This window comes from Lutra lutra, chromosome 11, assembly GCF_902655055.1.
Source record: "Lutra lutra chromosome 11, mLutLut1.2, whole genome shotgun sequence".
NCBI classification, from domain to species: domain Eukaryota; kingdom Metazoa; phylum Chordata; class Mammalia; order Carnivora; family Mustelidae; genus Lutra; species Lutra lutra.
This window is the reverse complement of record NC_062288.1, coordinates 94,851,840-94,922,384: the sequence shown is the minus strand read 5'-3', so window position 1 is coordinate 94,922,384 and position 70,545 is coordinate 94,851,840. Positions and strand designations below refer to the sequence as shown.

The following is a 70,545-nucleotide window of genomic DNA, read 5'->3' as shown; positions in this document are numbered from 1 at the left end:
CTCCCTAGCACCAGCCCTGGTCCCCGGTGGGATGTGGGACACCTCCACGAGCATCCTCCTCCGCGCTTCCCAGAAGTGGTTGTTGGGGAAGAAATATATGGCTCTTTTGGGGTCAGTGCTTACTCCTCAAACTCTGGACTCTGCTTGTAGAAATGTTTATATCAGAAGTCAAATTACAAAAGTTTCTGGTCCCAAAGGGGGCCTTCGGGTGAGAAGCTACAGGAGAGAGAGGGATCTCAATCCTCCCAAAGAGACAAGGTGCCTTCTGCGGGGAGGCCTCACGAGTCGCTCCTGCCTGGTTTCTGCCATGTGGGAGCCCCCCTCCGAGAACGGGAGGGTACAGGAAGGGAGGGGCATCCACTTTGGCAGCAGACTGTGGAATCTGGGGCTTTTGATCTGAGGTAGCAGCAAGGAGCATGCTCTGGGCTCTGGAATGACTCTGTTTCTCAAGTTAGGAGGAAGTGGCATGAGCTTCAAAGCAGCGTTCCCTTCAAGTCTGCATATGACAGGCCAAACTACGAATCAAAACGCCCTTTCTGCAATCATGGCAGTAATAATGAATGGGCCCGATGTGCTCAGAACACGTGCCAGTGACCTCCCACCCGTGCCCAGACTTTGCATCCTGTGACCGCCCTCACCGCCGGCGCCCAGCTCTGAGTCTCAGGTAGGCACCTCGCCCCAGACTCGCCCATCCTCAGGGTGGCCAGCAGCCTGGGTCATCCTTTGCCATGAGAAGAAGGAATGGGACAATGGGATTTCCTCGTGAGTGAGTAGATAGAGAATGAGGGGGCTTGTGGCAGGAGCAGGTGGGGGGTGATGCTTTGAGAGACTCCACGAGTAAGGTGTGAAAAGCAGCTCTGAGGGAGAGGAAACAGGTGCACAGTACAGAACAAGGAGGCTGGTTCCCAGAGTCCACCCCTGAGAGGGGGATGCACAGATCCTGCGTGTCGGGGCGGGGGAGGGGGTGGCAGGGTGGGCTGGAGGTGGTGGGAGAAGGCGGCTGGCTCCACTGTGTCTCCTGCTCTGACCGGGGCTCGATGCCGGCTTCTCGTAGGGCCTAGGAAGTTGTACCCTCACCATAACCCCTGATATTTTGGAACATAGATGAGACAGTTCCTCAAACAAACTTCCTAGAACACATCCTACGGTTTATATTAAACACTTACTTTGGTGCCAGGAATTGCTAAACAATTTATATACAGTATCTCATTAAATTTTTACCACAACCCGTTGAGTATTAGTCACATTTTACAGACCAGGAACTGAGGCTCAGAGACTGGCCAGAGCTAGGACCTGCTTGTCAGAGGATGAATCAGCCATTAAACCATGATGTGTTTAGCTCTTTCTCAATCTCACAGCTAGCTGTCTAGACTTGTGCTGTGCAAACTTCCATTTGCCTACAAATCTCCTTAGGATCCTCTTAAAATGAAGATTCTGATTCAGGAGGTCTGGGATGTGGCCTGAGATCACCGCATTTTTCACAAACTGCCGGTGATCACTGCTGGCCCACGGACCACACTTTGAGTAGGTAGCAGTAGGTAGCCCAAACCATCTTGGTAAAATGAAGCAGCCACTGCGTAGCAGTTGTGTTCATAGGAGGAAGGAAAAGGCAGCTCCGTTCGCAAAACTGAAACTACAGAGAAGGGATGGAAATGTTACCGCCTTCTGAATATACAGTAGGACCGCTCTCGTGAAGCCCACCGTTTCCTTTGCGCAGTTCAAGTTGCTGTCCATTTTGAGGGGGGTTGGTCATCAAAATTTGCTTAGGATCCTAGCAGGTGTGAGGAGTCATTCGTGGGTACGGTCCCATGCCTCCGGACAGTCCCCTTGGGGATTTGGAGCCATCTGTTACCGTGAACCTCAGCCTACAGGGTATTTCCTGTGTGGTCTGCACGCATTTGCATCAAATCAGCTGGGCTATGATGCCTTCATCGAGAAGCCCGGGCCCCATCCCGGGCCTCTGGGACCAGACGTTCTAGGGCAGGGCCTTAGGTGGGAATCCGTATTATTAACAAGTTTACACCCCACCCCCACATTCTCAAGTGAATCTGATGGGAGTTTGGGGGCAACCACTTCTGAGGCGCGTCCACCACTAGCACTTTTTATGATTCCACGTTCCCTTGCCATCAGAAACACCAAGAAAGCTGAGCACCTGCAGGGGGGCCAGGGAAGGAAATCGAAATGCTTGGAAAATGCCATACCAATCAGCATAATGACCAAGTTCGCCGCTCCGTATTTTTCTATCTCGTGGATCCAGTGAGGCACAGACTCGAAGGTAGACCGTCGGGTGAGGTCGTAGGCGATGATGGCGGCATGGGCACTGCGGTAGTAGCTCTGAGTGATGGTCCGGAAACGCTCCTGGCCCGCCGTGTCCACACCTGCATCTGGAAGGGGCAGGAGAGGGGGGTCCACGTCAGGAGTTCTGTGCCTGATGGCAGCTTGCTCACCTGAGTTCTCTACAAAAGGCAGCTTCCTGAGTCTCACTTGGAGATAGATACTCAGTAGGTCAGGAGTGGGGCCCGGGATCTGTGTTTCCCTTTGCTTCTCAGGGTGATCAGGTTTGGGACCCACCACCCAAGGGACACTTTAGTTGGAGAGGTGGAGCCAATGTCTTGGGTCTGGTGTTGACCTTTCGCTTACCTTTTTTTTTTTTTTTTAAGATTTTATTATTTACTTTGACAGAGATCACAAGTAGGCAGAGAGGCAGGCAAAGAGAGGGGGAAGCAGGCTCTCTGCTGAGCAGAGAGCCCGATGCGGGGCTCGATCCCAGGACCCTGAGATCAGGACCTGAGCCGAAGGCAGAGGCTTAACCCACTGAGCCACCCAGGCGCCCCAAGATTTTGTTTACCTTTTGAACCTGCTCGTTGATCCCACCCAGGGTGAGAGCACTGGCTGACCCGTTCTGATTTTAAAGGATCGCTCAGTTGTGTCTGCTTAGGAGTGTCCTGAGAATAGCTTCTCAACAAGCATCCCACGCGGGGACACCCATGGCACAGCACAGGCTCCCACCGTGTCTGAAGGTAACTGTTCACTCTCTCACACTATTTTTTTTTAATAGAATTTTTTTTTAAGATCTTATTTATTTATTTGACAGACAGAGATCACAAGTAGGCAGAGAGAGAGAGAGAGGAGGAAGCAGGCTCCCTGCTAAGCAGCCCAATGCGGGGCTCGATCCCAGGACCCTGGGATCATGACCTGAGCCGAAGGCAGAGGCTTTAACCCACTGAGCCGCCCAAGCGCCCCAACTCTCTCACACTATTGTACTCATTAATTAATGAATTATTTCATTAAGTAAGCTTGGCACCCAGTGTGGGGCTTATACTCATGACCCTGAGATCAAGACTCACACACTCTACCGACTGAGCCAGCCAGGCGCCTCCATAAAGTGAATTTTTAAAGAAAGATGCAAAACATACCCCCTGGGCGCCTGGGTGGCTCAGTGGGTTAAGCCGCTGCCTTCGGCTCAGGTCATGATCTCAGGGTCCTGGGATCGAGTCCCACATCGGGTTCTCTGCTCAGCGGAGATCCTGCTTCCCTCTCTCTCTCTCTGCCTGCCTCTCCATCAACTTGTGATCTCTCTCTATCAAATAATAAATAAAATCTTTAAAAAAATAAATAAATAAAGAAAGAAAGAAAGATGCAAACATACCCCAAACTAGAGAGAATAAAACAAACAACCGTCATATAGACATTATCCAGACAAGATTTCACATTCTTTTTTTTTTTTTAAAGATTTTTTATTTATTTATTTGACAGAGAGAAATCACAAGTAAGCAGAGAGGCAGGCAGAGAGAGAGGAGGAAGCAGGCTCCCTGCCGAGCAGAAAGCCCGATGTGGGGCTCGAACCCAGGACCTGGGATCATGACCTGAGCCGAAGGCAGCGGCTTAACCCACTGAGCCACCCAGGCGCCCCAAGATTTCACATTCTTGCTTCATCCAGCCCTTTCCGTTGATTTCTTGAGGTGTTATTTTAAACGCGAATCCCAGGCTTCATGTCATTTCATTTGTCTCAAAAGTGGGCATTTTCTTATATAAGCACAATGCCATAATCACAGCTAATCAGCTTTCCAAGAATTCCTTGGTATTATTTAATATTCCTTGGTATCATCTAATAAAATTTTCTTGTCTCCAAAATGTCTTTTTACTGTTGTTTTTATTTAATTAAGATTCCAAGCATGACTGTGCTTTACACTTTCACAAACACTTTCTGATCCTTTTCTAATAAATGGGTAAAAGATAGTCTCTTATTCAAATTTGCACTTTCCAAATTATGAGTGAGGCTGGTTCTGAGCTGGTTCTTACCAAATTTATGAAATAACAATTGTGTCCAATCAATGGATTGCCTACTTTTTGTATTTGGTTGTTAGTCTTTTTCCTAGATATTTACTGGGGCTCCTTTCACATTAAAGAAATTAGCCTTTTGTCAGTTCCATATTTGCAAGTACTTCTTTCCAGTTCATCATTCATCCTTTGACTTTGTTTATGGTATTTTTTGTGGATGTAGAATTTGATCTTTATATCATTATATAGAGATGTATAAATTTGGCCGTTAGGTAGTTATGATTGAGCAATCTTTTCCTTTATGGCTTCTGGGTTCTGTTCTTAAAAGCCTGATTTCCTGGGGCACCTGCATGGCTCAGTCAGTTAAGTTTCTGATTTTGGCTTGGGTTCTGATCTCAGGGTTTTGGGGGCTCTGTGCTTAGCAGGGAGTCTGTTTGTCCCTTTCCCACTGCCCCTGCTTGTGTTCCCTTTCTCTTTCAAATAAATACTTAAAAGCCTTTAAAAATAAAAATCTTAAAAAAAAAAAAAAAAAAGGCTTCTAAGCTCCTAGGTGGCTCAGTCGGTTAAGCGTTTGCCTTTGGCTCAGGTCATGATCTCAGGGTTCTGGGATCGAGTCCGTTCTGGGTTCCCTGCTTCATGGGAAGTCTGCTTCTCCCACTGCCCCTCTTCCCACTCGTTCTCTCAATCTGTCTCTCTCCCTCATATAAATAAATAAAATCTTAAGAAAAAAAGGCTGATTCCCCCCTCTACAATGATAAATATTTCAATGATCTTTTTTCTGGTGTTCTTATGATTTCATGTTTTATATTTAAATCTTTTATTCCTCAAGCACATGTTTTGGTGTTAAGAACTCTGGCTAAGGGGTGCCTTGGCGGCTCAGTTGGTTGGGCATTTCCCTTCGGCTCAGGTCAAGATCCCGTGTCCTGGGACTGAGCCCCACATCAACTCCTTGCTCAGCAAGGAGACTGCTTCTCCCTTGCCCCTCCCCCCTACTCATGCTCACTCTCTCTCTCTCTCAAATTAACAAGTAAAATCCTAAAAAAAAAAGAGAGAGAAAGAAAAAAGAGAACTCTAGCTAAGAGAGGAGGAGCCAACCCCATGCCTTTCTCACCTTCACTTTCTTGCCATCGATCTCAAGGGAGCGCACGGTGAAGTCCACCCCAATCGTGTTTTGCTGTGTCTCTGTGTAGACTCCAGATTTGAAATGCCGCACCACACACGTCTTCCCCACATTGGAATCCCCAATGAGGATGATCTTGAACAAATAGTCAAAATTCTCATCTGCTCCCCTGGAGGAACTGGAGAACTGCATGGCTCCTGACACCTAGAATGCACCTAGAAGAAAAGAAGGAATCCAGCATCTCTCTAGTGAGCTAGGCACTGTCCTAGACACTCGGGATGTAAGACAGGACAAGAAAAAGGGAAGTTATTCATTCATAGCACTCACATTTAAAAAAAAAGATTTATTTATTTGACAGAGAGAGGGAGCAGGCTTCGGCTGAGCTGAGAGACTGTTGTGGGACTCAATCCCAGGACCCTGAGATCATGACCTGAGCCGAAGGCAGAGGCCCAACCCACCGAACCATCCAGGCACCCCAGCACTCACATTCTTGTGGGAGAAGGATATTAATTCCTGGCCAGGTACAGGGAAGCTCTCCCCACACGCCCACACCTGGCTTAGTGGGTTGGCATTACTTTAAAATGAAGAGGTTTGGGGTGCCTGTGTGGCTCAGTTGATTAAGTGACTGCCTTTAGCTCAGGTCAAGATTGCAGAGTCCTGTGACCGGGCTCCCCTGCTGGTCAGGGAATCGCTTCCCGCTCTGCCCTCACCCCACTCTCTCTCTCTCTCTCTCCCTCAAAGAAATGAAATCTTTAAAAAATAAAAAAATCTGAAGAGGTTAATTGCCATTCTTTTTTGGGCCTAGCACACAAGTGACAACTATCAGAGGACAGCACTGACCTGAAATCTTCATCACTGAGGCAAGGAAGTGCCCCAGGCTCTGTCAAGCGCCCTGAGCTCAGTGGAAGGCAGAGGAGATGCCTACAGGAGGGTTCTAGCAGCCGTTCACCAGCTGGTGGACACATCTCGCTGTCATCCTAGCATCCTTCTGGCGGGGAGGAAAACTCCCAGCTAGGGAAGATAGACCGTCCAAGCAACCAGCAGCAAGGACCACCAGCAAGACGTGACAGAAGTCAGTTTGGGGAGTAGTGACGTGGCCTTTTTCTTCTGGTTTTCTTGACCAGGAAAGGATCTGGCTGGCTCAGTCGGTAGAGCTCATGACTCTTGATCTCAGGGTCATGAGTTCAAGCCCCACATTGGATAGAGAAATAACTTAAAAATAAATAAACTTAAAAAAAAAAACCTCAAAATGAAAACTATGGTTTTCAAGTGTTTGTGGCGTATTTTACTATAGACTGGGAAAGAACTTTAAAGTTTCTGATGACAGTGTTTTCCAAACTGATTATGTCACAAGTGTCCAGAGGAGATAATTAGATCTATTGCTAGAGCCCATCTGAGATCTGTCAAATATATTTAAAGACACCCCCAGTGCCCGACACACACACGCAGGCATACACTCCCCGGGTGATTCCAATGACCATCCCAGTTTGGGGAGCACTGATCAGCACAATCACTCACCCGAAACTTCATTCCCCCCTCCGCATTTCTGCTTCCATATCTACCTACACTTTGGAATGTTTGATGACAGGGAACTCACTACCTCCTGCAAAAATCCATTGGCATGTCCAGCTCTAGCTTACATGGGGTTGAACTCCCATCTCCCTGGGGTTTCCATCTGTATCCCCTCAGGCTGTGCCGGCACTTGGCAGATTCCTGTTTCACATGACAGCCCAGCAGAAATCTGAGGCAGCACACACAGTCCCTCAAGGCAAATATCCCCAGGCTTTTCAACTGCCCTTCATGCTGGCATGTTGGGTCTCCTCAGCCAATGTTTCATAAAAATAACATGAAAACTCCCATTCGCTGATTAAATTTGACATGCTTCCCGTTGCTCCTGCCTTACGACCCCTTTCTCCATTTCTTCCAGTTTTATTTTTCGGTTTTCTCTGAAGAGGACAAGTCTGCATCATCACACAAATTAAAAAGCACACAGACCCACAATCTGTAGTGAACACCCTGCACTTTGGGGCACCTGGGTGGCTCAGTGGTTAAAGCCTCTGCCTTCGGCTCAGGTCATGATCTCAGCGTCCTGGGATCCAGTCGCATCGGGCTCTCTGCTCAGCAGGGAGCCTGCCTCCTCCTCCTCTCTCTCTGCCTGCCTCTCTGCCTACTTGTGATCTGTCAAATAAATAAATAAATAAATAATCTTAAAAAGAAAACCCCGCACTTTAAACGGACCAGGAAGGCTCCCAGCACCTCTCTTGGACGCCTCTGAAACCACCTATGGCAAATGACCCGCAGATAAAGACACAATGAAACCACTTTTATCCTTCTGGCTTTTCAAATAAAGAAGGCCATTCCACTTCGGTGTCATATCACTGTAACTTGAGCGGGGACCTTCCTTCTCCCTTCCCCCAGCAAGTCCTCCAGGGTTTCGGGGGCTTTGCCAAAGCCCTCTTTACCTTAGCCGGTGCCCCACTGCAAGCACAAACGAGCAGCGCGCACCCACCGATGCCCTCCGTCCCGCATTCTGCAGCTTCCACCTTCCTGGCTCACCTGTCGCTTACCTGGCTCGCTCGCCTCACCTCTGCGGGCAGGTAATGTTGACTTTATTCTAGTTTTCCGTCCCGGCCCTGCGCGCCTTGCTTCCTCCTGCCGGGCCGGCGTGGTGGGAGCTCTGGTTCAGTCCCCAGGTGTCGGGTTTGGCGACCCGAGAAAGTGAAAGGAAAGCGCGAGTCCTCCCACCGCCCCTGAGCCGGGCGCCAAGCTGCCCTCGGGTACAAGTGCAAGGTAAGGGGCTGTGGCCAGCGCGCCCCGCGCACGCCGCTTGCCCTCCCAGCCTGCGTCTCCTCGCAAAGCCGGACAAAAAGGACTGGCCCCTTAACTACTCAGCCGCCCCGTTCCTTCCTTCTACTCACCTCCTCTTTTGCAACTCTTGCCCCCGGTTTTTCCTGGGGTCCCTCGTTTGGCTGGGATGGGGGTGGGGCGGCTAGTTGAGGGGGGCAAGGCCAAGGAGAATACAGCTCTAGGTCTTTTTAATTTTTTTATTTTTTAAGATTTTATTTATTTATTTGACAGAGATCACAAGCAGGCAGAGAGGCAGGCAGAGAGCGGGAGGGAAGCAGGCTCCCCGCTGAGCAGAGAGCCCGATGCGGGGCTCGATCCCAGGACCCTGAGACCATGACCTGAGCCGAAGGCAGCGGCTTAACCCACTGAGCCACCCAGGCGCCCTAAATAAAAAAAAATTTTTTTTTTTAAAAGACCTAGAGGGGCGCCTGTGTGGCTCAGTGGGTTAAGCCGCTGCCTTCGGCTCAGGTCATGGTCTCAGGGTCCTGGGATCGAGCCCCGCATCGGGCTCTCTGCTCAGCGGGGAGCCTGCTTCCCTCCCGCTCTCTGCCTGCCTCTCTGCCTGCTTGTGATCTCTCTCTGTGTCCAAAAAAAATAATAATAAAAAAAGAAATAAAAATATTTTATTTATTCATTTAACAGAGAGCACGAGCAGGGGGAGTGGCAGGCAGAGGGAGAGGAAGAAGCAGGTTCCCTACTGAGCACGGAGTTGGATCCCAGGACCCTAGGATCATGATCCCGGCGGGAGGCAGATGCTTAACCCACTGAGCCACCCAGGCACCAGACAGCTCTAGGTCTTGAGTCACTTGACTCCTTTGTGGACTTGACTCTTTCTGGGGAGCCACGGAGAGAAAGGAGGCGACCCAAAGAGAAGATTAAAAAAAGGGAACAAAACAAAACTCTGAACTTACATGGGAAGAAAGAGCTGAAAAACATTTGTTTTCCTTTCTCAAAAAATCTACGGCAGATGGAAAGTTCATTTCTAGGTCTGAGAAAACCTGGAGTTTATCAGTCTCCTACTGGCCTAGAAACCTACAGCTGAGGCGAGTTTTTCTTAAGTTTTTCCTCCACAGAATCTGGAAGAGTGACGGCTTGTCATCTCTTACGGACTGCATTTTCTCTGTGATGTGGAATGTGAGGTGTGGGCAGTTCAGCTATCCGGTGCAAAACGGAAACATCGGATCGATAAAATATTTAAACTGGTATTGTGTTTTCAAACTGTGGGCTGAAACCTGTTAATGAGTCATGAAATCCATTTTTGTGGTGGCAACCAGCATTTTTTTTTTTTTTAAGGCTCCATGCTAGGGCGCCTGGGTGGCTCAGTTGGTTGGGCGACTGCCTTTGGCTCAGGTCATGATCCCAGGACTCTGCATCGAGCTCCCAGCTTCATGGGGAGTCTGCTTCTCCCTCTGACCTTCTCCCCTCTCATGCTCTCTCACTCTCTCTCTCAAATAAATAAATGAAATCTTTTAAAATAAAAAAATATATTTAAAGGTTCCATACCCAGTGTGGGTCCTTAACTCATGACCCTGAGCCTGAAAGTCATTATTCTCTGCCTACTGAGCCAGCCAGGTGGCCCGCAACCAGCATTTTTACAGAGGAAACTAGGACAAAATTTCAGAAGGTATCTCCAGCAGTGGGGCTAAGTGCTGTTTTGTACACTGTTTGGGTCAGGCGTGTCCACGCATGGATGTCCCATGTGATGTAAAATGTATCTCTTACTATGGGTTGAGTCTAAAAACATCAAGAAGCCCTGAGAGTTTTCCAAGAGCATTTCTTCCAATGATTCCTTCAGAAAACCTGTAAGTTATAATTTATCTTACCTCATATTCCGTTTACACATCACTTTTCAGGAACCTCTCTCTGGAGTCATAAACCCAGTGCTGGCAGGTACAGCACGAAAACAAGGGCACTGCCAAGGTCGTCACTGCCTGTCATCACTTGGAGAGCCACAGGCAGAGGTCCACCAGTTGAAAAAGATGGACAGGTCAAGATCCACCGCCCTGTATGGGCGGGAGGCAGGAAATAAAACCCATTGGATGCTCATGTCAGCAAAGCTGGGTGTCAAAATGGTTTCTTCTTCTGGTAATGGTTACTGGAGAAGGAAAAATAAAAGTCAGCTGACTCGGCCCCAGTACTTGGAGAATATCTAGAAGTAGAAATCAAATAGTAAAATGTCTAGGGCACCTGGGTCATTCAGTCCGTAAAGCCTCTGCCTTTGGCTCAGGTTATGATCTCAGGGGCCTAGGATCGAGCTCTGTAGGCTCCCTTCTCTCCCTGTACTCCCTGCCATGTTCTCCCTCTCTCTTTCTCACAAATAAATAAAATCTTAAAAAAATAAAACAGTAAAGGGTGCCTGGGTGGCTCAGTGGGTTAAGCCACTGCCTTCGGCTCAGGTCATGGTCTCAGGGTCCTGGGATCGAGTCCCGCATCGGGCTCTCTGCTCAGCAGGGAGCCTGCTTCCCTTCCTCTCTCTCTGCCTGCCTCTCTGCCTACTTGTGATCTCTCTCTCTCAAATAAATAAATAAAATCTTTAAAAAAAAAATAAAACAGTAAAATGTCTGTCTGGTTATGGAAATTGAGAGAGAGATTCTGCCTCCCCCATTTTGACCTCCTCCACCAGACCCTCTCCACCAACATGACGTTGAGTGCAGAGAGCGTGGTGTGGGCTTCCTGACCTGCGTGGTAGTGACGTAAGTTGTATACTTATTTTATTTTATTTTTAAAAAAGATATTAATTTATTTATTTGAGAGAGAGTGAGAGCATGAGCCGGGGAAGAGACAGAGGGAGAGGGAGGAGCAGATTCCCCACTGAGTAATGTGTCTCCCGGGACCCTGGGATCATGATCTGAGCTGAAGGCAGACACTTAACCAACTGAGCTACCCCGGCACCCTATATTTATTTTATTCACACCCTCTCTGCACACACATACATACACATATGTACATGCAAACAGATGTTTCACAATATGTACATGTTACCATTTTAGCCATTTTTTTTTTTTTTTGAGAGAAAGAGTTTGAGCTGGAGTGGGGAGGGGCAGAGAGAGAGGGAGAGAATTTTTTTTAACAAATTTTTAAATTTTTAAAATTAACATATAATGTATTATTAGCCCCAGGGGTACAGATCTGTGAATCGCCAGGTTTACACATTTCACCGCACTCACCATAGCACATACCTTCTTCAATGTCCATAACCGCCCCCTCCCGACCCCCTTCCCACCCCCCACCCCTGCAAGCCTTTGTTTTGTGAGATTAAGAGTCTCTTATGGTTTGTCTCCCTCCCGATCCCATCTTGTTTCATTTATTCTTTTCCTACCCCCCAAACTCCCCCATGTTGCATCTCTACTTCCTCATATCAGGGAGATAAAATGATAGTTGTCTTTCTCCGACTGACTTATTTCGCTAAGCATAATACCAGAGGGAGAGAATCATAAGCAGACTCTGTGCTGAGTGATGGACACTGGGCTCAATCTCACGACCCTGGGATCACCAGTTAAGCCGGAATCAAGAGTCAGATGCTTAACCGACTGAACCCATCCAGGTGCCCCCATTTTAGCCATTTTCAAGTGTTCTGTTCAACGACATTAAATATATTCACAGCATTGTGCAACCATCATTGCTACCCAGCTCCAGGACTCTTACATCATCATGAAACTCTACTCATTAGACAATGACTCCCATTCCTCTTCCCCCTCAGCCTCTTGTAACCATGATCCGACTTTCTCTCCCTATGAATTTGATTACTCTAGGTACTTCATGTAAATGGAATCATACAATATTTGTCCTTTTGTGACTGGTTTATTTCATTTAGCATAATGTTTTCAAGTTCATCTATGGTGTAGAGTGTGTCAGAATTTCATTCATTTTAAAGGCTGAATAATATTCCAACACATATATGTGGATTTTGTTAAGTAATCTCTACACCCAATATGGGGCTCGAACTCACTGCCCCAAGATCAAGAGTTGTACACTTCACCAACTGAGCCATCCAGGGACTCCTCCACATTGTATTTTTTAAAATAAAAGTGAACTGGCTGGGGCGCCTGGGTGGCTCAGTGGGTTAAAGCCTCTGCCTTTGGTTCAGGTTATGAAACCAGGGTCCTGGGATCGAGCCTTTTATCAGGCTCTCTGCTCAGCACGGAGCCTGCTTCCCTTCCTCTCTCTCTGCCTGCCTCTCTGCCTACTTGTGATCTCTGTCAAATAAGTAAATATTTAAAAAAAAAAAGTGAACTGGCTGGTTTGGTTTTGCTCAACCTGACGTCACATTTTCCCAGTCACACTCTCCAACGACTGGAAACAGAACTACAATTGCATTGTGTAAAGGCAAACAAAGTGAAAATAAGAGGTTTGATTTTCCCTTAGAATGAAGGGAAGAGAAAAACTAAGGAAGAACTGCCACCTCCACCCTGCCTTTTTTTTTTTCTTTAATAATTTCTTTCTTGATCCCTTTCAAATAGACGAATAGCTTCATAATGGCTAAATAATCCTTTGCCAGTCTCCTATCAGGAGCCTTTCCAGGACCCAGGAGCCATATTTTGAAATAAACGTCCCGGGAGTGCTCCAGTCTCCCAGTTCCCAGGGTGGCTAAAAGCCTAACTTCCCTGGGCGCCTTCCTCCAATTTGCAACACTATCTCTTATCCTAAAGATAGGAGAACTTTGTTTTTCCTTTGGATAAGCCAACATAAGCAGTCTCCCCAGTTACCGCGATAAAGTTAGGACAAAATGTGACAAAATGTCCTGTCAAGCCTTCTTGTTTGAGGACTAGTGATTGTTTATCCTGAGAACACACATGTAAGGGAATATCTGCTTGGCTGTAATATGCGGGAGATTCCTTTGTCTTTTTTGCATTGTTCACCGTGAGCGTCACATTCTGGTTTAATGCTTATCCAGCAGTAAATCCATTTTCTTTCTCTGCTCTCTTTACGGAGAGGTTTTCTGGGTTGGGAGATTTTTTTTTTTTTTAAAGTTGTACCTCCCCAACGGTTGAAAGAGAGCCCAGGAGGGCGGTAGACTCCACTTGCAAGTCCTGTGTTCTAAGGCCTTTAAATTTTTCGAGAGGCTATCAGGATCTTCACTTTCATCTATTTGTCTGGGTTGGTGAGGTGGAGTGCAGAATGGTGAACGATAGTGGCAGATTACAGGGGCCACTGCATTTAATTAATTTAAACAAAGATCTAAAGCTTATGCCTTTATGGCTGGTTGGTCAGTAGCAAACTTAGCAGAATGTTCCTTTTTTATTTTTAAGATTTTATTTATTTATTTGACAGAGAGAGATCGCAAGTAGGCAGGGAGGCAGGCAGAGAGAGAGAGAGAGAGAGAGGAGGAGGAGGAGGAGGAGGAACAGGCTCCCTGTGGAGCAGAGAGCCTGATGCCATCCTGGATCCCAGAACCCGGAGACCAGAGCTCAAGCCCAAGGCAGAGGCTCAACCCACCGAGCCACGCAGGCGCCCCAGCAGCATGTTACTTATTATAAAAAGAAAGAGCAGGGTAAAGCTTTCCTGAAAAAAGATGACCTAGATAGCATTTCTCTCCAGATTGTATCTTATCTCTCTCTCACTGCCATTTTCCAGTTTAGGCTCTTGGCCACCGTCCGACCTTCCCCAGCCCAGCATCCAGGTTCACCGAGGCCTCAGTGCTCCCTCTCCCTCCGCCTCCCCCAGCTACCCCGGCGGCCCTCAGGTGAGGCCGCGGTCGGACTACAGCTCCCAGCATGCCTCGGGGACGGGCCGGTCACGTGAGTGTCCGGAAACCCTGGCCGCCAAGCGGCGGGTGAGGTGGCGACGTGGGCGAGGGGCTACGGGCAGCGGAGCGAGCGGGCCCGTGGGCCGCAGCACGACGACTGCAGCGGCTCTCGGGTGCGCTAGCCCGGGCGCGCGGGGGCCGACCGAGGAGGGGCCGGAGCCCGGCTTGGGGTGAGGTGTGGGGGCGCAGCCCGCGAGGGCAGTCCGGGGGGCTTCCATGGACCGGAGGGCGACGACGCGGAGCTGCGGCGGGGAGCGGCCGGTGGGCGTGGCGCCGTGGGCTGGGCGGGCAGGCAGCCGCTCCCCGCCGCCGGTGGTGGTTCCTCGGTGCGGGGTGTGCGGGGCCGGGCGGGGCGGGCTAGGACCGCAGCGGGAGGGGAGCGGGAGGCGAGCGGGAGGCTCGGGAAGAGTCGGGGAACGGGCCGCGCCACGAGGGCTCTCGTGCAGGAGCAGGGCTGTCGTTCAGACCCGGGGAAGGGGCGCTTTTCAGGTAGGTTGGGAAGGGAGGCTTTTGGGATAAAACGCGCGGAGGCCAGAGGGCTTAGAAGGATCTTAATGGAATAACCGAGTTTCGTGTTCTGGCAACTGCTGTGGCCTCAGTCAAGGAATTTGGTCACATTACTTATTCGTCATTCTCCCAGTATTCTTATTTGCAGAATGTGGTCTGTTTATTCTCACTTTTGGCAGGGGATAATGGGAACGTGTCCACAGGGTTTTTGGTGTTTCCTGAAATATAAGATGGTAGGTGATCTCATAGTAACATTACTGAATGTTTATAGGGAGAAGAGTATGTTCCTGGGGAGACGGAAATCTGAATCTTAATTGCTCCCTTTCTTCAGTGTCTTGGTGCCGGATATGTCTTTGCCATTTGGTGGATGTTTGCTGTGTGCCAGGCTCTATACTAGGAACTATCTAAACTTCTCTCGTGTAATTCTTAAATGAGGGAGTTGAGGCCCATTGGAGGGTCCAATGTTCCAACTTGAATTTTAATGCCTTTTTGTGGGCTACACATGGCTTCACCTAGCATCATTCTTCTGTTAATCTTCTTTTTTTTTCTTCAGTATGTTCAGTTAGCCAGTATATTTCTTTTTTTAAGATTTTTGATTTGTTTGAGAGCGAGTTGGAGAGCATGAGCAGGAGGAGGGGCAGAGGGATGGGGAGACACAGACTCAACGTTGAGCAGGGGCCAGATGCAGGCCTCCATCCCAGGATCCTGGGGATCATGACCTGAGCCGAAGGTAGATGTTTGACTGACTGAGCCACCCAGGCGCCCCCTCTCTTGTTAATCTTTGATTTCCATAAGAAAATGACCTGAAACAATACTTTTATAAAGTTAAAGTGAAGGATGCCTGGGTGGCTCAGTCGGTTAAGCGTCTCCCTTTAGCTCAGGTCATGATCTGGAGTGCCAGGATCACGCCCAAGTTCCACTGTCGGGATCTGTGCTCAGCGGAGAGTCTGCTTCCCCTTCTGCCACTCAGCCTGCTGGTGTGCACGCGCTCTCTCTCTCTCTCAAATAAATAAATAAATAAAATTTAAAAAAAAAATTAAAGTCAGTGCAATGTCTTGTTTTCTCTCTAGCTTTCAGGGTCAGGTGTATCATCAAAGGTTGTGTTTTGTTCCTCTTCATCACAGACAAAATGAAATGTCACAGCACTGACCATTAACTGGAGTATAAGTCTTTGGCTAGGAGAGGGCAGGATTTTTTTTTTTTTTTTAAGATTTTATTTCTTTATTTGAGAGAGATAGAGAACAGTCAAGATGGGGGGAGAGGGAGAAGCAAAGTCCATACTGAGTAGGGAGCCTGAGGTGGGACTCGATCCCAGGACCCTGGGATTATGACCTGAGCTAAAGGCAGATGCTTACCCAACTGAGCCACCCAGGTACCCAGATTTTTTTTTTTTTTTTAAAGTACAACCTATCCCCCTCTGTGGGTCTCAGACCCAGACCCCGAGATCAAGAGTTGCATGTTGAACCTATTGAACCAACCAGGTGGTCCAAGAGGGAAAGATTTGTATCTTAGAAACTTCTCGTCTTTGGAATATGTTTAAAATGTAGGAAGAATGTAGTTTTAGGAACCCTAGAATAAGACAAGAAAATTTTACAGGTAAAGGTTAAGTACTTTACATATATGGTAATGCAACAATTTAAGAAGAGAGAAAAATTACAGAAGACTTCAGTTTTGAGTAAAAGGGTTCAGGTAGTACAAGTAAATGGCATCAAATGAGATAATGTGGGATGAAAAGGATATTTGCATAAGTGTCAAGCACTGAGGTGCTAAATTACAACATACATAGTACTGTCAAAATAGTGAAACTCAACTATATGTTTAATACTCTTCCAGCTGCCTTTCTATATTTCAGTACACATAATCTTTTTCCTTTGCAAATATAAAAACTGAAGTCTGAGAAGTAAGTCATTGCCCATCTAATGTGCTACTCCTTGAGTAATAGTGGTTACATTATTACTGATAAAGTGAGGGTTTTGGTTTTTTGTTTCCATTCTGAATTTATACCTCTAAGCTTAAGATGAGCTATTTCTGATTACTATGTTTTACCCAACTTGGGATATTTTAACCTTTTTTTTCTATACAGTATAGCATAGAGACTAGGGTCAGGTCTGGGTTTGAATGCTAGCTTCGTCTATTAAGAGATACTACTTCAGGGCACCTGGGTGGCTCAGTTGGTTAAGCAACTGCCTTCGGCTCAGGTCATGGTCCCAGAGTCCTGGGATCGAGTCCCACATCGGGCTCCCAGCTCCATGGGGAGTCTGCTTCTCCCTCTGACCTCCCCGCTCATGCTCTCTCTCACTCTGTCTCACAAAATAAATAAATAAAAATCTTAAAAAAAAAAAAGATTCTACTTTAAAAATCTGTTTTCTCATCTCTAAGATGTAAGAACTATATGTACTAGTTCAGGGCAAGTACCTAGCACAGTGCCTGGCACTTTGAAACTGTTCATTGTTGGTTGTGGTCAAAGGATTCATTCATTCACAAAATCTTTATTGATGCTTCTGAAAGCATCAGTTGATACCGGGTGCTGGAGATACATTTGTGGACTTAAGACAGATGAGCTCACTGCTTTTGGGGAGCTTACAGACGAACAGTACACATGTAAACAGTTAAATGAGAATAATTCGATTGGGAGCAATGCTGTGAAGGGAAGAAACAGAGACGGAGATGAGAGAGGTCACTGAGTAACTGCCCCAAGCGTTGTAGAGAGAGGACCATCAGGGCACACAATGAGGGAGATGACTTGAGGATGAGCCAAGAAAAGGAAAGAACAAGCCATTTGCAAGGAACCATGGGAAAAGCATTTTAGGCAGTGGAACAGCAAATGCAAAGGCCCAAAGCAAGAAATGGCTCAGGGACAGGAAAAGAATTAGGTGTGGGGAGGTTGCCATGAGTGAGGAAGAGTGGTACTGGCAAGGGTGGGAAGGAAGGTGGGCAAAGGGGAGGTAGGAAATGGGTTAGATCCTCACTGTGTCCAAGTATGGTGGCTCCATCCTAGCAAAGGATTGGGAACCACCCAGGTACCTGGTAGGAGATTGGAATGTGCTAACTCTGTAGGTGTGGATAAGGAGAGATCTCTAAACTCTGGTAAGTGAAGAAAAGAAAAAAGTGCAGAATAGTGCACGTAATATGTTCTTTTGTGGATGTGTGGGTATGAGGGGCTCTGCCTGGAGTGTATGCACAGGGGTAGATTCTGTGAGGATGTAGGAGCACAGGGTGATGAGACCAGAGAGGGAGATATCACTGTATATACCCTTTGATGTTTTTTGATTTTTCTGCCTTATGTACATATAACCTATTGAAAATCAATAAAATAATAAAAAAAACTCTCAAAAAGCATTGCCTCAGGCAGTCTCCTCCTTCATCTCTAGCCTCCTTTTGCCAGCCACCACTGTCAACTCCACTGCTCTCCTCCCACCTTAACCTTCTTATTTTGCTGTGGAGGACTGGGGGCATTCAGGCTTTGAAGGCCATGGCAAAGAGTTTTGTATTTTTATCTGAGTCTTGGGAAGCCATCAGTGTGTTTTGAGCAGAGGAATGAGAGCTGATGTATGTTTTAAGATCTATTTCTGGAGGCGCTTGGGTGGCTCAGTCAGTTAAGCATCTGCCTTGGGCTCAGGTCATGATCCCAGGGTCCTGGGATAGAGCCCCGAATTAGGCTCCCTGCTCAGTGGGGAGTCTGCTTCTCCCTCTCCCTCTGTTCCTGTCTCCCCTCCCCCACCCCACTCCTGCTCTCTCTCAAATAAATAAAATCTTTTTTTTTTTTTTAAGATTTTATTTATTTATTAGACGGAGAGAGAGATCACAAGCAGGCAGAGAGGCAGGCAGAGAGAGAGGGAGAAGCAGGCTCCCCGCTGAGCAGAAAGCCCGATGCGGGGCTCGATCCCAGGACCCTGAGATCATGACCTGAGCCGAAGGCAGCGGCTTAACCCTCTGAGCCACCCAGGCGCCCCTCAAATAAATAAAATCTTTAAAAAAAAATCTATTTTTGGTTGATGTGTGGAGAATGAGTTGGGGGCAGGGTAGATGTGGAAATCGTGAAAGCTGCAGGAGGCTGTTGCAGTAGGCTTGGTGGGCCATAAGGGTGGTTAATCTTGGTGGTGGCAGTGGGGATAGAGAGAGGAGGACAGATCTGGGATGTATTTTAAGAGGTAATTAGAAACCGAGTGGATGTGGAAGCTGAGAGAGAGAAGGAAAAGTGAAGGAAAAGTCCTGATTACCTTGGGCAACTTGGAGGAATGGTGGTATCACTTAAGTTGGGAAATACTGGGGGAGGAATGTAGGTCTGGAGGGAGGAGATGAAGAATCTTGCTTCAGATCCATGGAGGCATATCAGGTGGACGATTGGCTGTACTGTGCGTTAGAGCCCTAGTTCTTGGGGGGTCATTGGCAGAAAGCCATCGTACGAGGTGAAGGAGAGAGAGGGATGCTGGAACTTTAAAGAGCGAAGTGTGAAATTGTCTTAGAGGTTGAGTAAGCAAAATAATTGGGGAAGTGTAGACATGCTGGGCAGTGTTGCATGTTCTTTGAGGTTTGTGGTTTTGAATCTAAAGAGTGAAATCGGCTTGCTTGTGTGATTTTTCTCTGGCAAAACTCAGCTACTTGGATGCAGGGAAGGAGGACAGAGGTAAGCAAGTAGGTGTGTGCACACGCTCTCGCACACACACGCACACACAGCCTGCAAGGGAGTTGGTTAGATTCTAAGTTAGTGAAGACTGAAATGAGGACAAGAGGAGGATAATGGATATCGGGAAAATGGTGAGGTGACCGAATTGGGTGCCTTGGCTGAGGTAAAATGACTCTTGAGTGGGAAGTGGGAGAGGGAAAGAATGAAGGGTGTTTGCGGTCTAGTTTGGGGAGGTGATGTAGGTACTGGCTGGGTTTTGACCATGGAGGGGTTTTTCAGGGTGGGGCAGAGGCAAAGATGGGTGGTGGAGAGGACAGGGGAGGTAGAGTTGAGCCACCTGGCTCTTGGGCTGGGACCGATGCGGTGGTAGAAGGAAAGCGAGGCAAGGGTCTGTGCAGTGAGAGTAGAGTGCCGGAAGGTCAGGAGGTGACAAGACAGCAGCCAGTAGGGCCCCCCCCCCCCGCCGAATCTCCCTTCCCTGCCAGCCTGAGTTCAGAGAAGCTGGAGTCTTGTGAGGAGGAAGAGTGACCGTGAGAAGAAAGACGACTTCTCCTCGAGAGACCTCGGAGGAGGCAGGGTCATCTGGGGGTGGTCAGGAGTCTGAGGCAAATATCACTCAGAGGAGTGTGACCATGTGGAGAAGTTCATTTGCCTCATATCTAGATTTCTAGAGAGCAAGATAAGAAGTTGGGGTGGGGTGAAGATTGGGTCAGGTCACATGGGCATGGGGGAAGAGTTGCTTTGCACATGCCATCTCCTTTCCTGTCAGCCTTCCCCCCATCTTTCTAGCTGTGTCTCCCACAGTGTTCCTAATACATGACAACCTGAAGTCTTACTGATGTGGGGTTGGAATGGTCTCTGAATATCTATAGAAAGTGACAGTTCTGGAGTGCTTCATATCCCAAGGGGAGATTGCCTTCTGTCTGGACGTGTTGCATGTGAAGCCATCTTTTATGTGACATTGATTACGCAGTGTGGAGTGTTCATCCTGGAAAATATCTTGTATGAGTGATCTTCTAGGACTCAAAAAAGCTTCAATATGAATCAGATGAGTTAATGATTATCAGCTTGTTTTGAAAAGTGGAACATGGCTCAATGGTTCCAGATCCTTCTTGATGGTAAGGATCTTATTTTTAATAAGTTTTGTTTTTATTTTTTTTTAAATATTTTATTTATTTATTTAACAGAGAGAGAGATGGATCACAAGTAGGCAGAGAGGTAGGCAGAGAGAGAGAGTGGGGAAAGCAGATTCCACCAAGCAGAGAGCTGGACACGGGGCTCGATCCCAGGACCCCGAGACCATGACCAGAGCTGAAGGCAGAGGCTTAACCCACTGAGCCACCCAGGCGCCCCTAAGTTTTGTTTTTATTATTTTTTTATTTTATTTTATTTTTTTTTCTCTCTTTTTTTTTTTTTTTTTTTACAGCTTTATAAACATATATTTTTATCCCCAGGGGTACAGGTCTGCGAATCGCCAGGTTTACACACTTCACAACACTCACCATAGCACATACCCTCCCCAATATCCATAACCCCACCCCCTCTCCCAACCCCCTCCCCCCATCAACCCTCAGTTTGTTTTGTGAGATTAAGAGTCACTTATGGTTTGTCTCCCTCCCAATCCCATCTTGTTTCATTTACTCTTCTCCTACCCCCTCAACCCCCCATGTTGCATCTCCTCTCCCTTATATCAGGGAGATCATATGATAGTTGTCTTTCTCCGATTGACTTATTTCGCTAAGCATGATACCCTCTAGTTCCATCCACGTCGTCGCAAATGGCAAGATTTCATTTCTTTTGATGGCTGCATAGTATTCCATTGTGTATATATACCACATCTTCTTTATCCATTCGTCTGTAGATGGACATCGAGGTTCTTTCCATAGTTTGGCTATTGTAGACATTGCTGCTATAAACATTCGGGTGCATGTGCCCCTTCGGATCACTCTAAGTTTTGTTTTTAAAAGCTAGTTCTTATTCCCATATGATAGTTGTATATTCAGTATCCATTAACTGAGAAAATACAAAATGGTAAGCTACTATGAATTTAGAAAAACTTAAATGGATTTTTTTTTAAATTATAACAGCATTTAGTTACACTTGAAAAATGTTAGACATTTGTTCTGTCTGTATTTAGAGCAGGAATGAAAATGGTCTTCAGAAAGTAGGATGTGCTTGGTGGATTCAGACTTGGCAGAAACTCTCGACACTTCCCTAGGGTCGCAGAGCTCACAGATGAGTAGAAATTACTTCTGTGATGCAGGGAATATAAGTGCAAAGTATTATTATTGTTATTAATTACTGTAATTACTTAGGACCAGATGCTATAATAGTATTAATTTTAAGTGGCATTCTGCCAATAGCAGGTGAATATTTAAAACTATTTTCCCGGTGTACTTATTAAGTCCTTTCTCTCCTGTCACTTTAGCTAAGGAAAAAGTGGTTTATTTAGAAATGAAATCCAGATGGTCTCAAACAGCTTGGTAGTCATGTAAAGTTATTAATGTAACTACAGAACCTTGAAATACACAACCATTATTGCCAGAGCAGTGCAATCCCAATCCAGTAGAGGGTACATTTTTGGAATTATTATTTTACCTGATAAATTACTAAACTTCATAAATCATATCCTTTCCTGAAGCACTCAGTACAGTGTTTTGAGGTGTGAATGTGTTCAATTCATAGAGCTACAATTTCCATAAAGCTTTGAGTTGTTCCACTGGGGTTTCATGTTTAATTTAGGGGCTGGAGGTAAATTTAGCAGTGACACTAATAGCTCTCGGGTTTGTAACTTTCTGGAATTACAGACAGAGAGTTTATTTGTTATGTCTTGGTAGTGGAATTTTAATATCCTACTTGGCTCATTATATTGTGAACATTTTCAGGCAGAAAGAGTAAGTGAAATTAGCTACATTCTACTGGTGTGGGACTGATTAATCCTGGGCAGGTCAGTGGCTAAAATAATTATCTTACGTATATAATTACCTTACATACATTGTTTATTTTAATCTCATAACTCTCAGAAGAGATACACCATTTTATAGATGACCATCTGTGATTCATAAAGATTGGCTTGTCCAAGGGCTTATGGCCAGTAAGTAAAACAGCTGTAATGTTGATATAATTTTAACCACCTCAACTTTGTGCCTTTTATCCAAAAGTTTCAGGAATGGCCTTTTGGCTGGATCTGTGGGCATGTAAGTTTTGCCTATATCTACCAAGCTATGGCTAGTGAAAATATGAGTATAATGGCAGTTACAAGGAGCACGGCCTTGAAAGCAAAGCCTTGTGATTTGCCAGTTTTAGTACTGGAAATTCTTTTTTTTTTTTTTTTAAGATTTTATTTCTTTATTTGACAGAGAGAGATCATAAGTAGGCAGAGAGGCAGGCAGAGAGAGAGGGGGAAGTAGTCTCCCGCCGAGCAGAAAGCCCGATGCGGGGCTCGTTCCCAGGACCCTGAGATCATGACCTGAGCTGAAGGCAGCGGCTTAACCCACTGAGTCACCCAGATGCCCCTCAGTACTGGGAGTTCTTGAGTTTGTCTCCTGCCTTGACTATCGTAGTACAAATAATGTACAGGTCATTTCATTAATTAATTTTTTTCTTAATATGCAGGTAAATTATAGGACTTTTCCAATGATGTTGATGTTTTCCCTTCTAATAGTAAAAGTAATACCCGCCTTTATTGTAGACTTTTTAGGGAAGGGTATAGAAAATTAAAATTACCCATAATGCTGCTACCCAAAGAGAACTAGTGTATTCTCTATTTATTTGTAAATATTATGTAAACATAGAGTTGAGTTGATTATATTTATAAGTTGTATCTTACTTTTTTTTGTAAATAATCTACACCCAATGTGGGTCTTGAACTCATGACCCTGAGATCAAGAGTCCCATGCTCTACTGACTGAGCCGGCCAGGTGCCCCATTTTTTTTATGTGACATTTTCTCATGTCATTAAAAATCCTTAATTCGTCATGTCAAATGATTACAAACTATTCAGCCATGTGGCTATACCATAATTTTTTTTACGCATTCCCCTTTTCATTGCATCTTTAGGTTGTGCAGACTAATAACTGGAGGCATGAAGTTTAGATGCTTAGTTTGTCAGGGCAGTGCTCCTTTCAGAGAGGACCAAGGAGCACTGACAGGAAGTCGTGGAGACAGACAGGCTGGGAGTGGTCCTGCCTCTTTCCCCATTTCCTTACGACTGACACAAAGTTTATTTCTTTAATATAAGAAAGCTCCTTTGACAAGCTCTGAAAACTACCTTTGTTTATAGACCTGAATGCACCTTGTATTTCTTTAGGAGTAGATCCCTGGGAATTGGATTTTTGTGTCAAAGGCTCTTGATGAACATGCTCGATTATCTTCCTGTAATACGTTTCACCTCCCTTAGCCGCATATGAGAGTTCAGGAGTCATTAGACCTTGAACTACATTGGGCACAATCTTTTTTAACTTTGCAAACGTTTTCTTGCCTTAACCAAGCAAGTATGCCTTTCTTGTGTTACTGGTAAGATTGGAGCTTTCAGCCATTTCATTGCTTCTGAATTGCCTATTCATTTCCTTTCCTCATTTTTCTGTCAGAATTAGTGATTCTCTCTCTCTCTCCCTTTTTTTAAGATTTTATTTATTTATTTGACACAGAGAGAGAGAAAGCGGGGGGAGCGGCAGGCTGAGGGAGAAGGGAGCCCAAGACGGAACTCTATCCCAGGACTCTGGGATTGTGACCTGAGGTGAAGGGAGATCCTTAACTGACTGAGCCATCCATTCTCACTCACCCTCCTATTCTTATTCTTTTAAGATTTTATTTTTATTTTTATTTATTTATTTTTAAAGATTTTATTTATTTATTTGACAGACAGAGATCACAAGTAGGCAGAGAGGCAGGCAGAGAGAGAGGAGGAAGCAGGCTCCCCGCTGAGCAGAGAGCCCGATGCAGGGCTCAATCTCAGGACCCTGGGATCAGGACCTGAGCCGAAGGCAGAGGCTTTAACCCACTGAGCCACCCAGGTGCCCCTAAGATTTTATTTTTATGGTGCACCTGGGGTGGCTCATTTGGTTAAGTGTCTGCCTTCAGCTCAGGTTGTGATTCCAGGGTCCTGGGGTCAAGCCCTGTGTGGTCTCCCTGCCCAGGGGGGAATCTGCTTATCTTTCTCTCTCTGTCCCCCACCCCGCTCATGCTCTCTTTCTTGCTACTGCTACTTCAGATAAGTAAATAAAATCTTAAAAAAATGTTTATTTAACAGTGAGAGAGGGAACACGAGTAGGTTGAGTGGGACAGGGAGAAGCAGACTTTCTGCTGAGCAGAGAGCCCAATGCAGGGCTCAATCCTAGGACCCTGAGATCATGACCTGAGCCGAAGGCAGATGCTTAACGACTGAGCCACCCAGGCACCCTGAAAGATTTTATTTTTAAGTAGTCTCTACACCCAGCTTGGGGCTTGAGCTCACAACCCCAAGATCAAGAGTCACATGTTCTTCTGAGCCAGCCAGGCACCCCTGAATTAGTGACTTTCTTACCAGTTTGTATGAGAGTTCTTTCATTAGGATCTAATCTTTTGTCAAGGATTTTTCTTTTCAAGGGCTTGTTATAAACATAATTATCAATCTAGTTTTCTGGAGTCAGCTAGCCCAGGTGATTTTTTTCAAGGCCTGATAATATACTGACTGGCTGGCTATAAGTCTAAATAATTCAGTTTTTGGAGAGACTGCCTATTTTAAGTAATGATGATAATGCATTTTGTCTTTTCAGAAAGAAGAAATTATGTAGATAATTCACTATCTGAACTTCAAGGTCAGAGGTGGGAAGGAAGGTTAGGGGGACTATGGCCTGGCCGAATATTTTTCGAAGAGGGACTGCGTTCTCCCGGTTCAGCCATCATCATGTTGTTGTGTTCCTGCTCACCTTCTTCAGGTAGGTTCGTTGCTCACTGTGCACTCGTGTTTTTTGGGCTTATTTGTTTGAGGGAGCTAGTTGTTGGCATGGCAAGTGCAGTGATTGGTATGGGCTCATGAAATAGCCTAATTATTCCTCCTGTTGTGCTTTCTGGTACCTCTAAGTAGTTTCCGAGGACCATTTTGCCCATGTTTCCTCCATGTCTGGAGGCATTTTTGGTTGTCACCCTGGGGGCAGGGGTGCCACTTGCAGTGGGCAGAGACCAGGGATGCTGCTGTAGGTCCTGCAGTGCACAGGCTATCTTTGCACGATAAAGAATTTGGGGGGCCCAAAATATCACCAGTGCCATGGTTGAGAATCCCTGTTTTAATATACAGTTTTTTATTTGTTGAAACCAGGAGCTTCAGAACAAAGGGTGCACGTATTCAGGGAGTGCCCTGTGCATCTTTGAGCAGTAAACATGGACCAAGACAATTGGGAGGAGCTCTAGGAACTCCTGTGAGTTTCCGAGCGTTAGCACGACTAAAGGATCATCTGTGTTTATGATTCTCTGGCCCTCAGTGGCTCTCTTTAGTGGTTCATAGATGCCACAAACCAGGTTGTGTGGTTTTAGGAGCCGTGTTACTTATAACCCTGTGACTCAGTTATTTTGATGATTTCTTCTGGGTCGATTTTATTATTAATCTTTACTGAAGTCACCACAAATGATGTGATTTACTTGTTTTAAGGCAGAAACTAAGAGATGGTTCTCTGTGTAAGAGTTGATAGGTAATCTTGGATGCTTGCTTGAGGGATAGCCATTTGTGAGGGGTGAGAGGGGGCATCAGTAGGAGGAAAAGACGGGACTCAGGAGAAGGCTACTTACTGGCTAATGCATCAAGGGGCCAGTAGTTGTTAAAGACTTAAAATTCTTTAGAGAACTGCCGCCATGATTTAGAGTGGTTTGGGGTCAGTCATGCATCTGTCTTGTAGGTGGAGGGGTAAGTTAGGAGTGAACACGGGTTCATATGGAAGACGACTAGTTAATTTTTTCTTTTGCTTGGGAGAGACTGTTCAGTTGATAGTTCCCATAAAGCAGTACTTCTACTTTTTTTTTTTAAGAGAAGAATTCTAAAATTGAATAAAACAAATGGGATTATATCCAGGATTTTATTGAATGCCATTTTCTTTGCTATTCGTTCAGCTGCGTGTCTTTTCTCTTTTGCAGTTATTCGTTGCTCCACGCATCAAGAAAAACTTTTAGCAACGTCAAAGTCAGTATCTCTAAGCAGTGGACCCCAACTGCTTTTAACAAGTCAGTTAGACTGCCTGTAGAGGTAAGCAGAGCAAATGCAGGGTGGTTTCAGGAAGGGAGCTGTGCTCACCTCCTAAGTTCTTCTCAAGTTCTACTTTGTTTCATTCATCTGCTTAGGACTCTGAAATGAATATTTCCTATGGCATAAAACCCAAACTGTTCTGCCCAGTTTCTTAGCTTGCTGTGATTCAGGCCTGTTCTCCCCTTCTGTGCAGTTTCCCTCTCACTGTTTTGAAGTGATAGATTTCTAGTCAGGTGGTTTTTTAAATCGAGTTTCACAAGTACCTGTAATCACTTCTGCCTCTGAGAATTTGCTTATGTTCTTTTGTATGCTCTTGCATTTTCTTCCCACCCATTTAAGTCTTGCTTTTCCCTTTGTGGCAAGATGAAATGCTGCTTCTTAAAATTTTTTTTTAAGATTTTATTTATTTGTTTGACAGAGACACAGCGAGAGAGGGAACACAAGCAGGGGGAGTGGGAGAGGGAGAAGCAGGCTGCCGCAGAACAGGGAGCCCGGTGCGGGGCTCGATCCCAGGACCCTGGGATCATGACCCGAGCTGAAGGCAGATGCTTAATGGCTGAGCCACCCAGGCGCTCCCACCTTTTTTTTTTTTTTTTTTCTTTTGACAGAGAGAGATCACAAGTAGGCAGAGAGGCAGGCAGAGGAGGTGAGGGGAAGCAGGCTTCCTGCTGAGCAGAGAGCCCAATGTGGGACTCGATCCCAGGACCCTGAGATCATGACCTGAGCTGAAGGCAGAGGCTTAACCCACTGAGCCACCCAGGTACCCCCCCCTTTTTAAAAAAATTTTATTTATTTATTTATTTGACAGAGAGAGAGATATCACAAGTAGGCAGAGAGGCAGGCAGAGAGAGAGAGGAAGAAGCAGGCTCCCTGCCGAGCAGAGAGCCCGACGTGGGGCTCGATCCCAGGACCCTGGGATCATGACCCGAGCCGAAGGCAGAGGCTTTAACCCACTGAGCCACCCAGGCGCCCCGCCCCCCCCCCCTTTTTTTAAAGTAATCCCTACAGCCAGTGAGGGGCTTGAACTCACAATTCTGAGACCAAGATGCTCTGAGACCACATGCTCTACTGACTGAGCCAGCCAGGGTGTCCCTAAAATGTTACTTTTCCTATCAAGTTTTTTCCCACCTTCAACTGATTTTTTTCCCCTTCTGAAAGGTGTACACCATGTGTTACATAGTTTAATGTTTCAGTATTTACATACTTTTTAATTGTTTTATTTGTATCTTGTGTAAGAGTCTAGAAGTCAGGGAATCTGTATCCACTTCCTTGAATTCATTATGGATCAGGTGAATCCTTTGATGACAGTTTGGAATGGAGATGCTGTTGTTTATATCTTTAGTCAATACAAAAGTCCACTCCACTCATTCTTTACCACATTGCTTGAGTTCTGCTTGTGTGGGATTATACATACATATTAATATTCTTGGCATTTTTTTTTTTAAGATTTTATTTATTCGTTTGAGAGAGAGAGAGAGGATAAGCTGGGGTTGGGATGGGGCAGAGGGAGGTGGGGAGCCCAACATGGGGCTGGATCCCAGGACCCCTGAGATCATGACCTGAGACAAAGTCGGATGCTTAACCGACTGAGCCACCCAGGTGCCCCAACATGTCTTATTTCTTTTCTTTTTTTTTGTTTTTAAAGATTTAATTTATTTATTTGACGGAGAGAGAGCAGGAGAGTATAAGCAGTGGGAATGGCAGAGAGAGAGGGAGAAGCAGACCCCCACCAAGCAGGGAGCCTGAGGCAGGGCTCGATCCTAGGACCCTGGCCAGAGCCAGAGCCAAAGGCAGTCACCTAACCAACCGAGCCACCCAGTTGCCACAACATGTCTTATTTCTTAGAATATTTCCCCCTATTTAGATCAATTAAAAGTTGATGGATATCTGAATGTTATAGGACTGTCCCCTCAAAATGTGATTAGGTTACTCAGTCAGTTGCTTCTTGAAGGTCTGTCTTGCATAAACATTGTTCTAGGCAGTGAGCAAAAAAAGCCTAGGGAGAGGATTAAAAGAAAAAAAAAAAGAGCCTGTCCTCACAGAGCTCATGTGTTGAAGATGGCTCTTGTACAGTTTTTCTCCCCCCCACCTTTATTTAAAGTTTGTTTTTGGGCACCTGGGTGGCTCAGTGGGTTAAGTGGCTGCCCTCAGCCCAGGTGATGATCCTGGGGTACTGGGATTGAGCCCTGCAGTGGGCTCTCTGCTCACTGGGGAGTCTGCTTCTCCCTCTGCCCCTCCCCCTGCTCATGCTGTCTCTTGTATGCTCTCTCTCTCTCTCCCTTGCAAAAAAAGTAAATAAGTAATCTTAAAAAAACAAAGTTTTTTTTTTTTTTTTTTTCGTAATCTCTACACCCAACGTGGGGCTTGAACTTACAACCCCGACATTGAGAGTTGCATGCTTTTCTGACTGAGCCAGCCAGGCAGCCCTCTTAAATGATTTTTCTTGAATTTAAGTTATCAGGAACTTTTAAAAAGAAAAATGTTAGGAGGGGCGCCTGGGTGGCTCAGTGGGTTAAGCCGCTGCCTTTGGCTCAGGTCATGATCTCAGGGTCCTGGGATTGAGCCCTGCATCGGGCTCTCTGCTCAGTGGGGAGCCTGCTTCCCCCTCTCTCTGCCTGCCTCTCTGCCTGCTTGTGATCTCTCTCTCTTTCAAATAAATAAATAAAAATCTTAAATAAAAGAAGGATGTTAGGAATAGAGGGTTAGATTTCACACTGACTTGACTAGTGCTGTGTGCACAGTGCGTGTGTCAAAATAATCAAGTGACTTGTTAACAAACCTTTAAGACGGAGTGGCCTTAGAGGGGTCGTGCGCTCTAACCTTTCAGCCACGATGGAATCTTTCTTTGTCATTATTGAAAGATGCTCACTGGCCTTCTGCTTTAATACTTCAAGGAAGTTCTTAAATGGAGGGAAAAGTATTCTGCTGTTTAATTTCGATCTTTGGTTTTCTGAGCTGGGCATAGTAGTCGATTCCTCTGCATGATGGCCTGCTGAGTATTCAAAGAAAACCTGTCTCCCTAGGTTTCTCTCGTTGAGGCCAGAGGAGAAAGAGTCTGACTTGTATAAAGAATGACTGGATTTGGTTCAGGCACTGGGTTTCTGGTTATGCTGTCCAAGGCTGCGTTTGTTTTTTAGGTAACTGAGTTGGGGGTTCCCAGGACCACCCCCAGGTTTGATTCACTAAGAGGACTCGCAGGACTCAGCTTACAGTCCCACTCATAGCTACGGTTTATTCCAGTAAAAGGATAGAGAGCAGAGTCTGCAAAGGGGAAAAAGAGTGCATGGGCTGAGGTCTGGAGGAAGTCAAGTGCAAGTTTCCAAGAGTGCTTTTTTGGTGGAGTCACACAGGATGGGTTTAATTCCTCCAGCAACACGTTGTGACAACATCGGTGGAATCTTGTCTGCCAGGGAAGGTTATTAGAGACTCAGCGCCGAGGGTTTTTATTGGGACTGGTCATGTTGGCACCTTGTGCCTGGCACATACAAAATTGCAGGCTCTCAGAAGGAAAGCAGGTTCGACATAAACCACATTGTTTGTAAAAACAGTTTAGGTGTAGTGAACCACTCTTAGCAGGAAAAGATGGGAACCCTCCCAAAGTCCCAGTTCCCAGATGCCAGCCAGGGCCTCCTCGCCTCACAAGTAGGCCCTTTGGAGGAGAGCAGTCTTAGGCCTGCTGTGTTAACTCTTTCCTGCCAATAACCTATGTCACATTATTCTCTCTTAATGAGACTCAAATTAACTTTTCTGCTTCGATGTTTGCTTGTTACTCTAATTGCTGCTAAAACAGGTTTCACCATTCTGGTTTATTCAGAACTATGAATTAAGTAGTTTGGATGGATTGGTTATATAGAAGTCAAGTTCAGACTGATCCTGGAGATCTTTGTACTTCCATCTCTGTCATCATGGACAGCAGTGCTGACCTTCCGTTCCTTTAGACCTTAAGGTCTGGGTTTTTTCCTTCCTGAAGCCCACTGCTGGGAGTGGGGCTGCTGTCTGTGCCTTTCATTCCTCCTATGCTTCTGGGTCTGTAACTGTCAACCTTGGCCTCACTTTGAAACTTTGCTTTCTTGTCCAAAGTGGGAAGCATTCTTAGAACCTGAAAAAAAAAAAAAAATATATATATATATATTATTAAAGATTTTTATTTATTTATTTGACAGACAGATCACAAGTAGGCAGAGAGGCAGGCGGAGAGAGAGAGGAGGAAGCAGGCTCCCCACTGAGCAGAGAGCCCAATACGGAGCTTGATCCCAGGACCCTGGGACCATGAACCAAGCCGAAGGCAGAGGCTTTAACCCACTGAGCCACCCAGGTGCCCCTATTCTGAAAAATATTTAAGTGTCCTGAACAGCATTGTCAGAAATTACTCATGATAACCTTCATTTTTATGCATAGCTGTCTTAGATGCTTTACAAAAAGAATTGAGCACCTACAGTCTCTTTACCTTGAGAATTTATAATGGATCCTGCTGATTCAGACAAACATTGCAAACAGCCAGTGAACACAACATAAAATCTATGTTTAAAGATAATAAGGAGGTAATGGTTAAATTTGACAAGTTGGACAACTTGACTGAAAATTGTGAACAGAATTTTGTTCACTAAATCAAAAAGCCTTGCCTCTCCAGACAGTACAGTCCTTCCATGAGAGTAGTGTGGGGACCTCCACTGTCCAGGAGAGGGAAGCAGAATTCAGGGTGTCCTCAGCTTTCTGTCTCAAGCTCGTCCACAGCCCCTCTTCCCCTGAAGAACCTCTTGTCAACTGATACCACTCGGGGTAGGCAGAGGACAGACCCCTGAACGCAGGTCAGCCTTAGCTCATCCTCTGCTCACCACTGCTGGAACCTCTACGTCCCCACCTCATGCCTCGCCCTCACTCAGTGACGAACCACCTCGCTTAGGAAACCCACACTGTCACTGTTGGTATAAGCAGGCAATTTCGTGTTTCCAGGAAGTGCCTTAGCACACAGCTGTTCTCGTAGGTTCGTGCAAACCCTCCCGGCCAGACACAGGAAAACCCCACATTTATACAGGCCGGTGGGTTCAAATAATTGTACATACACGCAAGCCAGCTTAAACCACTGAAGTGTGTGGGGTTTCAGCATGGTAAAGTCATTTTGTCAGTGACTTTCACGAAACATTGGATGGTTCACTGTGTTTACATGGACCATTTCTCACTTAGTATACTCTTCTTGATCTGACTTCTATGATTGAAGTAAATTTTCTTTTCTAGATTTTTCTCTTCTATTTTCTGTATCTTTGTGTTAGTCCTAGGTTGTTTTTTTTAGTTTTTTGTTTTGTTTTGTTTTGTTTTTTAAAGATTTTGTTTATTCATTTGACAGAGAGCATGCTCACACAAGCTGGAGGTGGGGGCTGAGGGAGAGGGGGACGCAGACTCCTCGATGAGCAGGGAGCCAGATGCGGGGCTTGATCCCAGGATCCCGGGATCATGACCAGAGCCAAAGGCAGACGCTTAACTGACTCAGCCACCCCTGGTTTTTGTTTTCTACTTGTTAAGTAAGCCATCAAAAGTATATTTCAGCTGAATTTTGTCAGTGAAGCAGAAGAAAGCTGTTTAAAATCTGTGAGTTCTTGTGGAAGCCACATGTGCAGGGAGTTTTGGTGACATCTTGAGAGAATAAAGAAAACTCCAGAAACTTTGAGCAGCTGCTTGAGTCTGCTGTCTCTAGCTCACACTGGTGTGTGCCCAATAGGGCTTGGCCCTGGGTCCTGATGAGTATCAGGGTCAAAGATTGTATCTGAGGGAAAATGTGGCAAAATAACTCTAATTGGAGAACTTTAGGGCCCTACTTAGTGCACTGAAATACTGATGGATCTTAGCTTTGTAGGCTCTTCTCCATGACGACAGCAGTATGTGAGGTGATGTTAAAGGAGCAAGACCGGTGCCATAAGCCACACAGAAATGAGTCCCAGTCCTTTAGAATCACACTTTATATATTCTTTTATCATTTTACTTTCTTTTTTTTTTTTTAAAGATTTTATTTATTTATTTGACAGACAGAGATCACAAGTAGGCAGAGAGGCAGGCAGAGAGAGAGGAAGGGAAGCAGGCTCCCTGCTGAGCAGAGAGCCCGATGCGGGCCTCGATCCCAGGACCCTGAGATCATGACCTGAGCCGAAGGCAGCGGCTTAACCCACTGAGCCACCCAGGCGCCCTCATTTTACTTTCTTTTAAAGATTTTTTCTTATTGCTGATTGTGATTTTTCTTCTTAATACTCTAAAGTCAGAATTTCCTTTCTGTAACAACCTATATCAGAAATCATTTGTGGGGCACCTGGGTGGCTCAGTGGGTTAAACCCTCTGCCTTTGGTTCGGGTCATGATCCCAGGGTCCTGGGATCGAGCCCCGCATTGGGCTCTCTGCTCGGCAGGGAGCCTGCTTCCCTTCCTCTCTCTCTCTGCCTGCCTCTCTGCCTACTTGTGATCTCTATCTGTCAAATAAATAAATAAAATTATAAAAAAAAAAAAAAAAAGAAATCATTTGTTCCAGTAGTTCTCTGAATTTTTGCTGTGAAGATCCCAAAGAGCTTTCGGTTATGTGGGTTCATATTTTTAGATACTTACTGTTTTAGAAATTAAAACTGAGAAATTAAAAAAAAATACATCAGTTTTCTACAATAAAAAGGGGAGGGATGCCTGGGTGGCTCTTTTGAAGCCTTCACCTCTTGATTTAAGCTCAGGTCATGACCTCAGGGGCTTGGGGTTGAACCCTGCATTGGGTTCCACACTCAGCACAGAATCTGCTTGAGATTCTCTCCATCTTCCTCTCCCCCACCTCTAAAATAAATAAAATCTTAAAAAATACCTTGTTTTTTTAGTTATTTATAAGTGAGTGAAATAAACCCATAATGTGTTAACATCAATAACATTTTATGAAAAATGATTTTTTGAAACAAAAGCACTTCGTGAGGAGAGTGACATTGATTTACATTTTTGCAGATCTCATGTCTGGCTTAATAGAAGGTAGATTTTCATGTCTGCCTCAGAATTCCGTGTCTTGCAACATGATCCTTTGAACTATAGGAAGAGAATTTGGCCTTTAACAGATAACATAGTGGGAAGGGGAGAAGTATTTTAATAGCTTTTTCAGTTAATTGTGGGCCTTCATCTTTGATACTACACCAGAATTTGACAAGTGGCAATTTCTTAAAGGTTAGTTGCCACGTGGAATCTGAAATTGTATCAATTAACTTTTTATACCCTTACATTAAGATCCATTTGTCTGTCTTTACTTCCATTGGATTCTGAAGTGATAAGCTTATTTCGTTCTTTCCTGAGGAAGTATCTGCCAGATACCCAAATCTGAATAACTAGAGCTTGTCTGTCAGTCCTTCTTTCAAGTAGGAAACAGCCTCCTTGCTCGCCCCTGCACAGCTGCCCAGGTGCTTTCCCTCAGGACTGGCTGGCCTGGGAGTTCGGTGTGCTGAGTGCTGGGGCCCACTCTCCACTCCAGCGCACAGAGTTCATTATTAAAAAGAAGTACACTCAGGGGCCACATTTAATAAAATTAATACTTCTCACTGCTCAAGAAATTTTTTTTTAAAGATTTCTATATTTTAGCGTGTGTGTGTGAGGCAGGGTGGACTAGAGGGAGAGGGACAAGCAGAGTCTGTGCTGAGCGTGGAGCCCGCGGGGCTCAATCTCATGACCCTAAGATCATGACCTGAGCTGACATCAAGAGTCCAATGCTCAACGGGTCCAGCCACCCAGGCGCCCCCCTACTCAACAAATATTTATTGAGCATCTAGCATGTAGCAAGGACGTTCTCAAGTGAAATTGGCTTTTTTTTTTTTTTTAAGATTTTATTTATTTATTTGATGGACAGAGGCTGAATGAGAGAGGGAACACAAGCAGGGGAAGAGGGAGAGGGAGAAGGCTTCCCACTGAGCAGGAAACCCGTAGGGGCACTCTATTACATGGCTGAAGGGAAACGCCTAACCACTGAGCCACTCAGGCGTCCCTGGCTTTTTTTTTTTTAGACTGTGACCATGGCCGGGCGCCTGGGTGGCTCGGTGGGTTAAACCTCTGCCTTCAGCTCAGGTCATGATCTCAGGGCCCTGGGATCAAGTCCTGCATCAGGCTCTCTGCTCGGCAGGGAGCCTGCTTCCTCCTCTCTCTCTCTGCCTGCCTCTCTGCCTGCTTGTGATCTCTCTCTGTCAAATAAATAAATAAAATCTTTAAAACAAAAAATAAACTGTGACCATGGCAATAAATATAGCGATTACTATTATTATTTTTATAGTAGTGAATGGTACGGTGGAGTGTAACTGCCTTGACTCCTGCTGAGCCACAGGAGTTTTACCCCCTCCCCTGCATTGCACCATCAATGGAGAAGTTAAAGGGCAAAAGCAGATAACATTTTAGTATTGTGCAAATAGCTTTGACCTTGCAGACCTTTTAGCATGTGTGTTTCCTTACCTGCGGAGTGCCTGTTTCCTCTCTTCAGCCTCTGCAGGATTCTCTGAGGGTGGGCGAAGGCTGTAGATGCGGGCGCTCTGAGGAGGACGAAGGATGGCTTGGTACCAGTGGGGCCTGACGGGGTTCTTGTTGTGTTGCTGTAGATCTGGAGCTGCAACCATTTGTTTCCCAGCGCAGAGGAAGCCACTCTTTTCCTCGGGACCCTGGACACTATTTTCCTCTTCTCTTATGCTGTGGTAAGTTTCGAATTTGGGGGTTTTAGGTGGAGGAAAGATGTAAATGGAAATGACTCCAACCTTATGAAGTTTGTAAGGGATTCTAGAATTTGCCGAAGTTTATGTTCTGAGTCCCTCCCATCTATCTATCCCTGTATTCATCCAGCCATCCGTTTGACAGATACTTTCTGAGCACTTCGCACATGCCAGATCTGTGGGAGTTCACCAATGAGCAACACAGGAAAAATCCCTAGTTTATAAAACTTACGTTCTTGAAATGGGCTCTAAGGAAGACAAACAGTAATACGGTGCTGCACATAAGCAGATAGAGAGTATGGTTGAAGGGGTAGATGCTGTGGAGACAGAAGCAGGAAAAGGAGAATAAATAGCCCTGGGTGGGAGTTGTAGTTGAAGTAGGATGGCTGGGGAAGACCTCAGGTAGGAGGGGCTATTTGAGCAAAGACCTGAAGTGGGTAAGTGAGGTCAGGGCGACTAGAACAGAGTGACAGGAAGTGAGGCCAGAGAAGGTATGGGGCTCAGACCTTTAAGAATTTGGTCCCTTTGTTTGGGGCTTTGGCTTTAAACTGAGTATGGGAGCCCTGGAAGGTTTTGCACAGGGAGTACCAAGATCTGCCCTGTGTTTGGACAGGCGCACTTGCTGCCCCAGGAGAGCAGACCGAAGGGCAGAGACAGACACAGGGAGGCAGGTTAGTCTTTTCCAGTTTTGAGGCGAAGGGTGATGGTGGTTTCGATCCAAGGTGGGAGTAACAAAGGTGGGAAGAGGAGGGTTTAACTGTGTTTTGAAGGTAGAACCAATAATTCTTTTTCCTGTTGAATGTGGAACATAAGAGAAAATGGTGTTGAGAACAACTCTAGGGAGGAACCTCGTGTCACAACAGAGTGGAAGACGACGGGGAGCGGAGGCTGTGTGAGAAGTGTCTTTTGGACATGTTACCTGTGAGTTACCGATTATTGTCCAAAGGAGGAAGAGTAGACCCTTAGTTAGGGGAGTCTGGAGTTCAAGTAGAGGTTCAGACTGGTGGTACGAATTCTAGAATCCTTGGCATATAGATAATTTTCAGAGTTATAAGACTGGATGAAATCATCGAGGGACTGGGTGAGGATAGAGAAGAGGAGTGACAACTGAGCCATAGGGCTTCCCTTAGAGGCAGGATCTGTGAGGAATGGGCGAGCAAGGCCGAGGTAGAACAGTAAAGGAGGAGAACTGTGGGATGGTGGTGCCGGAGAGCCATACCATCAGGGCAGGGGCTAGTTCTCTGTCTGAGGTAGTCTTGGAGGGGACAGCCAGGATCTCCTTGAGGTTGTAGGGAGCAAGTGTGGCTGCTGGATTGAGGCCATGGGAAGTGGTGGTAGCCACTGGACACACGCACCATCAGTGGGCCTCCCTTTCCTCCCAGTGTCTCCAGTGTCTGACTGCCTTTGTCTTTTACAGGTTCATTTCTCTGAGAGCGTGAGAGTGCGCATACGCACACACAGGCGGGGGGGGGGGGGGCAGAGGGGTAGAGAGACTGGCAGGCAGACTCCCTGCCTAGCTACATGGGCTCAGTCCCACAACCCCGAAACCACGATCTGAGCCAAAATCAAAAGTCAGACACTTAACGTACTGAGCCACCCAGGTGTCCCGTAAAAAAGCCTTTTGATTACGAATGTCCAGATGATGTGAAATACCCAGAAAAAGTTCCAGAGTACTCTCTGCATGTTTGTTTGGGCAGTTATTGGATTACCTTCTTCAAAGAGGAAACTTGTAGAAACAATTAGAGCAGACCCTGGCTCCTGTAGCCATGCTCTTCACCCTGGGCGTTTTCTATACGAAATGCCCATGTAGGGTCATCCGGCTTTGGCTGGAGCACTCCTGGGGGTGCTTCTCTTGGAGCCTTTTATGGAGTATTTTAAGAAGCGGGGTAGTCTAGTGCAAAGACCAGCCCTACCACCATCAACTAGCTGTGTGAAACTTGGCTTTGAAATGGAATTTGACCTTTTTTTGTTCTTTAGTTTCCTCTTCTGTAGAGTTGTGATAATGCCTGTCCCTGGGATTAAATAGGTTTAGGAGATAAAAGGCGCCATGAACCGTCAGTGATCGTACTGCTTCTTTATATTGAGCCGCACGGCCTTCTGTAGCTTCCAGGCGTCATGCCGGTGTTTGGAGCAACACGGAATGGATTGATTGCCTAATCTGAAACACTGCAAGAGTTTCTTCACCCCCTTTGCTATATATAGCACAAGGCGTGGGAGTGGCAGCTGTGGAAGACACCATCCAGAGCTTACAGGTGCTTCATTTGAGGTAGTGACAGGTCACCATAGCGAGACACATCATCTAAATTTTCTCTAATGCAGATGTCAGTTGATCAGAAACACTTGTATCAGGATTTAGGTTTTCAGTCAGGGTGTTTATTCATTTTATATATTTATGGAGGAAACCTAGTGTATTGCCCTGGGCTCTTTAGTCTGCCTTGCTCCCGTGACCCAGGTTTTCATTTCCTGCCACTCAGTGGGAGGAGAGCAGAAGGCAGAACATTTGTACTTACCTTCAACTGATGACTGTCTTTGCATCCCTACTCCCTGCCTCGTGAAGTCATGAAACCCAGGGGTCAGATTAAGCAGGCAGTGCCCGTGCCCCAGAAGCTTCTTTCGTGCAGGACACGTTGTAATACATCTTGATTCAGGATGCAGATGGCTAAGAGCAGCCCCTCTGGGAATGCAGATAACTGATCTGTGGATCTGTTCTAGAAAATGAAATATATTTGTGTGCTTGTTTTATTAGTATGCCTGGTTTTTTGTTTGTTTGTGTTTGTTTGTTTTTAAAGATTTTATTTATTTATTTGACAGAAGAGATCATAAGTAGGCAGAGGCAGGCAGAGAGAGAGAGGAGGAAGCAGGCTCCCTGCTGAGCAGAAAGCCCAACGCGGGGCTCGATCCCAGGACCCTGGGATCATGACCTGAGCCGAAGGCAGAGGCTTTAACCCACTGAGCCAGCCAAGCGCCCCTGTTTTTTTTTTTTTTTTTCTCATTTTGTTTTTATTTTTGTTTTTCCAGTCTCCTCTTAGGCAGTGAAGGGAATCTACTTTTGGTAGAATCCATGTTTACACTGGATTACAGAATTCTGTGCATGAGTTTGTTTATGGTATAGTGTGAGTTTTTTTACAGTATAGCGTACAGAAGCGCACTGTCATTTCACGAACCGTGTCTGAAACTGATGGAGACAGCTAGTCTGACGTAAGAATGAAGTGTAGTTTTGCATCGTGTTGGTGTTTTAATTCCCTCTTGCTTTGCAACCCATATTCCTTTTTTCAGGCTGTGTTATTCAGAGCCGTAAAACAAAATGCTTTATTTTTAGGGCCTTTTCATCAGTGGAATTGTTGGAGATCGGCTTAATTTACGATGGGTTCTATCTTTTGGCATGTGCTCTTCTGCGCTAGTGGTAAGTTGAAAAGGTATTCTCATCATCAGTATCATCGTCTTGGTTGGGTGTTTTAGAATCCAAGCACTGATCCCCATTGCTGTATGTAGAATAGAAAAATAAAATTAGGGGCGCCTGGGTGGCTCAGTGGGTTAAGCTACTGCCTTCAGCTCAGGTCATGATCCTGGAGTCCTGGGATCAAGTCCCACATTGGGCTCCCTGCTCCGGAATCTGCTTCTCCCACTGACCTCTCTCCTCTCATGCTCTCTCTTTCTCAAATAAATAAATAAAATCATTGGAAAAACAAAAAAACAAAAAAAAGTAAAATTAATCTTCTGTTTTTTAATACTGTGTGTGCCTTTTCAGTTGGGCAAGTCTTTTTTTTTTTTTTTTAAAGATTCTTATTTATTTGACAGACAGAGATCACAAGTAGGCAGAGAGACAGGTGGAGAAAGAGGAGGAAGCAGGCTCCCCGCTGTGCAGAGAGCCTGACGTGGGGCTTGATCCTAATGGGATCATGACCTGAGCTGAAGGCAGAGGCTTTAACCCACTGAGCCACCCAGGTGCCCCTGGACAAATCTTTTTATTTATTTTTGAAAAATTTTTAATTAAAAAAAATTTTTTTAAAGATTTTATTTATTCATTTGACAGAGATCATAAGTAGGCAGAGAGGCAGGCAGAGAGAAAGGAAGGGAAGCAGGCTCCCCGCCGAGCAGAGAGCCCGATGCGGGCCTCGATCCCAGGACCCTGAGATCACGACCTGAGCCGAAGGCAGCGGCCCAACCCACTGAGCCACCCAGGCGCCCACTGGGCGAGTCTTTTTAAAGTGAGTTTTGGATCCTGCTCCTTCTGTGACTCAGCACCAGAGCCACCCATCAATAATACAGGTGCTGCCGAAGTGGGCACAAGAGCCAAGCGTAAACAGCACGGCCTTCTGTGCTCTCGGGAACTGGGTCGTGGCCCGCCTTGACAGTCATGTCTGTCGCTGTACTTCACCACCTGGCTGTGGCCAGACTATTTCCCATGGTCCTGCCATATCCTGTGCCTTCCTGCCTCACTGTGTTTGCTCTTGCCCATCTTCCTGCCTTGAGTGGCTCTGTTTTCAGCTCTCCATAGTCTCACTCAGTGTCGCCAGCAAGTTATGGGTCAAATGGCACTTCCTTCATGGTGTCTTCTTTACTGACCTCCTTCATTCTTTTTTTTTTTTATGATTTTATTTATTCATTTGACAGAGAGATCACAAGTAGGCGGAGAGGCAGGCAGAGAGAGAGAGGAGGAAGCAGGCTCCCTGCTGAGCAGACAGCCCCATGCGGGGCTCGATCCCAGGACCCTGGGATCATGACCTGAGCCAAAGGCAGAGGCTTCAACCCACTGAGCCACCCAGGTGCCCCAGACCTCCTCATTCTTGAAGGGAATTGGTTCCTCTTCTGTGCTTCCCCACCTATATTTCTTTGAAGGCATTGAGGTTGTGGATGACTTAGGCCACTCATTTCTGTGTCACTCTTGCTTTCCATAGGAGTCTGTGGCACAGTGGTTGAGGTCACAGATTTACCAAGACCTGGACTCCTGGGGTGTCTGTCCCTTGTCTGCCATTTCCTAGGTGTGGTTGCTGTGTGCTCCAGCCTCCTTGTTTGAAAACCTCCCACCAGGGCTGGTAGGGACGTTTATATGGGCTTCTATGTGCGAGGCATGTGGACAACACTGGGCTAGTGAGGTGTGGGAGAGCCCAAGATCCACATCTGATGCATCTTTTTTTGTTTCCTAGCTCCTGGTGAGGAATTTTTGTTGGTTGAATAAAAGCATGGAGTTCAGTTAGACCCAATTTTATTACTGTTTTCCAGTATCTGCTCTTTGAAAGGTTGATGCACTAAACCTGTTCCCGGCCTGCTCACCCCCACATATATACATATTGTTTTAAAGCCTGTGTATATTTTTGTTTTGGTTTTTTTTTTTTTTTCGTATCTTTTGAAAAACTGAAGTATGTGCATAAACTCACCCTTCTTGGTATAGAGGTCTGCGTTTTGCCAAATGAGTCTAGTTCTGTCACCACCACTCCCCTCCCCCTGGCCCCAGCCTCTGGCAACCACTGACCATTTTTCTTTCCTTATAGTTGTGCTTTTTCCAGAATGGAATCCTACAGTATTGTACATACTAGTTTTTAGCATGATATTCCAAAAGAAACTTCAACTACTGATAAAACATCCACTTGAGCAAAATGCCAAAAAAAAGGCAGCGACTTGGCGTAATGCTCCTGAATTCCGAGCAGATCAGAGGTTACAATGGTTCTCTCAGTGGCTGCGATAATGACCGTAGCTGGTGCGCCCCAGTCCCCGTGGCGTACGTGGCACTGCCCTGAACACACAAACATGACCTCAGTCAGGCCCTGCAGTGGTCCTCCCTGCACATGGACCCGGGGACGAGAAAACGGAGAGTTGTCTCATGAAGTCCAACAATGAGGACTTAACTTCTTAGAGGCTAAAATACGAGTCAGGCGGGGGTAATCATTAATGAGCTGTGTTTGATGTCGCTGGTCGGTGCTCGTGGTTTGGTGGGTGTCCTACTAGGTGCTGCTCTGAGCGGAAGCATCTGAGGTGTCAGCCCAGATCTCTTGGGCCCTAGACCTTGGAATGTGTCTCTTCATGCACAAACGTGTGTGTGGTAGGCAGTTTGGTGTCCCTGAAAGTGTCTGTGTGGATGTCACATGTCCCCTTTTCTTCCCTTCGTCTCTCAGGTGTTCGTCTTTGGCACAGTCACAGAATGGCTGCATTTCTACAACAAGGCGTTCTACTGCTGCCTGTGGATCGTAAACGGCCTACTGCAGTCCACTGGCTGGCCCTGCGTCGTGGCCGTCATGGGCAACTGGTTTGGGAAAGCTGGGTATGCCATTGCCTTCCTGCTTAATTTCTCCTTTTAAGTGGTTTTAATATCAGATTACTCAGACTTGTCATCAAATCGATCTTTTTGACACTACCCACATCTTTTCTCTATTTTAGAAAGTTAGACTAGTTGAGGGAGAAAAACTTTCATGTCTGAGTGTATTACAGGAATGGTGTGGGCTTGGGGAATGGCCAGCCCAGTGAGGCATATTCTTTTTCTTATTCTTTATTTTTTATTTTTAAAAAGATTTTATTTATTTTTTGACAGAGATCACAAGTAGGCAGAGAGGCAGGCAGAGAGAGAGAGGAAGAAGCAGGCTCCCCGCTGGGCAGAGAGCCCGATGCAGGGCTCGATTCCAGGACCCTGAGACCATGACCTGAGCCGAAGGCAGAGGCTTTAACCCACTGAGCCACCCAGGCGCCCCTATTTACTTATTTATTTGGTAGAGAGCAAGAGCAGGAACACAAGCAGGGAGAGCGGGAGAGGGAGAAACAGGCTTCCCTCCAAACAGGGAGCCCGATGTGGGGCTCGATCCCAAGACCCTGGGATCATGACCTGAGTGGAAGGCAGCCGCTTAACTGACTGAGCCACCCTGGTGTCCCAGTGAGGCACCTTCTTAATACTTCACATGGTCAGATTTTGAGTGTGGCTAAGGCATTATATCTCAATTTTTAATCAAAATCTTCCCTTTACAGAACATAAGTAATGTAACATGATAAAATAAATCTCACATGCCATCCCATCCTGTGTGTTCTGTGGGTTTTGCCTTCCTTTGCCTTTTTTTATACTCAGTGGCCTAGTTTTACCTTCTTACAGTAGAGGTGAAGAAACTGAGGCCAAAAATCATCTATAGGACTTAACCAAGATCACATAACAAAGACTCTGATTAAAGATGTGGATGAAGAATGCCAAACTTTGGGACTTAAGAGCCCAAATCAGACATTTTTTCCCTAAAACTTCAAATAGTTGTCGGACGGTATGTGAGTTTATGTGTGATGCAGGCCACAGCCTGAGGGTGGGCCTCTGCTACCGTATCCGGGCCACCAGGAGGAAGAGCCATATGGCATTTATAGGGTGGAAAAGAAGTTGAGATACCCAAAGACTTGGCCTTGCTGTTTGCCTTTTTGGTGACACTCTGATCTTAGGAATATTATTAATTTGGATTTCTTTTATTTTTCCTGGATAAATATTTATATATTGTGAGATATACATTTATTTCACCTATGGCTCGATCTGTTTTATTCCTTTACTCTTTTACCGTAGGCCAGTGTATACAACAGACATTATCCACTCACCAAGTGACCAGTGCTTGCTCTGCCTGGCTCCCCTCGGGTTTCTGGCCTCCCCAGTTTCACAATGGGAGTCATGACGCCTGCCTAATGTTCTGTAATGTCATGAAAGTTCGCCTATGAAATGTCTTGTGGGTAGAATTAGAACCACTTAATGAGCATATGTTGACTCTACTTCAGTGTGCTCCTGATTTCTGTTGAATCCTAACTCTGGCATTACTGGTTTAACAGAATTAATTTTAAGAGGTTCTTGTTCCCATGTGATACTTCAGTTTTCTTTTGGAGTAGGTGATGCTATCTGCTCACGTGCTGTTTATTTTTTATCAAGATTTTCAAAGTAATTTTTTTCCATTCATGTTTTTTAAAAATTAGACAAAGGCTTCTTGTTTATTGTGGATAAACCAGATAATATAAATGAACAAAGAGAAATGAAGGTCAAACCACTTGAAATCCTGTCACTCAAAGATAATTGCTTGGACACATATTTTGTTTTATTTAAAACATTTTTTTTTAAAGATTTTATTTATTTATTTGACAGAGAAAAAGATCACAAGTAAGCAGAGAGGCAGGCAGAGAGAGAGGGAGAAGCAGGCTCCCTGCTGAGCAGAGAGCCTGATGCGGGGCTCGATCCCAGGACCCTGAGATCATGACCTGAGCCGAAGGCAGAGGCTTTAACCCACTGAGCCACCCAGGCACCCCTATTTAAAACATTTTAAATTTTTAAATTTTATTTGAAATTTAATTTAAAATAATTTAATTTATAAATTTATTTATTTATTAAACAAATTAAAATTAAATTAAATTTTTAATTTTTAAATTTATTTAGTTTGAAAAATACAGATTTTATTTATTTGAGATTGAGAGAGAGGGCATGAGGTGGGGAGGGGGCAGAGGTAGAGGGAGAAGCAGGCTATCGACTGAGCAGGGAGCCGGATTCAGGGCTCAAACCCAGAACCCTGGGATCATGACCTGAGCCGAAGGCAGACATTTAACTGATTGAGCCACCCAGGCGCCCCTTACTTTTTTAATTTTTTTTATTTTTTAATTTTATTTATATGAGAGAGAGCATGAGCCAGGGGAGAGGCAAAAGGAGAGAGAGAAGCAGATTACCTGCTGAGCATGGAGCCCAACATGGGGGTTGATCCCTGGACCCCAGGATCACGACCTGAGCTAAAATCAAGAGTCAGCTGCTCAACCAACTGAGCCACCCAGGTGCCCCTGAACTAGTTTCTTCTAAAATCATGTTTGGTCAGCCAGTGTTATTCAGAGTCTGACCTTCTGACTCTTCTCCAGGACCCTCTTGCTAGGTTTTATATATTTTAGAGGAACAGGCAGGGTGTTTGAGTACTGGGGAGAACATAGAGATTATCTAGTTCAAATTATTTGTTTTTCAGGTAGAAAAATTTGGGGCCCCAGGGATCTAAGTGATCTGTTGACATTGCCTTAAATTAAAGCTGTTAACTTTGGATGAATCATGCTCCTTTATCAGGGTCATAGTTTTTATTTTTATTTTTTTATTTATAAAGATTTAATTTATTTATTTGACAGACAGAGATCACTCGTGGGCAGAGAGGCAGGCAGAGAGGGAGAGAGGAGGAAGCAGGCTCGCTACTGAGCAGAGAGCCCGATGCGGGACTCGATCCCAGGACCCTGAGACAATGACATGAGCTGAAGGCAGAGGCTTTAACCCACTGAGCCACCCAGGCACCCCATCATAGTTTTTATTTTTTAAAAAGGTTTTATTCATACACAATCTCTACACCCATTGTGGGGCTCAGACTCACACCCCTGAGAGTTCATGCTCTGCTACTCGAGTCAGCCAGGCGCCCCCAGCGTCACAGTGTTTGAGTGGATTTGGGCTAGGTCACACTAAACATGTACACTTGGGGTAGCACCAAGCTTGAGATCGTGCAGCTGGAAGCCACAGAGCCAGGACTTCTGAACAAAGGCTAAATTTTTCACTCTGCTGTGTTGTCTTCCTGTTTGTTTCTAGGACCCCTTCTGTTTCAATAGGTTATAAAAATGTTTAAGGAGCTAAAAAATCTAGACATAACATAGTATGTTATTAATAGAGGGGTGCCTGGCTGTCTCTGTCAGAAAAGCAAGCCATTCTTGATCTCGGTGTTGTGAGTTTGAGCCCCATGTGGGGCGTAGAAATTCCTTATAAATCAATAAACACATTTAAATATGTGTATCAAATAGACGGGGTGCCTAGGTGGCTCAGTGGGTTAAGCCTCTGCCTTAATTAATTAATTAATATGGGGCACATGTCTTGCTCAGTCAGAAAAGCATGTGACTGTTGATCTCAAGGTCGTGAGTTTGAGCCCCACGTTAGGTATAGAGATTACTAAAATAAAATTAACTCCAGGGTGCCTGGGTGGCTCAGTGGGTTAAGCCTCTGCCTTCGGCTCAGGGAATGATCTCAGGGTCCTGAGATCAAGCCCCGCATGGGGCTCTCTGCTCAGCAGGGAGCCTGCTTCCCCCCTCTCTCTCTGCCTGCCTCTCTGCCTACTTGTGATCTCTCTCTCTCTGTCAAATAAATAAATAAAATATTTAAAAATAAATAAATAAATATATGTATCAAATAGAATAAAATACAAGTTTTGATGTTAAAAAATTAATATGGGGCACATGTCTTGCTCAGTCAGAAAAGCATGTGACTGTTGATCTCAAGGTCGTGAGTTTGAGCCCCACGTTAGGTATAGAGATTACTAAAATAAAATTAACTCCAGGGCGCCTGGGTGGCTCAGTGGGTTAAGCCTCTGCTTTTGGCTCAGGTCATGATCTCAGGGTCCTGGGATCGAGCCCCGCATCGGGCTCTTGGCTCGGTGGAGAGCCTGCTTCCCCTTCTCTCTCTGTCTGCCTCTCTGCCTACTTGTGATCTCTGTCTGTCAAATAAATAAATAAAATCTTTAAAAAAAAAAATTAACTGCTCTTTCTTTTACTAGCTCTACTGCCATTACCTTTGTTCAGAGCTAATAATTTTTCTCCAGGACTGTTGTAATAGCTAGTTTTCCTTCCACTAGATTCTCTGTCCACTCATCCTTTCTTTTCCTTTTGTTTTTAATGGTTTTATTAAAGTATGTAATAAGCTGCACATATTTAAGATGTACCATTTGATGAGTTTCAGCCTGCATACCTTCCTAAAACCACCATGGGGCAATGGACATACCCATCACCCCCAAAAGTTTCCTCATGCCCTTTGGTAGTTCCTCTCTCCCACCTCCTGCTACCTTCTCCCTCCCTCCCATTGCCATCTATAGGCAACTATTGATCTGTTTTCTGTCACTGTAGATTAATGCTTATTTATTTATTTTTTAAAGATTTTATTTATGTATTTGAGAGAGAGAGAGCGAGCAGAAACAAGGGAGAAGGAGAGGCAGACTCCCTGCTGAGCGGGGACCTCCCCACTGCACCATCCCCCCGACGCAGGGCTCGATCCCAGGACCCTGAGATCATGACCTGAGCTAAAGGCAGATGCTTAACTGACTGAGTTATTCAGGCGCCCCTGTCACTTTAGATTAATTTGAATTTTCTCACATTTCATATAAGTAGAGCCATACAGTATATACTATTTCTTATCTGCTTAGTTCAGTGTAATTATTCTGAGATCCAGTCATGTCCTGTCCCTCGATAGTTCATTCCTTTTTATAGCTGAGCAGGAATCTGTTGTATCACAGTTTATCTTTGCACCTGTTGATGAACATTCGGGTTGTTGTCACTTTTGGGCTATTACAAATAAAGCTCCTGTGAACGTCTGTGTCCAAATCCTTGTATGGACATATGCTTTCATTTTCCTTGGATGAATATGTCAAAGTAGAATGGCTGGGTCATGTGGTAGGTGAATGTTTATCTTTTTAAGAAACTGGTGGTCGGACGCCCGCGTGGCTCAGTCCATTAAATGTGTCTGCTTTAGGCTCATGTCATGATCCCAGGGTCGTGGGATCAAGTCACACATCATAGGGCCCCTGCTTGACACGGAGCCTGCTTCTCCCTTTGCCTGTCACTCCCCTGCTTGGGCGCTGTCTCTCTGACACACAAATACATAAGGTCTTCGAAAAACAAAACAAAACTGGCGGTCTCATCTAAAGTGGTTTTACCATTTTAAATTCCCATTAGCAGAGTGTAAGGGCTCTAACTGCTATGTATTCTTGCCAACACGTGTGGTCTTTTCACTTTTAGCTATCCTAGTAGGTATGTAGTACCTCATTGTGGTTTTAATCTATATTTTCCTAATGTCTGATGATGTTGAACACCTTTTTAGGTGCTTATTGGCGTCATGTTTTTGTCTGCATGAAGCCTCTCTTCAAAAACATTTTTATCTTGAGATGATTGTACATTCATACTCTTTAACATTTTATTGGATTTTTTTTAAGATTTAATTTTTTAAATTTTTAATTTTTTAATTTTTTTAAAGATTTTATGTATTTGACAGAGAGAGAGACAGCCAGAGAGGGAACACAAGCAGGGAGAGTGAAAGAGGGAGAAGCAGGCTTCCCGCAGAGCAGGGAGCCTGACATGGGGCTCGATCCCAGGACCCCGAGATCATGACCTGAGCCAAAGGCAAATACTTGACTGACTGAGCCACCCAGGTGCCCCGATTTAGTTTTCTTTTTAAAAAGTAATCTCTACACCCAGCGTGGTCTTGAACTTATAACCCCAAGATCAAGAGTGCATGCTTCACCTACTGAGCCAGCCAGTGTCCTGGATTGTTTGTTTTTGTATTACTGATTTTTTTCTTTTTTAAAGATTTTTATTTATTTATTTGACAGAGAGAGATCACAAGCAGGCGGAGAGGCAGGCAGAGAGAGAGGAAGGGAAGCAGGCTCCCTGCTGAGCAGAGAGCCCGATGCGGGGCTTGATCCCAGGATCCTGGGATCATAACCTGAGCCGAAGGCAGAGGCTTAACCCACTGAGCCACCCAGGTGCCCCTGTATTACTGATTTTTGAGAGTTCTTTATATTCTGGAAGGGGGTCTTTTATTAGATAAGCAGTATGCGAATATTTCCTCCTAATCTGTAGCTACTTTCAAATTTCTCTTAGCAATGGCTTGTGATGCGCCCCAAATTGAACTTTAGTGTAATAGCTATCTTTTTTTAAAATTTTTTATTTATTAGGGGGAGAGTATGAACATGAGAGAGAGAGAGAGAGAGAGCCAGGGCAGGAGGAGAGGGAGAATCAGACTCCCTGGGACCCTGGGATCATGACCTGAGCTGAAGGCAGATGCTTAACCAGCTGAGCCACCCACGTGCCCCTAGTTTAATACTATCTTTAAGTGACCTGAATGTTTTGTTGTTTGGGTGTACTTTAAAAAAAAATCTTAATATAGAATGTCGATTCTTTGGACTGTGAACTTTCAGTGTTTTGGCCATTTTGTATTTGAACTGCACCAGAATTCCTTCTGATTCTCTTGTCTTCTTTGTGTCCCTGTTCTCTTAGACGAGGAGTTGTGTTTGGTCTCTGGAGCGCCTGTGCTTCGGTGGGCAATATTTTGGGAGCATGCCTAGCTTCTTCTGTTCTGCAGTACGGTTACGAGGTAGGTATTTCCTTCTAGCTTTTTCTTGAGTACATATAATATGTTTTGTTTTTTAAGAAATAATACTGTGGCCATTTAGAACTGTGTAGAACTGTGTTTGGGTGGGCAAGGCTTACATTGAAAATAGACAAACTTTTGAGAATTTCAAACACAGAACTTATTCACGGGAAAAATACCCAAGTCTGAAGACAATATAATCAGTTGGGAAAAAGTATTTGCAACTCATCTTACAGATCAAGAGCTAATCTCCCTAATAAGTAAAGCATGCCTGCAAATGGATAAGACCAACAATACACAGAAAAAGAGGTAAAAGATTTGAATGTGTAGTTTTGTTTTTTTTTTTTAAAGATTTTATTTATTATTTATTTGACAGACAGAGATCACAAGTAGGCAGAGAGGCAGGCAGAGAGAGAGGAAGGGAAAGAGGCTCCCTGCTGAGCAGAGAGCCCGATTCGGGGCTCGATCCCAGGACCCTGAGATCATGACCTGAGCCAAAGGCAGAGGCTTTAACCCACTGAGCTACCCAGGTGCCCCGAGCTCTGGGTCTTGGTAGGGAAAGTTCTCAGTGGTTTGTTAAGTGAGGAAAGCCAGGGTACAGAACAATGTGGGCTGAATGATGCCATTTTTATAAAATAGAGAAAGAATCAGAGTATGTATTGGTATTGACCTGTATGTTTCTAAAACAGTCTCTGGAAAGTAGAAATCAAATAGCAACAATGGTTATATGTTAGGAAAATGGGAATTCAGTGGACGGGAGAAGAGGTGGAAGGGGAGGTTGTTTACTATCCATCTACTTTTTGTTGCTTAGATCACGTGAAAGTGTGATGTATTCAAAAACCTAAATAACTAAAAGTAAGTAAGTTGCTCATTTAAAAAGTAGGTAAATCTTGAACTAGTTGATCAAGTGTTTGGTCTCAGAAGAATGGCTCGATAAGTCCTTCCTGTATTCCCACTCACTTTATTCCAGGCTTCTTGTTTTTTTTTTTTTTTTTAAAGATTTTATTTATTTATTTGACAGAGAGAGATCACAAGCAGGCAGAGAGGCAGGGTGAGTAGAGAGCCCGATGTCGGGGCTTGATCCCAGGACCCTGGGATCATGACCTGAGCCAAAGGCAGAGACTAACCCACTGAGCCACTCAGGCGCCCCTGAGGTTCTTTAATCTTTTTTTTTTTTTTTTAAGATTTTATTTATTTATTTGACAGAGAGAGAGAGATCACAAGTAGGCAGAGAGGCAGGCAGAGAGAGAGAGGGAGAAGCAGGCTCCCCGCTGAGCAGAGAGCCCGATGTGGGGCTCGATCCCAGGATCCTGGGATCATGACCTGAGCCGAAGGCAGAGGCTTTAACCCACTGAGCCACTCAGGCGCCCCTGAGGTTCTTTAATCTTGATTGCACGTTTTCCTAGCGGTTTTCTCAGTTGTCCCTCAGCAGAAGCCCCTGCTTTGACCATGCAGGAGGCTTTCTCTGTCATTCGCACCCTATCCCTTTGCTTCAGGCGTGCTGGGACAGGCCGTCAGTTGCCTTCTCAGCTCTTCCTATAGCCACTGTGTTGCTGCACCAGCATCATTAGCTGTTTCCTTCTGTCTGTGTTTCTTATTAGGACTGGGCCTTTTCCTTTATTCGCCTACTTGAAGCCTTGTACTATTGTTTGGTGTATTGTTTAATCCCCTCAGCTGGAGAGAATATTTTCGAGGGCAGATACTGTCTCTGGTGGGAGGCTCTGTGGGACAGAGAATGAGGTTTTGGAGCCAGTCCCAATTTCACAGTTGTGGTGGTAACACTCAGTGCGGCTGGGACCTTAACTGGCCTCTCTCAGCCGCCGGGGGACAATGCGTGGAAAACACAAGTGAAACAGCTCCGTGCCTGGCATGGCCTGAGCACTCAGTGTTCATTTCCTTCCCGATCCCCCGTCCCCCTGCCCCCTATCCCCTACCTTCCCCACGTGTGCTTCTAGAGAACGTGGTCTAACCAGTATCCCAGATGTGTAAGCAACACCTCTCTCCTCTCTTTTCCAGTATGCCTTTCTGGTGACAGCGGCTGTGCAGTTTGCTGGTGGGATCGTCATCTTCTTTGGACTCCTGGTGTCACCAGAAGAAATTGGTGAGGAGGAGCTGTCCTTCCCATTCAGCATGTCTTGCTGTTACGGGCGAAGAGAAATCTGAGGCCGGCACAGCCAGTCTCTTTTTCCCTAGGAGAGCTGTGAGCTCCTTTCAGGGGGTTGAAGGAGTGGTATTTGCTGTTTGTGTCCCGGAGACACCTATTGACTGACCGAGCACAGCTGCAGACGTTTGAGGGGAGCAAGACTCACCTTCCTAGATTCAGGGAAAACTCTCCATTTGCAAATGAGTTTTGTGATTGAGACACTGACTGGAAATTAGCATGATCTGTTTCTCATTTCACTCCTTCAGACAGATTTGTTTCCCTTCATAAAAGTAATTTAGTTTGATATTTACCTGAAAGTAATTTAGTTTGATACTTACCTGTGGTTACATACAAGCAAAACAGAAGCAAATAGATGTCCAATTCTGTCTTTTGCGTGTAATTGAAGAGACATGTCAGTTTAATAGTGTGTAATTTACATTTTCTTAAATGCAATAGAGATAGTGTAATGTCATTAGAAAAAGCATTGCTTTGAAGCCAGGTAAAGTAGAATCTGCTTATTAGCTGTGCAGTCTTAATCGACCTTGGTTAACCTTGGCCTTCAGCCTTAGTTGCTGCTTCTGTAAAGTGGAGATAAAAGTAGTTTCGACCCCATGAGTAATTGATACAAGCAGAGCACCTTGCATAGGGCCGGGCATCTAGAAGGCACGCTATAAATCGAGGCTGTTATTGTTTTAGGTCTCCCAGGTATCGAGGCAGAAGAAAATTTTGAAGAAGATTCACACAGGCCATTAATTAATGGTGCTGAAAATGAAGATGAATATGAGCCCAATTATTCCATCCAAGAAGGCAGTACTGTTACCCAGGTCAAGGCAGTAAGCTTTTACCAGGCCTGTTGTCTTCCTGGAGTTATCCCGGTAAGGACTGTTCAGATCTCCTTGCCACAGCTCCTGAGATATTAAATCCTGGATATTACCTCTACCTGCCATAAAGCATCTTGAAGTATTTAGCTTCTCTTTGATACTTTATTTAGGAATATACGTTCAGAGGAATATTGTATAGTGCCCCTCAGCTTGTATCTAGGGTGGCACAACTTGAAATTTTATCTGCATTCTAATTCAGGGTTGGGTGTTCCTTTTCTGTGAAGAGCCAGATAGTAAATGTGTTCAGCTTTCTGGGGCGGGGTGGGGGGGGTAGGGAGGAAGGAGGGCGGTTTGCACAGTCTCTGCCACAGCTGCTCGCATCTGTAGAACACAGGAAACCCTGGATGGTATGGAGCAAATGGGTGTGGACAGGTTTGGCTGTGAGCTCTAGTTGGCTGACCCTGACCCTGCATTCAAGTAAGAAGGCAGAATTAATGTTTCTAAATACGCTCTTTCTGACCTGTTGAAATATTATAAATTACATGCGACCAAGAGGGGGTTTGAATGGTTCATTTAAGTCTGCCTTATTTGCCTGTATTCTAGAAAAAAAAAATTACCCTTTTATTCAAAGGTGCAGAACACAGTACTCCACAGTATTTCTTGGTAATGCATTCCAGTGTTTCCAAAACCTTTACAGTCAGGAAAACTGTCTAACATCTGAACTAAATCCCTTCTGCTGCAGTTTTTCTGTCTTGATGTTTTGGGCGCGCAGGCACGAGAGTGGAAGTTAAGAGGCCTAGGTTATATTTCCAGCTTACCCACTAACTCTCTGTGAGGCCTGGGGTAAGTCACTCAGCCCATCCTTGTGTCTTCAGTTCCCCTTCCCACGGAGCAGAAAGTAAACCGGTCTACCCCTCGGGTCTATAAAGTTGGGTCACTGTATTTTGAATAAGCACCTGGTTTTGTTTATGTTATTGTCTAGTGGTGCTTTACAAATATCACCCCTCAGCTAGATTCAGAGTCAGCAGGTGGTTGTCCTTCGCACTTATTAGTTCCCTCTGCCTGTGCCCCCAGGCTGCCAGGACTGACATTTGCAAACAGTAGTGAAGTATGAGTTAGAATGTAAGTTTCCACAGTTCTGTAACCGAAGGACAATGTATTATACTAGCGAAATGCAAGTTTCTTGAGGCCTGTTCTTATACTAAAGATTGGTAGTTTTTAAGTAGTTGTTAAAATATTCTCCTGGTAAGAGTTTACTTTCTGGGACAGAGCTTACATCTGTTGTGACTAAATATGAAACTCTTGCTACTCCTTTGTATTTCACAAGCAATTGTTCCCTGACATGGGCAGGGACGCAGAGGAAATCGAGTTCACTTAATTCCTTTGTCTTTGTAGCAGGCTGTCTGGACAAAAACACCCTCATGATTGGGATTTGGCTCTCTAGGGGAAGCTGTTTTAAAACAAGTGATACCTAGGGAGTATAGGCCGCTCCAGGGAAAAGAATATACTAGCCAGACACCCTTTGAAGTCAGCCTCTCTGTTCCTCCCCCTTTTTCCTTTGATGCTGAATGTCAGGATTTCCTGCTAATAATGTGTTGAATATAGGAGTCTTAGCGCTGCTGCCTTCCTAAGACAGCTGCAACTTTTATTCCTCCAAGTAGAGGCGCAAGGCCCGGGACGGTCATGTTCTTTCATTTCTGACTCACCAAAGATGCTTCTTGCTTTTTCACTGGTTGGCGGAATAGCAGGCTTTTGGAAACCATAACGTGAAAGTAGTTGTGATGTCCGTTCTTTTCTTAGACCTCGAAACTACAGTTTTGTCACATTGCTCTCCACTGTTCATAATGTTAACGTCGCAGGAAGTAGAAGAACCAAAAAAGTGGGGCTGCTTGGAATAAAAGCTGTGACGTTTACTGGCTTTCTTTGCTTATGGTTAATCATAGTTATAGGGATGAATACCTTTTATCTTTGTCTAAATAAAGAAATGTGAGTGTGTGCTCTGCCTTTGAGGTTCAAAACACTGGTTTGCTTCTACCGGGGGACTGAAAGGAGAAGAAACTGGAGACAATTAAGAAATAGTCTTATGTATTTTTATTCCAGAGGCCTGCCGCACATGCCTTTCTGGAAGCTAATGTGGATAAAGAGAAGAGGGAAACTAGGTAAAGTCAGGCAAATGGGAATTTATAGATGTGTGCAATTTTAAAATCACGTACTCTTCTTCCCAAACTTCTGTGTATGGTTTTGCTTTTTAATTACATTAAGAATTGTGTCCTGCTGTGCTCTTGTTTGTTCCTTATTGACAGTCAAATGTTTTTCTTGTAGTACTCACTGGCCTATGCCTGCCTGAAGTTAGTAAATTACTCCTTCTTCTTCTGGTTGCCCTTTTATCTGAGTAACAACTTTGGATGGAAGGAGGCTGAAGCTGACAAGTTGTCCATTTGGTACGATGTTGGAGGAATTATAGGTAATGCCAGATGCATCTTTTTCTATAATGAGAGTTAGTCGCTAGTAGTATTTTACTGGGTTATGAAATCTGACATCATCTTAAGTTTTATTACTTAGTCCACAACCATTTTTTCCTAAACCATCCTACCAGTTAACAGCTAAACTCTTAAAAAAAAAAAGAATCCATGGAAAAGAAGAGCCAGCCCGCGGCAGTCCTGTGATTTCTAGAGCTCTTTTCTTCTCGGTTCTTTGTTTATGGATCAGTTCTTTTGTGTTGGGAAGCACAGGGATGTTTCTCTCTGTGATCTCTTTAAATGTAACCCTTTCGCACACTTTTAGTGATATCTTAGGTCTAAAGCTAATTGTATACTGGAGATCCAAGTTAAAATGTGAATGTGCTCATTTTATCTACTTCCCACCTTTCCCACCACCCATAGCCAAAGAAGGGAAAATATTAGTTTAGTGTGTAGATTTTGTCAGATCATAGAGGTGGGAATAATAGTGGGAATTGATTTCTGTGAGTATTTTGCAACTGCTCTGGTGCACACAGCAGATTTTTTTTTTTAAAGATTTTTTATTTATTTGACAGAGATCACAAGTAGGCAGAGAGGCAGGCAGAGAGAGAGAGAAGGAAGCAGGCTCCCCACAGAGCAGAGAGCCCGATGTGGGGCTCAATCCCAGGATCCTGAGATCAGAGGACCCTGAGAGGCTTAACCCACTGAGCCCCTAATGAGTCATCTTTTAAAATAAAAAGCAGGGCACCTGGGTGGCTCAGTGGGTTAAAGCCTCTGCCTTCGGCTCAGGTCATGGTCTCAGGGTCCTGGGATGGAGCCCCACATCGGGCTCTCTGCTCAGCAGGGAGCCTGCTTCCTCCTCTCTCTTTCTCTGCCTGCCTCTCTACCTACTTGTGATCTGTCTGTCAAATAAATAAATAAAATCTTAAGAAAAAAAAAAAAATAAAAAGCAGTGGGCGCCTGGGTGCCTCAGTTGTTAAGTGTCAGTCTTCAGCTTAGGTCATGAGCCCAGGGTCCTGGGATCGAGCCCCGCATCGAGTTAGTTCTCTGCTCAGCAGAGAGCCTGCTTCCCCCAGGCCTCTGTCTGCCTACTCGTGATCTCTCTTTCGCTGTCAAATAAATAAATATTTAATAAACAAACAAACAATCATAAAATAAAGTAAAATAAAAAGCAGAGGGGTACCTGGGTGGCTTAGTTGGTTAGGTGTCCATCTCTTGATTTTGGCTCAGCTCAGGATCTTAGGGTGGTGAGACTGAGCTCTGTATTGGGCCCTGCGCAGAAAATGGAGTCTGCTTAAGATTCTGTCCCTCGGGGGTGCCTGGGTGGCTCAGTCAGTTAAAAGTCTGCCTTCTGTTCAGGTTGTCATCTCAAGGTCCTGGGATCAAGTCCTCACATCGGGCTCTCAACTTGGCGGGGAGCCTGCTTCTCCCTGTCCCTCTGCTGCTCCCCTGCTTGTACTCTCTCTGTCTTTCAAATAAATAAATAAAATCTTTAAAAAAAAATTCTGTCTGCTCTCACACAAGCATGGGCGGTTTCTCTCTTAGAAAAGAAATGAAAAAAGAAAATTAAAATAAAAAGCAGAAAAATCAGGAAAAGCTTTCATAGCTGGTTTGAGAAGGGAGAACAGCAAGGAACAGTGGGGGGTTTTGATGACTTTTTCTTTTTTCCTTATTTTCCTGTCTGATTCATGGTGTCCTGGCCCCGTCAGCCATCGAGGCAGTTAACGGCCGGGTAGTCTTCCTTAAAGGAAGCTGTGGAGGAAGCTGTTTCGGAGAGTCAGCCATCTTTTCGGATAGACCAGTGTCAGGATCCTGATAGCAGGGAGAGGGCACGTGGGGAGCAAGCTAAAGGTAATGGAGCTAAATCATAAAGGATTTTGGTTCTGATGCGCTCTTGGTACTTGCAGGTGGGACTCTGCAAGGTTTCATCTCTGACGTATTACAGAAGAGAGCACCGGTTTTAGCTCTCAGCTTGCTTCTGGCCATTGGGTCCCTCGTTGGATATAGCCGTGAGTATTCCCTTGCAATTATTTTTCTGATCTCTCAGGACTAAGGCATTTGCCATGAGTCAGCTATCAACCCTGGGGAGATGCTTGAGACCAGCTACAAAGGCTGATAGGAGACCTTTGTATTGTCCTGTAAATGCCTGGTGAAAGTATCATCACGTAGTTTTATTTGTGCTGGGGAGGAAACTGGCATCTCTTTGGCTTTGTTGGTTTGTTTAAAAGCTTGTTTGGGAGTGTATATGCTTTGTTTGAGGGTAGGCTCCAGAGGGCCAGCATTAGAGCCAATAAAACAATAAAAGGGAAAGGGTTTCAAAAGAGGAAAGATGGTAATTAGTAGGTTTGGTATATGTCCCTGAAGATGCTGCCGAGATGGGAGTAGAGTTTTTCTGTAGCTTTTAGAAGTCTCATTAGCTCGAGCGCCAGCAAGAGGCAGACATGACAAATAAAAGTTGGAGTAGGCGGTGAAAGAGTTGTGTCCCTTTGTTGTCTCTGGGAGTGATCTGTGAGGTCACTGAGATCCAGATCTTTCTGTGCTGTTCAGTGGGGGCCTGTGTAATCTGCTTTTAAAGTCAGCATGCTGTTTCTGCGTCTTTTCTCGTAGGTTCTCCAAACGATAAGTCCATTAATGCACTTCTGATGGCAGTTACAGGTACGTGGTGTGGCTCTGTTGCACTATACTGTTCCTGCTCCTCTGTAAATAAAAAGGAAGAAAGGGAAACCGTGTGCTCCCTCAGTTTGAGTAATACTGAAACCTTCATTATAAAGGAAAGCTTCCTACTTCAGATTCAGATTGTTTCTCTGCTGTTATGTGACCTCCTCAGTCCTGTTGCTACAGAAGCAGTCCCCTTCGACAGAGATTTTCTGAAATGTTTGATTTGCTGCTGCAGCTTCCCGTAGTACTTGCGGAGGTAGTTTAGGAAGACGCCACATTGGAAACCAATTCCCCAGCTTTCCAAAAGTTTTTCCTCCTGTGCTGGAATTGGTCAGTATTTCTCCATGTGAGCACCAGATGAAACAGTTGAGTGTAATTAGGGACCATGGTATATAAAGAGGATTTTTAAACTTTAGCTCCTACTCAGGATATTGAGGGCGGCTCATGGTACGTGAGGCGCAGGGAACTCATTCCTACCTTGTGGACCGAGTCACGTGGGCCGACTCCCGCCCAGTCCTTGGATAGCCTCGCGGAGAACAGTGGCTGCTAGAACCGTCTGCACTGCTTACAGAGCCTTTTCTCTTTTCTTTCTTTTTTTTTTTTTTCCAGTATGTGTGGTTGAATTTGGGTAGTCAGATACTCAGTTGATAACAACTCTAGCATAGTAGAAGCTGGCAAGCGAGTGTAATTAGTTATTACTGAATGCAGCCTTGACAGGATTAGAAAGGCTGTATAGTTACTGTATTACCTGCATCTTTGGTTTTTATAAAAGATACCAGAGTATCATATAATTCAAGTAGGGCTTTCAGGAAAGTGGATGCTAACTAGTTTGAAGATGACATGATCTGGAAACGTTTTCATTTGTACTTTTTTCCTCTTCCCTCTTTTGCTGTTTCTGTCCAATGTACTGATTAAACTGTTGGGATAAGAGTTGCCTCGTCCAGTGGATTTCTAGCAGTGCGATGAATAGTGTTTTAATGAGAACCTGTTTTGTTTATGACCTCAGGATTTTTTATTGGCGGACCTTCTAACATGATTAGCTCTGCTATTTCTGCGGACCTGGGTCGCCAGGAGCTGATCCAAGGGAGCAGTGAGGCTTTGGCGACCGTCACAGGAATTGTCGACGGAACTGGAAGCATTGGAGCTGCCGTGGGCCAGGTGAGGGGACAAGAGAGGGCTTGAAATTGAGGGGTGAGTAGTCTCTCGTCGGTGGAGGAATTTACACCTGCCCGCTGGGCCACAGCAGGTGGCACTCTTGTACCGCATAGTATGCTTTTCTGTCCACCTTAGGTTCCTAATCTTCTCTGGGATCAGCTGACGGGACGTAATGTGGAAGGTCCCTTTTCATTTTTCAGTTTCTTCCTGTCTGGAAATAAGATGACACCTCATAAGACAGAGCCTCAGTCCCAGTTTGCTGCTCCCTTCTTTCCAGCCTGAACTTGGCCCGCCGAGGGGCCATGAGACAAGTATCTCGATATCCCCCATGTGGCATGCACACCCTACCTCCTCTCCCGTACCAGACACACATGTTCTTCCCGTGGATCCCACTAGAAATTTCCATGGACTCGGCAGCTGCTCTCAGTCACTTTCTCTGCTTCCAGGGACTGTGCCTCAAATGGAGGTTCATAATGTCTTGTGTCAGAATCATCTGGGTTATTTAAAGAACGGAACACTAAGCTTACTACGGGCTTGCTGAATTAGAACCTGGAGATCTGTTTCAGCAGGCTTCCTGGTGATTCGCATGCACGCTAGACTTGAATTGATTGTCTAGGCTAAGACTGGCCTACAGTAAGTAGTCAGAACTACCTGAAGGCTTAAATTCAGCCTTGTCTTCCTCAGGACAGTCGTGACTCATGCCTCTCCTAGGGTATACCTTTCCAGGACATTGAGGGCTGATTTTGCAAAAATAAGCATCAGAGAATCATCTGCATTAGATAAAATAGATGAAACTTTGAAAGTTAATGAGATGTTTAATGGTCAAAGAAAATACAGGCAAGACTTCAGGGGTTGCCCAGTGGTCAAAGACATAGGAAGTCAGCAGTGCCATTAGGCAAGGGGAGATGTTAGTCAGTGAGATCAGAGGTGTAAAGGGGCCAGAGAAGGAGAATGGGAGGAAAAAGTCTCTTAGTTTTGACACTCAGGTCATTACTGGCCTTGAATATTGCTGTTTTGCTTGATCTGTGGGGATAGAGCAGCAACGTCTGATTGCTGGTGGTTAATGAGAGAGCCAATATTGAGAAAAATAAGCCATCTTAATGCTCATCACTACCCAGCCATATGTTATGTATTTCTTTGTTACTATGCTCCATGGTAGCCGCAGTATGTGCAGGGAGGGGGCGCGGTATGTCTGGCACACAGTAGAAGTGTCCACATCTGTTGAATGACTATAGAATGAATGAGTGATAGGATTGATATGCTTAGTGTACTTGATTATGAGACTGAAGGGAAAAAAAAAAAAAAAAACCTAGCAAAAGTAGGAGAAATGTGCTTACTTTATTGTGTGTTGGAGTAGGAGCCAAAAATGATATTGGCTTCAGTTCAGAGGTCTTTATATAAAAGTAAGGGGTGATTGTACTGGATATCCTTTTCTGATATTATTGTATTTTCGGTTATCCTTTCTCCCTGATGTTTTCTTCATTAATCAGACAGGTGGGTTATATAATGAGAATTTCAAGGAGTTTGTTTTTTTTTTTTGAGATTTTTATTTCTTTGAGAGAGAGAGAACAAGAGAAGGGGGGAGGATCAGAGGGAGAAGCAGACTCCTCGCTGAGCAGCGAGTGTGATGCGGGACTCAGTCCTGGGACTTGGGGATCATGACCTGAGCTGAAGGCAGTTGCTTAACCGACTGAGCCACCCGGGTGCTCCTCTAGGAGTTTATTTGTATTAAGAATGTCTCACCTGCCAGTATTCGGATGCCTAACTATGAACTTGGGTCAGCATTAGGCTCACTTTGGTGGTTGGGAAAATAAGATCTGGAGTAAATCATTGTTAGGCTTTATTCATTCCTCCTCCATATTGATTTTTGAATAATTTCCCATTGCATGGGGCATGAGATTCCAGACTCTGTGACTTAATATTAGAAACTTGATGAGCTTTGTCCCAGCTCTCCTAATTTACCCCAAACAGCTTTTTCCCCACCTTCCCTTAACTTCACAAGAATGAGTTGGTCTCTTGGTTTCCATAGAGGTTGGTGCCTACTTCTACCAGAGGGCTTGTCACGGTAGATCACGTTTGCTGGTTTGTCGTGCCAGCTTCTGCATGTCCTTGAGAACAGGAACTGTTTCCTTCATTTTTGTGATCCCAGTGGCTTCATATGTTTTTAACACATAGGGGCTCAGTAGATTAAATCGTGGCATCTGTCCAAGAAAACATGACAAAAAATGTCCACATAAACACCTGAACACATGTGTGTTCGTAGCTGGGTTACTCCTCACATCTAAGAAGTGGGAAACCCAATGTCCGTCGACTGAGGAATGGAGAAGCGGTATGTGCGTATTCATACAACAGAGCAGTATTTGGCCGTTGAAGACGGTATCTGACCCTTAAGAGTGGAAATGGACAGATGTTACATAGATGCATCTAAAAAGTAGTGGGTTCCGTGAAAGACCCGCTACAAAAGACCGTGTACTTGAATGATTTCATTCATATGAGCTATCTGAAATGGGCCCGTCTATAGGGAAAGAAATTAGATTAGTGGTTGCCTGGGGTCAGGTGGTTCTGCAGAGTGACTGTTGATGGGCACAGCATGTTTTGGAGGGGGCTGGTGACAGACATGGCCTAAAATTAGATTATGGTAATAGTTGCACAGTTCTGTAAATATACTAAAAACCATTGAGTTGTATACTTTATTTTTATTTATTTATTTATTTATTTTTAAAGATTTTATTTATTTATTTGACAGAGAGAGATCACAAGTAGGCAGAGAGGCAGGCAGAGAGGCAGGCGGGGGGGGGGGGGGAAGCAGGCTCCCTGCTGAGCAGAAAGCCCGACATGGGGCTCGATCCCAGGACCCCGGGATCATGACCTGAGCTGAAAGCAGAGGCTTTAACCCACTGAGCCACCCAGGCGCCCCGAGTTGTATACTTTAAATGGGTGAATATGTCAATGAAGATGTTTAAAAGAAAGATAAAGTGTTAGAAAGACTTGGGAGCGCTGCTATGAGCCCTTCAGCAGGCGGCTAGACCTCTGCTTTTTTGCTTTCCATTGTGTAATCTACGCTACATTACTCACTCGTTTTGCTTTTGGTTTCTTCCGCTTATAAATTTCACTGGTAGTGTGTGATGGAAGCACATGGGTAAAACTCAACATCTGTGGTCAGTCGATTTTTTTTTTTCTTAAGATTTTATTTAGTTGCTTGATGAAGAGAGAGCACAGCAGGGGGAGCGGCAGGCAGAGAGAGAGGGAGAAGCAGGCTCCCCGCTGAGCAGAGAGCCCAACACAGGGCTCAGTCCCAGGACCCTGGATTTGTGACCTCAGCTGCAGGCAGACGGTTAACCAGCTGAGCCACCCAGGCACCCTGGTCAGTTGATTTTTGACAAGGGTGCCAAGACCATCCAATGGGGAAAGAATGGTTTCTTCACCAAATGGTGCTGGGGAAGCTGGATACACACGCGCAGGTTGAAGGTGGGGAGCCCTTGCCTTACAGCGGAGACAAAAACTGACACAAAACAGATCAGTACCTAACCTTAAGAATAAAAACTATACAACCTCTTAGAAGAAATTGTAGGGACAAATCTTCGTGACAAATATGTACAAACGGGCAATGAAGCACCTGCAAAGATTCTCAGCATCCTTAGTTTTTAGGGAAATGCGAATCCAAACCTCAGTGAGGAAAACAAAACAAAAAAAACACCTCAGTGAGATACCACTGCACACCTGTTAGGATGGCTGTCATTTTAAGAACAACGACAGAAGAGAACAAGTAGTTGTGAGGATGTGGAGGAACTGGATCTCTTCCGTTGCTGGCGGGAATGTAAAATGTGCAGCTGCTGTGCAAAATGCCTCGGTGGGTGCCTCACAAAGTTAGCCACAGAATTACTGTGTGACCCGGCAGTTCCACTCCTAGGAATTAAAGAACTGGAAACCGGACTCAGACATGTGTGTACCAGTGTTCATGGCAGCGTTATTCATAATAACCACGAGGTAGAGACAAACCGAACGTTCATCAGCTGATGACAGGACAGACGAAAGGGGGCATGTCCACAGTGTGGACTATTATCCAGCCGTAAAAAGGGACGCTCTTCCAACATGTGCCGCAGCCTTGGAGACAGTACGCTGGGATAAGCCAGACCCGGAAGGACACACACTGTGTGACTCCGCTGAACATGAAATCTCTAGAACAGGCAAATTCTCAGAGGTTACCAGGGAAGAGGGGCTGGTGGGGAGTTATTGCTTGATAGGTGCAGACTTGGTGTTTAGGGTGATGAAAAATTTGGGGAATAGTTAATGGGGATGGTGGTATAACACCGTAAACGTATGTAACGCCTCTGAATTGTACACTTAAAAATGGTTAAAATGGGCACTTTTATCATATACATTTTATCATAATAGAAAAAGAAAATGGGCCAAATGCTATTATTAGATTCTTTTCAGTGATTGGAATAAAGTAAAAGAATTTGCTGTAGAATGTTAAAGCCATATAGAAATCCTCTGAGTCTAAATAACACCATTGAAAAATGGGCAACATGCTTAAAAGACAAACTGTTTTTAAAAGCATCAATTAAAGTACCTCTCATTGGGAGAAAGAACAATTAAGCAGAAGTGGCTTGAGGATGTTCATCTTCCTTTTACTGGCAAAGTGAACAAAAATAAACCTTGTAGTCATGTCGTCTCTTCTGCTGTGTTTGTGCTGGACTCTGCCGGCTTACAAGGTGAAGGCCAGGTGTCTTTAAGTAGGAACACGCATGGGAAAGCTTTGCGAACCGGAAACCATTCTACAAATCCTAACTCCCTTCGCATTATCTGGAAGAGCTGTGTTTAATCTACCCTTTCAGCTACTTCGTTTGATTAATTTACAAAGGATTATATTGTAATTTCTTTTTCTCCCTTGTAGTATTTAGTGTCTTTGATCCAGGACAACCTGGGATGGATGTGGGTGTTCTACTTTTTCATTCTCATGGTAAGTGAGTGTGTGCCTTTTTTAACTCGTGGGTTTTTTTTTTTACAAATTTAGTTCAAAGCATTTACTCTGATCGCTTCTTAAATGAGCACAATTGTCGATTGCTGTTGGTGAGCCTTTTGTGAAGAGTAACATCTCATGAGTCTAAATGACAAATTCTTTTTTCAGGGTGGGAACAGGTCTTCTCATTTGCCCTTGACCTGAGCCTAATGAATATTGTCATTTATACTTCTAGAAAAAGTGGTGAGAGATTTACTGAAAGTATTAATCGGTGTACTCTCCTGGGGTACTCTCTATCTGCTAGATTTAGCTTGGGAATTCTGAAGGAAATTACAGGATACACCAAGCAACACGGGGCTCAAAAAAAAAAAGCATTACTATAATTAACACTGTGGTATGTAGGTTCTAAAATGAAGAGAGTCTCTTGAGAAAATATTTGTCGTACCTTAAACATTCTTGGCTGGGATTGTGTACTTTCTGGGAAATAGCCAATTCAGAACAATGCCTTATACTTTTAAAATGTTGCTCTCTGTTAAGTGAGTATGTGACCTACCCTCCTGCTTTATTGGTGAGGTAGTGCTCGAGACAGGTCTCCCTGAGAGGGTTTGGCGATCCCTTCATCCACGAGCGGATGTGTTTGTATCCCAGCCCAAAATCTAGTGCATCCTAATTGGAGACAGCCTCAAGGGGCCCACGTCCAGCCACGGTCCTCTAGCCTTGTCCAAGGAGCCCAGGGGTAGTTCAGCTCCCGAGTTCCCTGGAGCTGCCTTAAGGCTATGTACTCTGCTGTCACAGAGGATGCTTCTTCTGCCTAACTGCCTTCCGCCTTCTAAAGACTGGGCCATATGTCTCTGTGTTCTACTTCTGACATCTGTGCTAAAGAGGGACATGTCTCCTGATGAACCTGCTGTGTGATCATATAAGAAATCGTACTAGAAAAAAAACTGGATCTCTATGAGAAGCACTGTTCTTAAAGTGAGCTCCAGGGGCGCCTGGCTGGCTCAGTCTGCACAGCGTGCAACTCTTGATCCTGGGGTCAGGAGTTTGAGCCCCACACTGGGTGCAGCGGTTACTTAAATAATAAAAAATAAAAAATAAATAAAGCAAGCTCCGGTACCATTTTTTGCTCTGCCTGTGGCACATTATTTAATTTTCTGTGCCTTAGTTCTTTTCCTGGAGAGTATGTAACATAAAGTTTTAAAAAATGTATTAACCTCGATTTTCAAAATTTTTTTCTAATTCATTAGAAAAGATTGAGTTAGCTTTGTATGGAGTCGAAATTAATGCAATTGTCCACATTCATTATTACGTTCATGGTGCTCTAACAGGGTTAATTAAATTGCCACTGCATATTTAATGCTTTTTTCTCTTCACAGACAAGTTGTACAATTTTATTTATCTCGCCATTAATAGTGAGGGAAATCTGCTATCTCATGCAAAGACGACAAGCTCACGTACTGAGTGAGTGAGTGTTGCCCACAGAAGAGAAGAACAATGGGAGACACATCAGGACTGTTATTTCTTTTAATTCACCCTATTGGGAGTTGTCTTAGGAGCTCTAGCAAAACCTCAGATTGTCAAGCCTCTTTCAGCAGTGTCGGCCACTTGAGCTGCTGACCGGTGGGGAAGGCTGGGCTGTTTTTCTACACTACGTGAGTTACTGTGGGTGATTTTCATTGTTGCTTCGCAAACGTGCTGAGTGGCCTGTGAAGCTGCCAGCCTTTTTATTTGGCCTGTTGAGATTATCCTTGTAACCTGAATTACTGTCTTGGACTTGGACCCCAATTCTCCAGCCTGGAAAGTTCAGTGGCCACCAGACAGTTGCACGTGGTTTGCATCAATGATGGGCTCCATGAGTAGGGGAGGATCGCTGGATTCTGCTTTGATGATGAGTCTGCAGAGAGCAGTTCGGCTTTGAAGCCTCCAGTCCTGGTAGAGTGCACACACTGCATCAAGCACAAGCCTGCCTTGGACAGAGAACCCCTTTGTTAACAGCGGTGGGAAAATCGCACTACGTGGTGACGGGCTCAGTCACTCTGTATCTGATCTAAAGTTAGTCAGCTCCAGAAGCAGAGATACCTTTTTAAATTACTGTCATCTTGTTTTCTTCTGTCTTCATTCACAAGTCACTTTGACTCCTGGAAGTACTCAGTCTTCCTTTCAAGGACCATAAGGTACATCATATGTTGTCATGAACATTCCAAGGTGTGGCTCACAACCGAAGTCCTCAACCCCAGATGTGCTCTCTGGGAATGTTAGGATCCACTAGGACGCTAATCGGCTTTGGCCTATTTTCAGAGAATTGAGCTTTCTCACTACTGGGTTCCTTGAGTTACCTCAGCAGAAGACTAGAATTAGAGACAAAGGAAAGACCTTTTGTCCTAGTAAGCGTTAAGTATGTGACCTTGAATCACATCAATGGGTTACTAGGGCCTGGGGACTAGGTATCTATTCCTTAGAAGTTTGTAGCGTGTATGTCTTCAAGGCTGTGAATTCTATACTAATTATCAATATTTTTAGGTCATTCTGTATATGTATTTTAAATTATGGACACGAACTAGGGGGAAAATGTGCAATTTTGAGGGCTGCCTAATTGGTGTTGGGTTAGGGAATATTTTTCAACTTCTTGCTTTATACTCTAAAATGTGGTGTGTGAATTTATGAACTTGGTAATGTTATTTAATCAAGGAGATTTCCAATCAGTTAATGCCTCATTACTGACAAAAAAAAGGGAAAATACGGAACACAGGAAGGGAAAATAAACTGACTTTTATAGTAAATAACCTGTCCATCTGATTATTTAAATACATACTCTGACTTTCTCGTTCTAGGGTATGATTCATGCCGTCTAATCTCCTGCGGTTGGCCATTTACTGACCCTGTGGTACTGCCGCATAGTACAGCTAGTTTCTTCCTGATGGCCCCATCTCTGTTCTGTTCTGTGAACACCATCCCTTCTTCTTTGTGCGAGAGTGTGCTAAGTTTGGATGACTTGCCTGGTTGTAATTTAAGAATTGCCTATAGGTGAATGCTTGAATGCTATTTTTTATTATTTAACCTCCCTCTGACATTTGGCTGACAATTTCCTCTCTGCCCACATTATCCGTATGGTAGCATCTTTGTATCCTGACACCAACATTGTTTTCTTATCCTGTTTATTTTTTTATTTTTATTTTCATTTTTCACCCTGTTTACACTTAGCTGGGTGAGTGTTCCCCTGACCTCTCTGTAGCCCCCAAGCAGTATCTAAAATGAAATTTTAAATAGATAAGTGCTCCGCCCCGAATGAAAGGATATTTTGCATGATGGATATATTACCTTATTGTTCTCATTCTGGCAGGCTACATAGGAATCAGCTTTAAAGAACTCCTAACTTCACTTTTGTATTAATTTCTTGGCCCTTGAAGAAAAGGCCAAAGGGGAAGCTAATTTGGAGATGACGGCTTCTCTGGCAGCTACATCTCGGATGCTCACTAGGTTGAAGAAAGTCACTCTGGCCTGCCCTTTCTGGTCATGCTGTGTTTTCTTCTCTCCTTCTGTGTAGTTTCAAAGGAAGAAAGTCCTCTCCCCGCTCCTGCGTATTCTGTTCCTTCCTGCTTCCTAGAAGACCTAAGTCCCGTAGTCAACGTTCACGCAAGAAAGCATCATGAAGTCGTTGGAGAATGCACGGTGCTCTCGTGTGCTTCCTTCCTGCCCTCTTTAAAACCTCCAGAACCTTCCCTGCCTGCCCCATAAGTAACTGATAAGGCCTTTTCTTAGCCCTACTAGTTCTGCTGACTCCTATCCTATTTTTCTTTGCACAGCCAAATCCTTAGTTCATGGATGGCCTCTGCTGCCTTTCCGGGTGGCCTACTAACTTCCTCCTCAGTGAGGTCACGAACTGTGTATCCGCTTGCCCGGGACAGCCCTCATTTTGATTCCTGTTGTTGTGACATAGTTATCAGTAACACCTCCCTTCTCTACACGCGTCCGGCTTTGGATACCATATCCTTACCCTCTGATTTCTTTTTTCCTTACCCTACAGAAACCACGCATCTGAAGACCACTGAATTTGGAAATCTTTTTCTTTCATTTCTTATCTTTCTTATTCCCTTGTATTGGACACTGGTAACCTCTCCATCCTCCTTAGGACTTTCCCCTCCTGGCTTCTTTCTCTTGACCTCCTATCCCCTATACTGGGTTCTCTCCTTTGTTCACCCTCTGGTAGTTTTCTTTTCTTTTCTTTTTTTTTTTTAAAGGATTTTATTTATTTATCTGAGAGCGAATGAGCGCACAAGCAGGGGGAGCGGCAGGCAAGAGGGGAAGCAGGCTCCCTGCCAGGCAAGGAGCCCAATGTGGGACATGGTCCCAGGACCCCGAGATCATGACCCAGTTGGAAGGCAAACACCCAACCAACGGAAGCATCCAGGTGTCCCTGGTAGTTTCTTTTCTACAGTAAGTGTTAGCACCTTTCTCTGATGAGCAGTTCTTCTCATCTACCGGTAGCTCTGGTAAATACTAGAGAGTAAGAAACCACCGAAGAGAGGTCTGGCGTCCGTTCATTAAATACTATCTGTGGTGTATAGTGAAGAGAAAGTTTCAAGGGAAATGGACTCAAGTCCTATAACCTCAACCCCTTTGCCCCATCCCTACACAGACCAGTCTGCCAGTTGCCCACATGAATGGTTTCCAAGGTTTCTGAGTCATAGGCCCTCTTGAGAATCTGAAAGATATTTACCCTCTTCCTAGATCAAAACACACATAGAAGTGAACATTCAAATGTGTTACAGGGTGTTCATGGGCCAAAACTTAAAGCCTATCCTTGGACCACAAAGTTAGAAACCCTGGTACAGAGAACCAAGTGCCACCTGGCGTGAGGTTTTCCATAGTCTGGTTTCGAGCTGACTGGGTTCTTTACTGATCGCCATGCTACATGAACCGTCTACAAAATCAGTTGGGTTGGCTTCTCACGTGCTACAAATGGCAGTTGTGTTTTCCTATCTTCTTATCTTTTTTAAGTAAGCACCTGTATTTAAATTTTTTTAAAGTTTTTTTGAAACTAATTAAAATACAGGTAACATTTGCCACTTTAACCATTTACACCATATAGTTCAGTAGTGTTAGGAGTATTCCCATTGTCATGTATACCTTGTCGTCTGTAATACCCCTTTTTAACTCTCAGCCTTGTGAATCTCAACTTTCCTCCAAGGCTTGGCCAGCACCGGTGAGTCCAAGAAACCTTTCCCAACCAGCCTGACTAGCACTCACTGCCTCTCCTTCCTTGGCTACGAATAGCAATATGACTTGCTTGGTGCTTAGCTCTTTCTTTCTTAGCTATTTTTCACAGCGAACTCCCCAAGGAGATTGTTGCTCTTTTTCTCCAATTTCCTGCCTGGTTGGTGCTGAGTAAATGTTGATCATGTTGGAAAAGGTGGAAGGAAAATGAAAGAGTGGAGGGTAGGCAAAGCGGTGTGCGGGGCCCTGATCCTGCCAGTGGCCCTTCCTATTGCTTTATATGCAGTACCACCTCCTGCAGTGGCGGCCGGGTTAGGAGGCTCGCTGGCCTAGGGCGCAGTACCCTCTCCTCAGGCTCTTTGGGAGACCCATTAGCTCTCCCAGAGGCTAAGCAATGGTGAACAGTGAGCTTTTCTTCTCTTTTTTTTTCCCCTCTCTTCAAGATTTTATTTATTTGACAGAGAGATCACAAGTAGGCAGGCAGGCAGAGAGAGAGAGGGAAGCAGGCTCCCTGCCGAGCAGAGAGCCCAATGCGGGACTCTATCCCAGGACCCTGCGATCATGACTTGAGCTGAGGGCAGAGGCTTAACCCACTGAGCCACCCAGGTGCCCCCCCACCTTTTTTTTTTTTTTTTTTAAGATTTTATTTATTTGACAGAGTACAAGCAAGGGGAGCAGCGGGCAGAGGGAGGAGAAGCAGATTCCCTGCTGAGTGGGGAGCCTGATGCAGGACTTGATCCCCGGACTCTGAGATGACAACCTGAGCCGAGGGCAGCCTTCCAACCCACTGAGCCACCCAGGCCCCCCAACAGTGAGCTTTTTTGTTCCAGTGCAGATCCCGTGCTGTTCAAGCTGCTGTCTCTTCCCGCTACATGATTTTACCTGAACTGTCCTCCTTCCGCTGCTGTCCCAATGCTGTTCATCCATCTCAGCCCTTGGCGTCCTGCCTCTGAGGAGCTTTCCTGAGGATGCTGTTCCTCATGCTCTCTCTTGTCTTTAAACTTCTGTAGCTGTTATTCCTAGATCACACAGTCTGATGTATTTTACTGCTCTGTTTTGCTCTGGTTGTTTCTGGTTGTCATTTCCTCAATTAAATTGTGAGCCTCAAAGACTCAGCTCCATGTCCAAGGATGTTCCTGCCATTGAATCAAGACAGCTGGTTTACCTTCCCACATGGCCTCTTGTACATTTAGATTCAGGGTCCTCTTCCTTTTGCTTTTTCCTTCCATGCCCTGATTGTTTCTGGTGGCCAAGTTTGTCTCAGCATCTATCGGAATAAGATTAAAGAGGAGATAATGATATTTCTGTATGTGAACATAGATAAGACAATATGGATCACTGAAATGTTATATGCATGTGTTACAGCATAGGCTGTAGTATATATGTTTTATGTAAATACATATGTTGCATACAAACACATACATAGCATACATATATACATATGTGTAAAGTCTAATACTTGAAAAGAAATTATGTACCTGAGTACCCAGTGGTATGGTCTTTCTATCATCCTCACATAATAGTTCACATGCATATACGCCTTTCAAAAGTGCCCACCCCTCACGGCTCTCTCTCACGCCCACCACATCGTTGTGACTATGGTAGGCAGGTCGCTTGGTTCTGTTTCGCAGATGGGAGAGCTGAGGTTCAGAGACATTCAGTGGTCACAGAGCTAGTAAAGGACAGAAGCAGAACTCAATAAAACCCCAGGCCTTTTGCCTTAACTCTAGCATCTTTGCCATTACCCCCTGTGGCGTCTTCTCATTTAATCTTATCCTAGCCTTACAGCAGTTGTGCAACTGCTCTCATCTTTTCCGAGGCCCATAATCCCGGGGTCTGGGCAGACCTCGAGTTTAACTGCCTCCAGTCCTGCACCTGCTGCTCAGTGGGGTACCCCCCCCCCCACCCTATCAGGCCCCTCAGAGCTTCTCCCCTTGTGCCAGTCCACTGCTTCCCTCTGCAGCTGCCTCCCACCCCAAGTTTGCCTTTGTAAAGGCAAACACCTCTTGCCTCTTTTTCTCGGTCCTTCTCCCTGAGGCTCAGGGATTCTGCCCTCTGACAGACTCTTGCTTTGTCATTTCTTCCCTCCTTCCGGGGCCCTGGATAGTCACCGCAGGTGTGATGTCACATGCTCACTTTTGCCAGGTCTGCCTCTTTGCTCTTGACCACGGTCCCCGCCTCGTACCCTTGTTTCTAATGAATGCTTCATTAGCTGTGAATGAGGGGCTTGCTCTGGAGATGCCGGGAGCCTGCTTTTTCAGGCCTGCTATTGCCCTCCTATTGAAGGAATAACTGTTTTTTTCTTTTTGCCTTCCAGAAATTTAAGAAGTAGCAAAATCATTTGGAACCGTTTTGAATCCCCTTTATCATGGTGGAATGTTGGTAAAAGTGCTGCCCTGTTTGACCAGATGTTGTGGATTTTAATGGGATGATTGTATTTAGGTGAAACCCTTCATCTGAGGACTTCAAAGGCCTCCACCTTGCTTGATAGTTACTATCACACCCTAAAGAGGGACATCAAGATGCCACAGTCCTAGATTCTCTCTGATTGTGTGTGTGTGTGCGCGCGCAGTTGCTTCTTTATTTAGCGTTTTGTTTGTTTTCTTAGCCTCACCATAGACAAGTTTCAGAAATCTAACAGTAACACAGCTGGTTTCCATGAAAATGACAACCTAAAGAGTAGCATACATGAGTTGCCTTTGTTTTGTGGGATGAAAATGTTAGTAGGCTTATGAAGGACTGGAGGCAGTTGGGTATGGCTGGAAGGGGAAGCAGCTGTGGGTAGAGTCTAGTCCGCCCACCGAGACTGTGCCCCTATGTCCCCAGGGCCGTGGAACAGGTTTCACCATTGTTGGCACTACTAGTTGGGTTCATGGGAAAGATGATCCTATGAATGAGCTCTTGTGGGGAATGTAGGTGCTGCATTATCACCCAGATTGGTCCTTTTAGCAGCACTTTTTCTTTTTTTTTAAGATTTTATTTATTTATTTGACAGACAGAGATCCCAAGTAGGCA

General features: G+C 45.1%; 2 protein-coding genes across 3 annotated transcripts in view; one reads left to right on the top strand and one right to left on the bottom strand.

The window, feature by feature from the left end:
• Positions 1 to 8,396, bottom strand: part of RAB19 (RAB19, member RAS oncogene family) — a 14,260-nt gene extending 5,864 nt beyond the window's left edge. Inside the window, exons 1-3 of the mRNA XM_047694911.1 lie at positions 7,969 to 8,396; positions 5,377 to 5,616; positions 2,202 to 2,378 (exon numbers count right to left, since the gene is read on the bottom strand). Of these exons, the coding sequence (XP_047550867.1) occupies positions 2,202 to 2,378; positions 5,377 to 5,593 (394 nt within the window). The 5' untranslated portion in view covers positions 5,594 to 5,616; positions 7,969 to 8,396. The remainder of the gene's footprint in view (positions 1 to 2,201; positions 2,379 to 5,376; positions 5,617 to 7,968) is intronic.
• Positions 8,397 to 13,980: 5,584 nt separating this feature from the next.
• Positions 13,981 to 65,096, top strand: SLC37A3 (solute carrier family 37 member 3). Of its 2 annotated transcripts, none has more exons than XM_047695222.1 (15): positions 13,981 to 14,107; positions 24,885 to 25,046; positions 26,236 to 26,344; positions 34,929 to 35,021; positions 38,356 to 38,439; positions 41,150 to 41,295; positions 48,024 to 48,120; positions 50,134 to 50,218; positions 50,957 to 51,135; positions 53,404 to 53,545; positions 55,448 to 55,549; positions 56,148 to 56,195; positions 57,205 to 57,356; positions 62,251 to 62,316; positions 63,693 to 65,096. In XM_047695222.1, exons 2-15 carry the CDS (start codon positions 24,958 to 24,960, stop codon positions 63,783 to 63,785), a joined length of 1,485 nt encoding a protein of 494 aa, XP_047551178.1. In that variant the 5' UTR covers positions 13,981 to 14,107; positions 24,885 to 24,957; the 3' UTR covers positions 63,786 to 65,096. The 2 variants fall into 2 exon arrangements, with proteins under 2 accessions (XP_047551178.1, XP_047551177.1); XM_047695221.1 differs by having other exon boundaries at positions 13,993 to 14,164.
• The last annotated feature ends 5,449 nt before the right edge of the window (positions 65,097 to 70,545 follow it).

Bases quoted from the DNA above. Each gene is read 5' to 3' on its own strand.
- SLC37A3 (XM_047695222.1), top strand. From the start codon at position 24,958: ATGGCCTGGCCGAATATTTTTCGAAGAGGGACTGCGTTCTCCCGGTTC. The intron at 51,136-53,403 runs GTAAGGACTGTT...TTTTTCTTGTAG, and splicing joins GTCTTCCTGGAGTTATCCCG to TACTCACTGGCCTATGCCTG. The intron at 62,317-63,692 runs GTAAGTGAGTGT...TTCTCTTCACAG, and splicing joins TCTACTTTTTCATTCTCATG to ACAAGTTGTACAATTTTATT.